Raw genomic sequence first — 72,089 nt, forward strand, 5'->3', positions numbered from 1 at the left:
AGTGAAGAGCACATGGAGCCATGTCCTCCCCTTGTTGCCTGCTGAAGCTTGAGACTCCCCAAGGGTGTTTGCTTCCTAATTGCAGGAATTTGGAAGTTCACCAGTCCCCTCCCAGCCCCTTGCAGGAACAAGGAAGCCAGAGGTCTCTTTTAAATTGCACCTTGCAGGAACCCACTTGCTGGGACCCTGAGCAGGTGTCCAGGAATAACCCTGGGGACCGGGAGGAAGGAGAGAGAAGGCTTTGGGGGGCAGCCGAGGCTGCATCTTCCCTTTATCTTGGCCAAAAAGCCTACAGCATGGAACCTTGCCGTAACGTTTTGCCTGATGAAGCTTCAGAAACCACCCAAAAAATTACTGTGAAAGATATGTAAAACACCTTGGCCAAAACAAAAGCCATTAGTACAGAAAAATGGTTAAACGTGGAGTAACAAGGAATAAAACGAGCTCCTGGGAGGCTTTCAGATTATGACAAGCAGACGAAACACAATGTTATCCAAATATTTGTCAATATGTTCTGCTTGGGGGTTCTGGCCCCCTCGCAGTTTCACAATGGATAGGTTTAATTAGGAAACTTCCCTGGTAAGTCCTAAAGCCAGAACCTATTGTGCTGCTACCTATTGAGGTAGAGGGGTACTGGGGTGACCCATGTCCCGCACCCCTTCCTGAGGCCTTTGGCATGGCGGAGGGCTGCCAAACCCCATGCTGGCAGAACCTCCCGGCTCCCAGGAAGGAAGGAGATCCTTCCAGAGCTAGAAGGCCAGAAGGTCAGAGCCCCCACCCCAGTCCCTCCCTTTGGAGTCGGCAGGGAAATGGGGAAAGCCTAGGGAAACCAATAAGCTCCTCCAAGGGACCCACCTCGCTGGTTTGCTCAGCCATGTGGCCAGGAGAAGCCCTGGAGTCCCATTTCATTTCTAATTCGGTTTATTAGGGTTCTCCCTTTTGTTAATTGGTTAATGATCTTTTTTCTTTATTCAAAGAACCAACTCTTGCTTTGATATTTTAGATTGTTTTTTTTTAGTTTCCAGTCCTTTAATTTCCTCCTGCCTGCTTTTGGCTCATTTTGTTATTTTAAATTTCTTATGCTGTTTATATATGTGGGCCCTTTATTTCTTCCTAATGAACGATTGCAAAACTATTAACTTTACTCTTACTACCATTTTTGCTGTGTCCCATAAATTCCAATAGCGTGTGTCCTCATTCTCCTTTTATTCCAGGAATCTTTTGATCAATAGTAAGCTGTTTAATTTCCAGGTGTTAGAGATATTTCTCAGTTTCTGTTAGTATTTAACCAGTGGTCCTCAAACTTTTTAAACAGGGGGCCAGTTCACTGTCCCTCAGACCATTGGAGAGTCTGACTATAGTAAAAACAAAACTTACGAACGAATTCTTATGCACACTGCATATATCTTATTTTGCAATGAAGAAACAAAACAGATACAAATACAATATGTGGCCCGCGGGCCATAGTTTGAGGACCACTGGTATTTAACTTTTATTTTCAGTGTATCATGGTCTGAGAAGAGAGTTGATGCAATTTCTATCTTCTTGAATTTATGGAGAAAAGTTTTGTGGCCCAATATGTGGTATATATCATAGAGAATGGCCTGTGCATATTGGAGAAGAACTGTATATTTGGCTCTTGGGGCTGAGAAGATAAATCTATATATTTCTATATTAACCCTTTCTTCCATTTCTTCCTTCAATATTTTCTTGTTGAATTTTAGCCTGATTTATTTATCAAGAGATGATAGAGAGGGTTGAAGTCTCCAATTATTATTATATTGCTATTGATGTCTCTCATCAAGTCTATTAACAGTTATTTTATATATTTTTCTGTGTTTCCTCATTTAGTGTACATATGTTTGAAAGTGTGAGTCTTTTTACTGATGTACATATCCCTTGATTAATTATGTTTTATGTTTGTGATTAATTATTGTCTCATGTTTTTTAGCTTCAGTTGGTATTAGTATGGTCACACCAGCCTTTTTGGGGGGGGCCACACCTGGCAGCGCTCAAGGGTTACTCAGCTCTGTGCTCAGAAATTACTCCTGGCAGGCTTGGGGGATCATATGGGATGCTGGAGATCAAATTCATGTTGGATGTGTGCAAGGTAAACACTCTCCTGGTAACGTTATCACTCCAGCCCCACCCAGCGTTTTTGACAGAATTGCTTCCTTAAAGAATTATCTTCCACCTTTGACTCTGAGTCTGTGTTTGCTTTGACAATTTAAAAGGTTTTTTTTGGGGTCGGGGGGCAGTCACACTCGGTGCACTCAGGGGTTACTCCTGGTTCTGCACTCAGAAATTGCCCCTGGTTGGCTCAGGGAGCCATATGGGATGCCGGAAATCGAATCACAGTCTCCTGGGTTGGCCACATGGAAGGCAAATGCCCTACCCTGTGCTATCTCTCCCACCCAAAGTGGGTTTTTTTTCCTAAAAGTGTTTTTTTTTGTTTTTGTTTGTTTATTTGTTTGTTTGGGTTTTGGATCGAACCCAGCCACGCTGACAGGTTTCTTCTGGCCCTGCACTCAGAAATCGCCACTGCCAGGCTCGGGGGACCATATAGGATGCCGGGATTCAAACTATTGTCCTTCTGCAGGCAAGGCAAATGCCCTACCTTTGTGCCATCTCTCCGGTGCCATCTCTCCAGCCCCACCTAAAAGTGTTTCTTAAAGACTGCAGTTGAATTCAATTTTCTGATACTTTTTTGACACTGTCAAGAGACAGAGTGTGTTTTGTTCATTGTTTTGTTCATTTATTTGGTGTGTTTTGTTCATTGACATTGAGAGAGATTATTGTGAATTTTGTGTCATATTTTTATAGAAATTTGGTGTGTTTCTGGGGCTTGCCTTGTCAGTTCTTTCACATTTTGTTTTGAGTCTGTAAAGTTCCTGAGTTGCTGTTTTATCCTTGAAGCTGTATATTGTGCATTCAAATCTGAATGAGTCTCACTTGGTAAAGTTTCTTGGTGTTCCTGAGTTGCTGTTTTATCCTTGAAGCTGTATATTGTGTATTCAAATCTGAATGAGTCTCACTTGGTAAAGTTTCTTGGTGAGGTATTCATTTTGTTGCTTTTTCCCCCCACTATATCTCACCACTGTCTTTGGTACAGTGGACGATTGCCTTTTGTACATTTGCTGCAAAACTTAAGTCTCCTTTCTGTGTGACTTACTTCTCTAATCTCACGGCTTTCAGTATTCTATTTCTCTGGTTTTCATCATTCGGATTAGGATTTGTCTTGGAGTAATTGAATTTGAATTTCTTTTAGCTATATTCTTTGGGCATTCAGGATGTGAGTACATGTGCTCTCTAGTTTCTGGAACTTCTCAACAATGTTATCTTTGACTATTGCTTCTTCAAGGGCTGATGGTGTTCTTGAATTTATCCCAAAGTTCTCTTGTCAGTGGTTCAAGACTCTTTCACCTTCTGCTGTTGTCTAGGAGTGTTATACACCTTAAATTCAAGCTCACTAATTCTGTCCTCAGCAGCTTTTACTCTTAGTGAAGCTGTCCAGTCAGTAACTCATTTTGCCTACCAAGTTATTCAGTTTTCATTTCTGTTTGAAGCTCTCTTATTTCAGTTATCATAACATCTTGAGTCTTATTGGCTGTACATTGCATGGTTTGAGTTCTTTGAACAACCTCAACACTTCTCTAAGTCCTTATCAGAGAAACTAAATAGCTGGCTGATACTGATTGGGTCTTCAGAACCATCTTTGCTCACTAAGCATGGTGGGTTCTGCATTTTTTTCTCATTGTGATCTTTGCAGTTTGATTGTATTTATTCTATGTTGCAGTATGGTTCATTGACTGGATTCACTGTAGTGGAGTGAAGTGGAGCAGCTGAACTCCTTTTGAGGGTCACTAACCTGGGTGCAAAAATAATGCTTCGGAGTCACACAGATGCTTTTGCTGCTGCTCTGTCTGCCTCTGTTTCTTGTGTGACTGGGCAGCTCAGCTGGGGTGGCTAGAAGACATCTTTTGTCCTGGTACTTCTCTTTCCCTTGGGGCATATTGACCTGTGTGAGGTAAATAGTGCTTCTAAGTCACAAAGAAAACTCTGTGCCACTCTTTTCCTCAGTTTCAAAGGACTGTTTGACTGGGCAGAGCCCAGCTGGAGTCAGGTTGTTGGGTTGGTTTTTTCTTTTTTTTAATTTTTTTGAAAGCCAAACCCAGTGGTGCTTGGGGACCATGTAGTGTTGGGATCAAACCTAGGACTTTAGCATGCAAAGCATGACCTCCAGTACTTTCAGACATTTCCCAGTCCTTAAGATTTTTTTTTAATTCCCCATGACCACAGAGACTGAACCAGGGGTTGGACAACCTAGTGTGTCTAGAGCCCAGAATTGGTCTTACACCAGAGAGATTCAGGGATAAGGTCTCTTTGTATTTAGGACAAGGCTTTTTTTCCCATTTTACCCATATTTTGTTGGGCCTATGCAAACAATTGCCACTCTCAGACCATTATTGCTGTACTTTTTTTTTAACTATTACCTTTTAAAAAAAAAGAGTTTACTAAACTTTCTGCTGGTGCTTCAATGAATTCATTGTGAGTCAATGGTTTTCAAAAATATTCTTTCCTTTCTGTTCCATCTAAAGTTGTCCAACTAAAGTTGTTCTTTCAATTTTCTATTTATTTAAAAACTGTTGCTTTTGGTCTTCCTAAAATATGTATTATTATCAGTGATGTCAACTATGTAATACTTTTTTTTTAAATAAGTTAATTAAAAAAAAAGATTTTCTTTTTTAGATGCCTACAAAGCCGCTCTTTATGTTGGAACCAGGCCAGATTCATAGATTCAGATTCCATAGATTTAGTCTTTCCTTGAACTAGATGAATGAATGAGAGTCATAAAGATTATGGCTACACCTGCCCATGCAGCACAAAGCTGACTATCTCAGGAGGAGAGGGTGGGTCAAGTCCCCATTGTGCCAAAGCCACACTTGCTGCCTCCATCATCCAGAACCCCCATTTCTCTGATGGCCTGCTCATCACTGGCCCTCTAAGATTCCTGGCGGGGTAGGGAGACCATCTGGGATGCCAGGGATCAAACCCGGGTTGGCAACCTGCAAGGCAAATGTCCTGCCTTCTGAGTTATCACTTTAGCCTGCCATTTCTTTTTAAGGAGGCATCTTTTAAAAGGAGACTTCTTTATTTCTTAGGCCTGACTATTTATGAATAATCGCTCTTTAGTAAGTAGTCAAAATGTATGAACACCTACTTTGTTTTTGTTTTTTTGGATCACACCCAGCAGCGCTCAAGGGTTACTCCTGGCTCTACTATCAGAAATCACTCCTGGCAGGCTCGGGGGACCATATGGGATGCCGGGATTCGAACCAATGACCGTTTGCATGCAAGACAAACGCCTTGCCTCCATGCTAGCTCTTCGGCCCCATCCCACACCTACATTTTAAGGTGTTCAAGTACATATTGATTTTAACAAGGTTTTTAATACACATTACTAAAAATTGAAATACATTAAAAATTTATTACAACTCAAATGTTTTTTTTACACTAGAAAATCTAGTAAAGCACATTGCCCTGTTTATGCATTAACTAAACAACCAATGTTCATTTTTTACATTTCTGCTGCAAAAATTACTTTTTTCAGGTTCCTCAGGCTTCTTAAGTATACAGGCAATACTTGAGACTGAATAGTGCATCTCTGGGTCAAGTTTTAAAAAATGTAACTAAAGTATACTGAAGTCATTTAAATACAAGCTACTTGCATTTATAATTCATAGTCTATAAATTTATAGTCTATATAAATTTAAATCAAAGTAGAAAAATCTGCAATTAAGGATAAAAAAAAATGTTTCTATACTGTTTGTAGACACATATTCAAACCAATACTCTATTGTAAAGTGTTGGACACCTTACACCAACTAGGATTGTGCTTCCTAAAACTTTTTAGAATAGGATAGATGTTTTCAAATGCTTCATAGATCTCAGAACGTTCCTTGGCACCTATAAAGAAATTCAAGTTACATTATCTTTAATGATAAAATAAGACTCAAAAAGCTTTGGGGGTGGCACTCTTGGCTCTATACACAGAAATTACTCCTGGCATGGGGCCAGAGAGATAGCATGGAGGTAGGGTGTCTGCCTTGCATGCAGAAGGACGGTGGTTGGAATCCTGGCATCCCATAGGGTTCCCCGAGCCTGCCAGGAGTGATTTCTGAGCCTAGAGCCAGGAGTAACTTCTGCGCGCTGCTGGGTGTGACCCAAAAACAAAAACAAAAAAAAGAAATTACTCCTGGCAGGTTCAGGTGATCATCAGGTGATCATGTGGGATATGGGAATTGAACTCAGGTTGGCCACATGCAAGACAAATGTCCTATGGCTGTACTATTTTCCAGCCTCTAGGTCAAAATTTTCTTAAGCCTAAAATCTCACCAATTGCTCTCTTTTTGTTTTGGTTTGGGGGCCATACTAAGCAGTGCATGGAGGACTATGTATACCAGGGATGGAATCATGCCTCTGGCATATAAGACATGTGCTCCAGCTTTTTGAGCCAGCTCCTCATTCTAGTCCTGATTAACCAAGTCGTTTGCAATTTAATTGTTTCAGGCATTGAATGCTCAAACAACAATTCCATCACCAGTGTGACCTTCCCTTCCTCAGTATCCCCAGTTTCCCACTCATGATCCTAGCCTGCACCTTTGCTGGCATAAATTCACTTCATATTCTTCGTTCAGCACAAAGGCAAATGGAATAATTAAAACTTAGATCAAAAAGGGTCAATTTGAAAAAACTTACACCTTTCAATGTTGTTACCAACATCATTGGGGATTTACTAGGCTAGTTGGTGCCTGTTGTGTTACTGTTCAGGCTCACTGAGCTTTGTGGTCTTCTATGTAACTTTCCCATCAGGTTTGTTTCAACCTTACTTCTTTTAACATGATGACATTTCTTAGGTGAAGCTGAGGAGAGAATTTTATTCTACATAAAGAGGAAGGAATTCAACACTGGGGCCTGAAGATAGTATAGTGGACAGGGCATTTACCTTGCACACAGCCAACTCAAGTTTGATCCCCAAAATCCCATATGGTCCCTGAGCCTGCTGGGAGTAATGTCTTAGTGAAAAGCCAGCAAGCCCTGAATACTGCTGAGTGTGACCCCAAAATAAGATTAAAAAAATAGATTGAATGCATATTGGGGAAAAAAAACAGGGATTTGGGGGCCAGAGCTATAGCACAGCTGTAGGGTGTTTGCCTTGCATGCAGCCATCCTGGGGCTGACCTGGTTCTATCCCCAGCATCTAATATGGTCCCCCCAACCTGCCAGGGTCAATTCTGAGTCCAGAGCCAGGAGTAATCCCTGAGCACCCCTGAGAAACCCCTGAGTACACCATTGGCTGTGGCCTAAAAACAAAACAAACAAGCAAACAAAAAAAATGGATTTGTTTATTAGTAAGGGATCTTATTTTGGAATGGAAATGTTTATAATTAAAGGTTTATTTATTTAGTTTATTATTAAAGGTTTGCAGAGTCAGTGAAATGAGTCAGAAGGAGAAGGACAGACACAGAATGATCTGACACATATGTGGTATATAAAGAAACATAGTAGGGGCCAGAGTGGTGACACATAGCAGTATGGCGTTTGCCTTGCCTACGCTAACCTAGAATGAACTGTGGTTCTATCCACTAGCTTCCCATATGGTGCCTCAAGCCAGGAGCGATTTCTTGAGTGCATAGCTGACCCTGAGCGTCAGCAGGTGTGGCCCCAAAACAAACAAAAAGCATAGTAAAGAAATAATCAACGTCCAGTGTTACTAAAAATGAAGGGCAGAACTGATCCTTATTACTTATTAGGAAGCTTATTAGGAAGGGGAGGAGGTCAGGGAAGGGAACTGCCACTACAACAACGGCAGAGGAAATGGACTCTGGCTGAAAACTGGTGCTGAAAGGAGATCAAGTGATATGCATGTACCCTCCCTATCAATAATCATGTAAACCACCGTGCTTGGTAGGAAAAAGGAAATGAAAAAAGTGCCTACCATGGAGTCAGACTGAGGAGCAGGAGAAAACTGGGGATACTGGAAGAAGGATTGGTGTTGGAACATTGTACACCTGAAACCCAATCATGAGTAACTGTAAGTTATGGCTACACACTAAAAAATTTTTAAAAGTTGGGGCCAGAAAGATAGTATGGAGGTAGGGTGTTTGCCTTGCATGCAGAAGGACGGTGGTTCGAATCTTGACATCCCATATGGTCCTGAGCCTGCCAGAAGTGATTTTTGAATGTAGAGCCAGGAGTAACCCCTGAGAGCTGCCAGGTGTGTCCCAAAAACAAAAACAAAAAATTTTAAAAGTTTTATTTATATGGTTAATATATTTATATTTATTATATTAAATATTGACAAATTATTCACTCTGAGTTGGTTTGGGGGAGGGATGCCTGAAATGTGAGTGACTGAGTTTGATTCCCAGCACCACAGAAATTTGTTTTGTGGTTTATGATATGTAAAATTCACTGTAGATACATTTTTAAAAGTTTAAATAATCAAATGAGTTGTCTTTAACTTTATCATTTTGGTTGTTTGTTTTTTGAAGCAAAATATTTTTGTTTTTATTTGTTTTGGGGCCACACCCGGTGGCACTCATGGGTTTCTTCTGGCTCTGCACTCAGGATTTACTCCTGGCAGGCTCAGGGGACCAAATGGGATGCTGGGGGTTGAACCCCTCCTTGCTGTGCTATTGCTCAGGTCCCAAATAGTTTGTATTGAGATAAGTTGATTTAGAAAGATTTGAGGAGAGAGAAAGAGGAAGTACAAGTTCAAGAGAGAACAAAGGCTTCTCTCCAAGGTGGAAAAAGAATACAAGCAAAGATGCATAGAGACAAATAAGCGAGAATCAGTGTTCAAGGGAGAGAGAGTATGGGCTTGAAGAGCAAGTCTGTTCTGGTTTTTGTTTATTTTGGGGGCCACACCAGGTATTGCCCAGGAGCTTCTCCTGACTCTGTGCTTAGGATCACTCTTCGTGGGGCGTGGGGCATAGTGACCATAGGTGGTGCTAGGGATCAAACTTGGGTCAGCCACATGCAAGGCATGGACCCTATCTTATTGCTGTCTCCAGGTTGGTTTTACTGGGAGGGAGGGGGGATTGGGCATACCCAGAGATACACAAGGGCTACTCCTTTCTCTGCACTCTGGAATCACTCCTGGCAATGCTCTGGTACCTTGTAAGATTCAGGGGATTGAACACAGTTTAGCTGCCCCTGAGTTCAAGGAATTTTTTTCTTCTATTTGTTTTGTTTTCGGTCACACTCGGCTGTTCTCAGAGGTTACTCCTGGTGAGGCTTGAAGGACCGCAAGATCAAACTCGTTGATTAAACCTCACTGGCTACATGCAAAGCAAATGTTCTATCCATTTTACTATTACTCTGGTCCCACTGGCTCCAGTTTTAACTTTACTTTTAGCTTTTACTTTCACTGCCAATGATTTTATTGTGTGTCTGTTCTTCAAATCTCTCCACCGGAAAACCCAGCAGCCTCTGCCCACACCTGCCATCTTCCTGCAGTAAAAGGGCCCAGCTCCTCTACTAAGTAGTAAAAGAAATGAGGGCCATGACTCTTCCCAGATAGTCCAGTCAGGAAAGAAAACTCTGAAGCCCTCTTGTGATGGGGCAAGTAGTTTCTACTTTCTGCCTGAAGGCACAGCTGCCCAGTTAATCCCGACACCCTCTGACAGAAATGGCTCAGCTCCACAACTTAACCTTAACAAGCAGCCAAGCCACCAAATTTGTTCCAGATCTGTAGATCCTGGCTGCATGACCACAGCAGCTACGAGACACCTCAGCATTTCATAGTGAGCTCCAAAATGATAGCACAGCCGATAAGGCGTTTGCCTTGCACAGGCTGACCTGGGTTCCATCTCTGGCATTCCATATGGTCCTCCAGGCCCGCCAGGAGTGATCCCTGAGTACAGACTAGGAGTCAGCCCTCAGCACCTCTAGGTACAGTCAGAAGCAAGACAAAAACAACACTACTATGAAATTAGCCCAATAGGATCACAGAAAACCTGATAGGAAAGTCACATAGAGGATCATCAAGCTCAGCAAGCCTAAAAGTAACATGGAAACCTCAACTAGTACCAGCAACAGTCCAATAAATTCTCGGGCAATGGCTTTAGTAACAACATTGAGAAATACAACCATTAGGACCAGAGAGATAGCACAGCTGTAGGATGTTTGCCTTGCATGTGGCTGACCAGGGAGGGACCCGATTCAATTCCCTGCATCCCATATGGTTCCCTGTGCCTCCCACGAGCGATTTTTGATCACTGAGTAACCCCTGAGCGCCACTGGGTGTGGTCCAAAACCCAATCAATCAATCAATAAAGTTTTTTAAAAAAAGAAATATAACAACTATTTCAAACTGACCTGTACTGACCTATTTTATACTTTGCCTTTATGTTGTAACAATTTGAAGTAAATTTACTTGTACCTGCAAAGGGACAGGCAAGGGTGGTTGGCAGAAAACTGGGGAGGCTGGAGGGAAGGTCACATGGGTAGGAATTGTTGGAACATTCAATGCCTAAAACAACTTGGTAAATTATGCTGTAAGTCTAATTAAAAATATTGTTATTAAAATAAAAATTAATTAAAATTAAGAAAACCTGGGGTGAGTTACTTCCTCAGGCAACAAACTGGGGCACCACTGGAATAGGAAAATGACCCTTCAGCTTCACAGATTTTAGTTATAACATTGAATCTACTAAGCTAAACAGTGACTGGGGAAAACAATATGGAATATGACTGTGAAAACTCCTACCTCTGTTTTGATGGAACTCTTTGACCTCTGGATACATTTAAATAAGTGTGTTAGGAAACAGGGAACACACACACACACACACACACACACACACACACACACACACACACGTACTCACACTCACAGATCACTCCCTTCAAGCCAAAATTCCTTTTACATTTAGTTGCAGAATCAATACTGTTTGGGTCCAACATTTTTGGTTTTGTAAGAGCAAGACTTGTGGAATGCATGATCAAATCCAGGGCCTCACACATGCATGGCAAGTGCTCTACTGCTGAACTATAGTCCCAGAGCATTTAAAAAATATCTATCACCATCATCGGGCTGGATTCTTGGATTCTGCCAGGGAAAGGGTATGTTACATTAGCTTTAGTCTCCTCAGTGCCTAAAGCAGTATGCAGGGCCAGAGAAATAGCACCGCAGCAGGGCATTTGCCTTGCACGTGGCTAACCCAGGACAAACCCGGTTTGATTCCTGGCATCCCATATGGTTCCCTGAGCCTTCCAGGGATGGTTTTTGAGCACAGATCCAGGAGTAACCCCCAAACGCTGCTGGGTGTGGCCCAAAAATCAAATAAATAAATAATAAAACAGTATGCAGATTTGGCATATACCCTAAAATTATTTTTTTTTTTTTTTGGTTTTTCGGGCCACACCGTTTGATGCTCAGGGGTTACTCCTGGCTAAGCACTCAGAAATTGCCCCTTGCTTGGGGGGACCATATGGGACGCCGGGGGATGGAACCGCGGTCCTGATCCTTGGCTAGCGCTTGCAAGGCAGACAGACACCTTACCTCTAGCGCCACCTCGCCGGCCCCACCCTAAAATTATTAAATGTCACCTATTGATGATGAGTACTTAACCCTCTACTTTAGCAGCCCAAATACCAATTTCCAATATTATTGAGATTTTACAATTCTATTTTTCCAATTTTTTGAAATTTCTATATTCTCTGGATGGAGTAGGACAAGACTGCAAACAAGTTCATGTTTGTTCTTATAAGAACTATTGGAATGCACAGGCCCCATTCTTTTTTTTTGAGGGGAGGGTCACACCCAGCAGTGCTCAGGTTTACTCCTGGCTCTACACTCAGAAATTGCTCCTGGCAGGCTTGGGGGACCATATGGTATGCCAGGATTCGAGCCACCATCCTTCTGCATGCAAGGCAAACACCTTACCTCCATGCTATCTTTCCAGTCCCACAGGCCCCATTCTATTGCTGCTTTATTTTTGTGCTTGTTTGTTAATCCCACTTTAGGGCTCACTTCTGGTGGTGAGTGGAGAATGGTCTGGAGACCAAGCAGTGCTGGGGATCAAACCCAGGCCTCTTCACGTGGAACATGTGCTCAGCCTATCTTGCGCTATCTTTCTCCAATGCTGTACTTGAAAGTCATGGCAGCATATTTCTCAAATATTAATATTTGTATATAAGCATGTGAAGTATCACAAATTTATATTAAATCCGTCCAAGTATGCATTTATAGGCTATACTCACTTCCTGTAAGTGGAAGATTTACATCAGTAGTGATTGACATCAGAATTCCGTGTCTTTGGGGCCAGAGCGATAGCACAGCGGGAGGGCATTTGCCTTGCACGCGGCTGATTAGGATGGACCTGGGTTTGCTCTCCAGCATCCCATATGGTCCCCTGAATGAGGATCGATTTCTGAGTGCATAGCCTGTGCATAACCACCATCCTTCTGCATGCAAGGCAAATGCCTTACCTCCATGCTATCTCTCCGGCCCAACACGCCCCATTCTATTGCTGATTTATTTTTGTGTTTGGTTGCTAATCCCAAGTGTAGCCCAAAAGCAAACAACAACACTACTAAACTTTTTTTTGTTTGTTTGTTTTTCAGGCCACAGCCATTTGATGCTCAGGGGTTACTCCTGGCTAAGCGCTCAGAAATTGGCCCTGGCTTGGGGGGACTATATGGGACGCCGGGGATCAAACCGAGGTCCTTCCTTGCCTAGCATTTGTAAGGCAGACACCTTACCTCTAGCACCATCTCACCGGCCCCACTACTAAACATTTTAGCCATTTCTATGTTGCCCATTGCTTGCAGTACCCCTGAAAGTTGCTGGTTGAAAGTCGCCTTTTTAGTTTTTATTGTTTTAGGGTCACATATGGTGGTGCTCAGAGATCACTCCTGGTGATATTTGGGGGATGTTATGGGGTGCCGGGTCGGTAGATAAGTTCTAAGTGCCTTGTCCACTGTACTATCTCTCCAGACCCCTTTTTATATTTGTAACTAATGGGGGGAAATCAAAAACTACATGACACATATTTATATATGAAGGATGTGTTTCAGAGTTCTGGCCTTCACATATGTCTACAGCTTATATCAGATGACTATGGCAGCTATGGTGGCATAGACCCCAAAAGCATAAAATATCTTGTGTTTGACCCTTTTCTTTTTTTTTTTTCTTTTTGTTTGTTTGTTTTTGGGTCACACCTGGCAGTGTTCAGAAGCTACTCCTGGCTCTACACTCAGAAATAGCTCCCGGCAGGCTCGGGGGACCATATGGGATGCCGGGATTCAAACCACCATCCTGCATGCAAGGCAAATGCCCTACCTCCATGCTATCTCTCCAGCCCATATTTGACCCTTTTCAGGAAAAGTCTTGCTGACCCATTTTAGGATACTTTGCAGCCATTAAAAGCATCTGCAGAGAATTTGTACCAGCAAGTGAAGTGGCAGATATTATAATGACTAATAAAAAGGCAGATTCATAAATGATTATTCACATCAAATGAACAAAAAATGAAAAATATTATATTGTTTTGGTTTTGGGACTAAGGGCAGTGTTAAGATTTTTTTTTACAACTTTCATGTTTTCCAGGTATCTATTTTGTCTTGTTTTTTGTTTGCTTGTTTTGGGCCACACCCAGCTGTGCTCAGTGGTTATTCCTGGCTCTGCACTCAAAAATCACTCCTGTCAGGCTCGAGGTATCATATGGGATGCAGGAGATCAAACCCAGGTCAGCTGCATGCAAGGCAAATGCCCTACCTGCTGTGCTATCACTCTGACTCCGTTTTCCAGGTATTCTATAATGGCATGAACCATTTTCAGAATGCTGGACCAAGCTATTTAAAAAGCAATGAACATTTACAGCTACTGAATATTATGAAGTTAGAATTGATGTTAGAACTTACCTGTCAACACAACTTTTCCAGATACAAAGATAAGTAGTACAATCCGTGGTTTTACCATTCTATAAATTAGTCCAGGAAATAGTTCAGGTTCAAAACTGTTAAGATATAAAAAGAAAAAGTTTAAAAATAGCGCTTTTGGGAGCCTGAGAGATAGCTCAGCGGTAGGGCATTTGCCTTGCATGCAGCCGACCTGGGACACGATTGGTTCAATTCCTGGCATCCCATATGATCTCCTGAGCTTGACAGGAGCAATTTCTAAGCACAGAGACAGAAGTAACCCCTGAGCATCTCCGGGGGTGGCCCCAAACCAATCAATCAATAAGTAAATAAATACATAAATAAATAAACTGCTTTAAAATATAGCACATTTTAAAAATTACTTCTTGTTATACTTGAGAACTAGTTTATTAAGAGCTGCTTTTTAGGAACCCAGAATCTAGTACAGCAGTTAGCTGACCTGGGTTCAGTTCCTAAATACTGCCAAGAGTTATCTTTATGTGCAGAGCTATCAGTGTGCCCTTAGCACCACCAGGTGTTGCCCAACATCAAAAAATAAAACAAGGGCTGCCTATGATAGCACTTTTAGAAAGTGATTTTTTTTTTTTGGTTTTTGGGTCACACCCGGCAGCACTCAGGGGTTACTCCTGGCTCTATGCTCAGAAATCGCTCCTGGCAGGCTCGGTGGACTATATGGATGCTGGGATTTGAACCACCGTCCTCCTGCGTCTAAGGCAAATTCTTTACCTCCATGCTATCTCTCTGGGCCCTAGAAAGTTATTTTTACCAAAACTCTTTGGTCATCTTTTCTTTGTTTGTTTGTTTTGAGGCCACACCTGGTGGTGCTCAGGGGTTACTCCTGGCTCTGCACTCAGAAGTCATTCCTGGCAGGCTCAGGGGACCATATGGGATGCCTGGAATCAAACCACCATTTGTCCTGGGTTGGCCGCATGCAAGGCCCTATCATTGTGCTATCTCTCCAGCCCCTCTTTGGTCATCTTAAAAGTAGTCTTTAGTGCCCTAGGTGATTTTTTATGGCAATCAACAAGATTCATTTTGGTGATTTTTTAAGTTAAAATTATTCTAATATTATCCAGAAAACTTAAAAGTATCCAGCAAAATAGTATAGTGGGTAGGGACTTGCCTTGCATGCAGCCAACCCAGGCTTGATCCGCCATCCCAAATGGTGCCCTAATCATGCTAGGAGTGTTCTCTGAGTGCAGAGCCAAGAGTAACCCCTGAGTACTGCTTGGTGTGACCCCCAAAATTATCCTAATACGTTAGAAACTAAGGAAATTCAGGGTATCAGCTTTATTGGATTAAATGAACTCCATTTTTTTTTAAATTAGCCTGTCACTGAAAGTGTATAATTAGGGCCAGGGAGATAGTTTACATGGCGAGAACACAGGCTCCTTCTAAAAGTCTATGTATATGTTTTGGAAGTTTTATAAGCTCTCCAATAATAACCATATTTTACATGTAATTTAAACTGTTAAATATTTTTAGTAGATAAAACCTGGAATATGTTCTAGACCACTGTTGTTTGTCTTTGGACAAACAGTGCTGTATGAACAAAGAAAACTGGACAAGGCCAAGCTTGTTTATTTTTTAAGTATTTGCTCATATAAATAGAAACTCACTTGTGTTTATAACTAAAATGTACCTGGCCTCTGCATGAAGCCAACCAGGTTCCTATTATCCTGGAGCTTGGAATTACTTATTTCTCTGCAGACCAGCCTAGAGAAGAGAAGTTTCTAAAAAGGTTTCAGCAGCTTGTAAAAGCATCAGGAATTAGGACTGGAGAGATAGTATAGCACTAAGTTGCTTGCCTATCATGCACCTGTCCCAGGTTTGATCCCCAGCACCCTAGTATATGGTGATCTAAGACTGTCAGAGTGAGCTTTTTAAAATAGAGTCAAAAGTAGCTTGGGGCCGGGTGGTGGTGCAAGTGGTAGGTCATTTGTCTTGCATGCATTGACCTAGGACAGATTGCGATTTGATCCCCCTGGCATCCCATATGATCCCTCAAACTAGGAGCGATTTCTGAGTGCATAGCCAGGAGTAACCTCCGAGTGTCACCAGAACACTTCCAAAATTGACCCTACCTCCTCTACCCCAAAATTAGACTACTAGGATTGAGGAGACCAGTAAATAAAACTGTTCTCAAAACTGACTAATAGATTTCCCAGGACATAGAGAATAGATACAAGAAAAATAAAGCCACGCCTGGAACACATGGAAAACTCCACTTATCCTCTGAGCAAAACCCAAAGGACATCCAGTGTGAGACCTTGTAATGGGCCCAGAGAACCATGCCTGGGGTCCAGCACACACTGCTGATGTTTATGGAAGTAAGTCATTGTGGGTCGCTCTGTCTTCCTGGGACATTGCTCTGCCTAGTTGCAGAAACCTTGACCAGACTTCTGCCCGACAACCCACCCAAACTTCACATGCTCTGGACTCTGGACCCAGAAAGGGAAGCTAGGGCACAGAAAAGGGAGCTGCTGCTTGATCATCCAGCTGAATCACAGAACTGTTGAGAGCAAACAAAAGTTTCTGATATGTAAATGACAGTGAACTGCTCTTGGCTTTCCACCAGAACCAAACCCCAGAATGATGGGAACCTGGGTGGCTTCATGGAGAGGCCAACATACTGAACTAATTAGAAGCTAGCTTTTTTATTTTCATCTTCATTTTTAACAGAAGGTAGAAGCAGGAAATAAGAGGGTAAAAGGGCAGGGGAGCTGGTGAAAATGCCAGAGCACATGCTGTGTCTGAACATCGCTGGTCTTTCCATCACTGCCAAGATGGTTCCCTACCATCTCCCCCACAGCACTTCTGGCTATAGCCACCACCACCACCACCCAAAAGAAAAGAAAAGGACTTTGAGTTAGGGATAAAGAATAGTTCATGAGGACCAATAATACCTACAAGTCTCTTACACACTCACTGTTGAACTCTCAATTCATTCCCCCGACTCAGTGTAACTGCCACTGGCCCTAAGAAGTCTGCACTGATGGACCAGAGTGATATAATGCAGTGATTAGGCCACTTGCCTTGCATGCAGCAGACTTCTTCACTACTCCACACTCCATATGGACCGCAATGTACCACCAGAAATAATCCCTGATAGTAGAACCATTAGTAAGCCCTGAGCATCACAGGGCCTAGCCTTACAACATAAAACAAAACAACCCCCTCAACAATAAAACAGTCTGCACGACAAACCCAGAGCTGGGAATGGCATCTGAGCAGTGCCAGTGTTGATCTGCCTAAATACTCCCTAAAACATGAAGGCTGGATGACTACTCTTCTCCAACTTTATTAACCATCTCTTGTTGGTATTATTGCCCTTAAGGGGAGTGTTCAGCTTCTCAGTTAGCAGTTTGATACTGTCCTTAGCTTCTCTATCTTTAATTTTTTTTCAGTTATTCCTACTTTATCTAATGTATCTAAAATCAGTTTGTCTAACAAAAGTCCAGTAAAAGGCTGGAGGCACATATTTTTGCATGTGTGGGAATTGGTTTCATGCACATGACCCCCAGAATATGGCTTGGTGGTTCCAGAAGCCCCCAAACACCAGTGATGCTCCTAATGGACTTAAGCAGCCAAACATGATCACTTCTGCACTCTGTAGCCCTAGCATTAATATGCCAGGTCCAATAGAGCAAACATTATTGGGAGTGGAGTGACCCCTGGGCTCCCTGGGAGGCCCTTCTCCCTCACCAAAGTTTCGGGACCAGAAAGATAGTTAGGTGTAAGGCATTTGCCTAGCATGTGGCCAGCCCAAGTTTGATCCTGGGACCCTCATATGGTCCCCTGAGCATTCCAGGAGTGATTCCTGTGTCCAGAGCCAGGAGTAAGCCCTGAGCACTGCCAGGTGCTCTCACCTAAAACAAACAAATAATAATAAAAAAAAAGTTCAACAAAAATATCAGTTGTATTTTACCTGGAAGCAACCACATGCACGAAAAGGAATAAAGGAATAATATTGTTAAACAATATGAATATTCTAGAAATTGAATTTATTCTAGAAATATACTAGAAATTGATGGGGCTCCCGCCTTTTTCAAGGAACCTTGGGACACATTTTGCATGTGTGACACATTACTTTATTTTACCACACATTCCCACATTTTTCTTTTTTTTTTTTAATTTTTATTTTGATCATAGTGGTTTACATAGTGTTGACAATAATATTTTAGGTACATATTTACATAAAATCAGGGGGGATTCCCATCACCAAATTGTCCTCCCTACACCTCCGTTTCTGTCCTACCTCCCATTTCCTCTTCCCTCACCCCAGGTCGGCTAGAATATGTGGTCCCCTCTGTATCTAACCCTCAACTTAGTAGTCTTGCACCTGTTTGGTCTTGATGCCTCCCTTAGTTCCCCCTCTAACTGGAGGCAGGACTAGCTAGTTCAAGTTGTGTGGTTTTGTTTGAAAAAGAGAAAAGTAATAAACTGGGGTAAGGGTCTAATACACCGAAACTGGGCGGAATCCTTCTAGAGGCTCTCATCATCGATTTGAGAGATGGAGAAAAAGAAGGTGAAACATTTTTCTATAAAATTAAGAGTAAAGGAATAAAGGAAGGTTGGAGGACAGGGGCCAAGTGGTCTTGGATGCATTAGCAAGGAAATAAATAAGGACAGAACTAAATATCCAAGCCAAAGCCAATGATTATAGAATCAAAGGACCTAAGCTTTAACAGTCTAAACTTAAAAGGCCTGTTATACTGGCAGGCCAGGGGGAAAAGGATGGTGATATAGGATACACTCTGGGGCCCTTAGTGAAGGAGGTTGACATGGGTGGTGGGAAGGGCCTGACTTATTGTACATCTGAAATTCAACTGTGAAGATCACAATTCTGTAGATCACAATTGTTTCAATTAAAATAATAAATAAAATTTAAAAAAATTGGGGGAAAACTAGAAATAGAGCTCCTAGATGATCCAGCAATACCATTCCTAGAGACATATCCCAGGAACTCAAAACAAAAACGTAATATAATCATGTCCTCTGTACTCCTATGTTCATTGTAGTGCTATTTACAATAGCCAAAATCTGGGGGGAAAAACCCAAGTGCCTGAGAACAGATGAGTGGCTAAAGAAACTGTGGTATATCTACAAAATGGACTACTACGCAGCTATTAGGAAAAATGAAGTAATGAAATTTGCTTATATTTAGATGGATATGGAGAATATTATACTGAGTGAAATGAGTCAGAGGGAGATATAATCAGAATAATCTCACTCATTTGTGGAACATAAGAAAAAAGATAATATGGTAATAATATTCAGAGACAATAGAGATGAGGGCTAGGAGGACCAGTCCAGACTAGGAAGCTTGCCAAAAATAGTGAAACCGTGCAGTAGTGTAGTTAAGGGACCATTATGAGAATGATAGTTGGAATTGATCACTCTGGAAAAGAACTGGGTACTGAACAGAAATAAAGTGATCTTCATGGTACTCCATCATTAATAATGCAAACTGCAGCGTCTAAAAAGAAAATAAAGGGGGAGAGATAGTAGGGGAGTAAATTTCCCACTCCAGAGGCAGGTAGAGGGGAAGGTGAGAGGGAAATTGGTAGGACTCATTTATGGGTGAAGAAGGTAGTGTACATTATAAAGTGGAAACTCAATGCTGAACAACTTTGTAACCAAGGTGTTTAAATAAAAGTGAAAAAGGTCTAATTTCAGTGCCTTGTGATCAGCAAAGGTAGTCTGCATGATTTCTGTCCTCTTGATTTTATGGAGATATGTTTTATGGGCTAGCATGTAGTCTATCCTGGAGAATGACCCATGTGCATTGGAGAAGAATATGTATCCAGGTTTCTGGGGATGTAGTGCCCTATCTATATCCACTACTCCACTTCCTTTCATTTCTCTTTTCAGAGCTAGTATATTTTTGTTGGGTTTCAGTCTGGTTGACCTATCAAGGGGTGACAGGGCAGTATTGAGGTCTCACACAATTGAACTCCCATATGATCCAGCTATACCACTCTTAAGGATATATCCTAGGAACTCAAAAAAGCAGTTAAAAAATCTCTTCTTCACACCTACACTCATTGCAGCACTATTTACAATAGCCAGACTCTGAAAACAACCAAGATGTCCTTCAACAGATGAATGGCTAAAGAAACTGTGTACATATACACAATGGAATATTATGCAGCTGTCAGGAGAAATGAAGTCATGAAATGTTCCTATATGTGGATGTACATGGAATCTATTATGTTGAGTGAAATAAGTCAGAGGGAGAGAGATAGACACAGAATAGTCTCACTCATCTATGGGTATGGGTATTAAGAAAAATTAAAGACATTATTGTAATAAATCCTAGAGACAAAAGAGTTAAGGGCTTGAAGGGCCAGAAGGACCGGCTCACAATTTGAAGCACACCACAAAGAGTGGTGAACACTGTTAGGGAAATAACTACACTAACAACTATCATGACAATGTTAAAGAGTCAGAGAAGTAGAATTCCTGTTGCAAAAACAGGCACGGAAGGGATGGGGGCATTGGTGGTGGGAATGTTGCACTGGTGAAGGGGGGGGTATTCTGTTTTTGACTGAAACCCAACCACAAACATGCTTGTAATCATGGTGTTTAAAGATTTTTTAAAAAGTGAAAAAGGTATATATTATTTTAAAACTGTTGAAAGGACTTATGACATGCATATCAAACAGTGGAGTATTGTCCAGGCCTTCCCTGGGTGCCAGCTCAGATGGCCAGAAGTGGGTTCAGGTGGACTCTTAGTGGTCCTCAGGCTTCCCCACTACCTCTCCCTACACTAATGGAAATGCACTTTGGGAGGAGGGTGGGCCGTTTTAGTACTGGTTTATGTTGGGACAGTCACTGAAATTTTTTTCTCCTTGTTTTTCTATTGATAGTATTGTATGCATATATTTTATATATCCATATCATCCATCTTGTATTGTGACCTTGATACTGCCCTACAAATCTCATTTCTAATATTTTACTGCCTCAGTCCCAACCCTTATTTTCCCCTATCTTCTCAGTAGGTGCAGCTCATGGCATGAAGCTCACCACATAGAGTGATGAGTGCAGTTAGAGAAATAACTACACTGAAAACTATCATAACAATGTGAATGAATGAGGGAAAAGAAAGCCTGTCTCGAGTACAGGTGTGGGTGGGGTGGGGATTAGATAGATCTGGGAAATTGGTGGTGGGAATCCTGCACTGATGAAGGGGGGTGCTCTTTACATGACTGTAATCATACAACTACAATTATATTTGTAATCACGGTGTTTAAATAAAGATAATTTATAAAGAAAACCAGTGGAGTATTGTAAGAATAAGGAGGAGAGGAAGAAAAGTACAACAAACAATTAACACATTTTTTTAGGCAATAATCTCTATTAGGCAAGACATGCTAACATTGCCAGAGCACCTGCTACATAGTGGATACCTAGACTTTATTAATTAGGAAATATTTGCTTTTAGTGTCTTTGATTTGATTTAAACATTGAAAGGGAGAAAATTTGAAAATAATGTGAACCAAAATATTGGGAAAGTAGTCCATTAAGGAAGATATTTGTATTTTCTGGTGCTAATATATAAATTTTTAGGACCCAGAGGACGCAATTGTCAACTAAATGACTGCTATAAATGAAAAGTTTTAGCAAAAAAGAAATTTTATTTATTTTTGGTTTTTAGGGCAACATCTGGCAGCACTCACAGTTACTCCTGGCTCTGCACTCAGAAATTACTCCTGGCAGGCTAAGATGACCATATGGGATGCTGGGAATCGAACTCTGGTCTGTCCTGGGACAGCTGTGTGCAAGGCAAATGCCTTACCACAGTGCTATCTCTCCTGCCCCAAAAGAAAATGTTTTAAAGAGAAGCCAGATTGAGGATCTGGGTCCAACAACTTGTTTTTCTTCTTTTGTTTTTGTTTTTGGGTCACACTCAGTCATACTGAGGGATCACTCCTGGAGGGTTCAGGGGACCTTTAGGAATCTCAAGGGTTGAACCCAGGTTGGCTGCCTACATTGCACCTAACCTTACTGTACTATCTCTCCACTACCCAAGATTTCTTTCAGTGACTGATCTCTGCGTTTTGTCTCAGTTCATATGGAGAAATTAAATGCCCAGAGAGAAAACAATGGGTTTTGTTTTGTTTTGTTTTTGCTTTTTGGACCACACCCAGTTGATGCTCAGGGCTTACTCCTGACTATGCACTCAGAAATTGCTCCTGGCTTGGGGGACCATATGGAATGCCAGGAGATCAAACTGTGGTCTGTCTTAGCTTAGCCGCGTGCTAGGCAAACACCCTACCACTTGCGCCACCACTCCAGCCTCGAAAGAAAACAATTTCTTCTTCTTCTTCTTCTTTTTTTTACCCTGGTTTCTCAGCAATGCTCAGAGATTACTCCTGGCTCTGCACTCAAATTATTAATGGCAGGGAACCATTCAGGATGCTAGGGATAAACCCTGGGGGTGCATGAAATGGAAGTGCCTAACATCTATACTATCTCTTCAGACCCCAAAACAACTGATATTTTGAAATATAAAGAAAAAAACCTCAACTTAATTTGTAACATTTTCAGTTTACCGAAAGGTCTGTTGTTTTATTGGTCCTTGAATCACTCCTGGCTCTGTGCTCAGTGAATTGGTCATGGGGTATCAGGGATCAAACTCTGGATGCAAAGCAGGAGCTTCAGTCCATTGAGTCATCTCTCCTACCCTAAGAGGTTCATTTCAAACATCCTTATCTCACTGATAATGAAGCATTGCTCCTATCTTACTCTTTTTGAGCCCTGTGTGTCTGGGAACTGATAACAGCCAGAAGTATTTGAATCTCCTCTGAATCTCCTTGGAGATGCAGAAAACAAGAAGGTGCAGGAGATAGTATCCAGTAAAGCACTTGGTTGGCACAGTGAAGTTAAGGTTGCAAATCAAAACAACAATGAGATACCACCTCACACCACAGAGAATGGCACACATCACAAAGAATGAGAACAATCAGTGCTGGCGGGGATGTGGAGAGAAAGGAACCCTTATCCACTGCTGGTGGGAATGCCGTCTAGTTCAACCTTTATGGAAAGCAATATGGAGATTCCTCCAAAAACTGGAAATCGAGCTCCCATACGACCCAGCTATACCACTCCTAGGAATATACCCTAAGAACACAAAAATACAATACAAAAATCCCTTCCTTACACCTATATTCATTGCAGCACTATTTACCATAGCAAGACTCTGGAAACAACCAAGATGCCCTTCAACAGACGAATGGCTAAAGAAACTGTGGTACATATACACAATGGAATATTATGCAGCTGTCAGGAGAGATGAAGTCATAAAATTTTCCTATACATGGATGTACACAGAATCTATTATGCTGAGTGAAATAAGTCAGAGAGAGAGAGAAAAACGCAGAATTGTCTCACTCATCTATGGGTTTTAAGAAAAATGAAAGACATTCTTGCAATAATAAATTTCAGACACAAAAGAGAAAAGAGCTGGAAGTTCCAGCTCACCTCAGGAAGCTCACCACAAAGAGTGATGAGTTTAGTTAGAGAAATAATATTGAGAATGTATGAGGGAAATGTAGAGCCTGTTTAGAGTACAGGCGGGGGTTGGGTGGGGAGGAGGGAGATTTGGGACTTGGGTGATGGGAATGTTGCACTGGTGATGGGTGGTGTTCCTTTTATGACCGAAACCCAAACACAGTCATGTATGTAATCAAGGTGTTTAAATAAAAAAAAAAAAAGGTTTTAATGTAAGGTAAGCTCAACTTGATAATGATGATGTATAGGTGACAGGGCATCCAAGGGTTCCCCAAGCACATCAAAGGAAGCCTCATCTTAAAAATACAAAGGCGTTGGGGCAGGAGAGATAGCACAGCATGCAGGGCACTTGCCTTGCACACAGCCAAACAGGTTCAATCCCTAACATCCCACATGGTCCTTGAGTCTTCCAGGAATGATTCCTGAGTTCAGATTCAGGAGTAACCCCTGAGCACTACTGACTGTGGCCCTCAAACAAAAAATAAAATGGGCCGGAGTGGTGGCACAAGCAGTAAGGCATCTGCCTTTCCCACTCTAGTCTAAGATGGACCACGGTTCGATCCCCCGAATCCCATTTGGTCCCCAAGCCAGGGGCAATTTCTGAGCACATAGCCAGGAGTAACACCTGAGCATCACCGGTGTGGCCCAAAAACAAAAACAAAAAGCAAGTAAAAGACTCAAATAAGCATAAATAAAAGCCACCATTGTCTAAAGGTACAGAATACAACCTTCACACCTTGGTAAACTCAGTTGATACAATGATCCTACCTACTAAACTGCCGATGTGTCAACACCAAACCTTCCAGGCTGATGGGAAATTTCACATCACAGCTCGCAACCACGTTCTGAATTTTAAAATCCAGGAATCTGGCAGGGAAGCCAAGCTTCTGCACCACACGGGCATATTTTCTTGTTGCAAGTCGAGACTCTTCTTCACTAGAGAGGAGCAAATGTGTTCCAAGAAATTTTTGTTAGTTGTGGTGGTCAGGGATTACACCCAGTGGTGGGGGTGGTGGTGGAAGAAATTGCTGTTCTGAGGCTCAAAACCAGGGTCTCAGATAGACAAAGCTGTGCTTGATCGCTTGAGCCCTGTCCCAGTTCCTAAAGAAGCTGTAATCAGGGGCCGGAGCCATAGCATAGAGGATAGGGAATTTACCTTGCATACGGCCAGGCCAGCCCAGGTTCAATCCCAGCATCACCTATGGTCCCTCAAGCCCACCAGGAACTATTTCTGAGTGCAGAGCCAGGAGTAAGCCCTGAACACTTCCAACTGTGGCCCCAAAAATAAAACAAAATAAAAAGGAAGCTTTAGGTGCTGGGGAGATAGCATAGCCGTAAGGCGTTTGCCTTGCATGTGAAAACACAAGACAAACCCTGGTTTAAATCCCGGCATCCCATATGGTCCCCGGAGCCTGCAAGGAGCAACTTCTGAGCTCAGAGCCAGGAGTAACCCCTGAGCACCTCCAGGTGTGACCGCCCCCAAAAAAGGAAGCTTTAAACATGATGTCTTCTAACCCACTGCTTCTCTACCTTTCACCCACCATAGACACCTTCCATCCTGTTTTCTTCTGTGACTCCATCCTACTAGGTTATCCCTGAGTATTGTGACATGACCCTCCATTTATTTTCACCTGTACTCTCCCCTTGGGATCTCTTGGGGTCCACAGGGGCAATTCTATACGACTTGTATTTATACATTTCTGATTGTGTTATTATCTTTTGTGTTGAGTTTATCTCTCTATGCATGCTACACACAAGCAGAAACTGCCTCTCCTAATTTTTGGCTCATGACCTAGAAAAAGATATAGTACAATCTACAGTTATTGTATCAAGTGGGATTTTTTAAATTTGTTTTGTTTTGGGGTCATACCACCCGGTGGTGCCTGGGCTTACTCTGGTTTTATGCTTAGAAATAACCCTTAGGAGGATCACTCAAAATATGGTGTTGAGGATTCAAACCAGGGTCAACTGTATACAAGGCAAGCATTGTATTCAGCACTATCTTTCCAGTCCCTTTATTTATTAACTTTTACATAAGATGCCATTTTGAAGTCATATCTGGCAATGCTTAGGACTTACTCTTGGCTCTGTGCTCAGATCTTTTTTGAAAGTGCTTGGGAGATCATATGGGGATTGAACTCAGGTTGGCAGTGTGCAAGACAGCACCTTAATTGCTGTATTCTCTCCCCTGCTCCTTAAACATTTAAAAAATATATTTTAAATATATGAGAACCAATCTGGAACTCTTTTTTCAACGGTGATTCTAATACTTGCCTAAGTGCAAAACATTTATCTTATCTAAAAATGTGTGCTGCTTAAATAAGAACAGCACCCACACAAATAAGGACACCTGGATATAAACAATGAACATGACAAATGCAGTCACCATATCCAAATCAGGCCAGCTCTGTAGACTCACTCTTTTCTCAAATGAGATGTAAACCATGCCCTGAAAGATCATGGGTACACTGGCCTACACAGCAGAAAACTGGCCATCTCAGGAGATGCCAAACCCATGCCAGCTGTCTCCATCACCCAGAATCACAGTTTTTCTGATAGCCCTGCCTCATCACCCCTCTGCAATTGCCTTTGGAGACACCAACATGACTAAACTTCAGGTACACCAGTTTGGGGACTGATATCATCAGGAGTTTTTGGAATAAATGTGGGCACCCTCTCCCCTGGAGACCTGGCAGTTGAGTACACATCCCTAAAAGTTGTAGTATCAGTAATAGTGCTGGACAACTTCATCTGACACTGTCATCCCTTTGGGAACACACCAATTGAATAAAATAGACAGCTAACAACAAGATAACAAGAGCTTCCTAAACCTTCAGCCATCGTATTAATGACTTTGTTAAAGATATAGTAATTTTCACAAATGTTCTTGCTACTATATTTTTTTTTACTAGATGTCTTTCTGTGGTCACTGCTAAACTCAAAGCTGAGGGACTTAGGCTTTGACAAACTTCTAGTGGGTGAATGATAGAACTCCAATCTCCTCCTGGCTATCTCATCTTTAGGTATTTAGGTAGAGAGACAAAGTCCCTGGAAGGAAAGCCAGATGGCACTGGCTTCACTCAGACCCAAAGACAGTATGTATCTTTCTCTGCCTTCCACAGCACAGTCACTCTGTACCTGAGTTATTTCCCCTACTCTTTCTGCCCTTCTTCCCCATTAATGCCAGAAATGGCCTTTGCAAGGCCTTGGACTCCAAAGATTAGTGAAACAAACTATTGCTATTTAGTAAAACTATTTTGCCCAACTGATGCATTCTTTTCTCATAGTGTTTCCCATCATTTTTATATGCTCAATTTCAAGAGCTTACATAGCCACATGCCTTCCTGGGACACTGGCTGTAAATCTCACACATTAATTCAGTGACACACAGTGAAAGTATCTACACATGCTCTTATGCAAACACCAGAAAGCAGATAAAGAACCTTGAAATGTCACCACTAGTGGCAATAACCATTGATAAATTTCACCTTTCTATACTTTTCTATGCAAATGAAGATATTTCTATGTATGTAAAATATGATTATTACAATTAAAAAGAGCATGTTTGAACCAGGAATGTGGATCAATGACAGAGTATGCCTTGCATGTATGAGATCTGGGTTATAGCTCAGCACCAAAAAAATAATCTGAGCTGTGAAGGCAGGCGGGAGGGATTTGCCCCGCTCTGAGATTACCAACTGGGAGAGACTGAGGGGGCCTGTCGCCTTTGCATGTTTCTCTACTCTTCTATCTCCTGAAACTTCTGAGGGGGCCAAGAAAGGCACAGTAAAATCTGTCTCCTACAGGCTCCAGAAGAGCATGGCTGCTCCATTTCACTTTGTGGCCATGAGCTCTTTCTAACTAATGAACCCCACCATAACACACAGAACATATCACACTACAAGTATCACAATGGGGAAACCTCGCAGGCAACACCATGCACAGAGAATGACGATGATAGCTCTGATGACCCAAAAATACTAACCATCTGATTAATCTCTCAGATAAGGAGTTTAGAATAGAAATATGGAGAATCCTCATGAAAATCAAAGAAGACATATCTCGAGCTGAACAGAACACAAAGATAGAAATCAGAAAACTTAAAACTGAAATAACAGATCTGAAAAGCACAGAAGCTGAACTGAAAACCTCAATGGAAAGTCTCTCCAACAGGGTAACAGAAGCCAAGGACAGAATTAGTGAACTGAAAGATGAAATGTAGAACAACCCCATACAGCAGAAGAGATTGGAAAAGAACCTTAAGGAAAACTACCATACAATGGAAAAAGTACTCAAATACTGTGAACAGATGAAACTAGAAGTCTTTGATAAACTCAACAGAAACAACATAAGAATCATTGGAGTCCCAAAGGCCCAGGAAGGGGATACCCAGGAAGAATTAACAGTCAAATACATCATCACAGAGAAACTCCCAGAGCTAAAGACTGAATGCATTCAAATCCTGCATGCCAGAAGAGTACCAGCTTAAAGAGACCTGAAGAAAAACACACCAAGACACATCCTAGTCACAATCTACAGATAGAGATAGAAAACTGAAAGCAGCAAGATCCAAAAGGGAAATTACATTCAAAAGAGCATTCGTAAGATTTACAGCAGATATGTCACAAGAAACTCTTAAGGACAGAAGACAGTGGTGGGATATTGTGACAAGATTGAATGAAATGGAGGCTTCACCCAGCTCGACTCACATATAGGTTTGAAGGAAGGATACATAGCTTCATGAATAAGCAACAGCTCAGAAACTTTACAGATGTAAAACCAGCCTTAAAGGAGAAACTGAAAGGTTTACTTTAAGACAAGACAGATGAACAGATGAACAGACACACCAAACCTATACACAAAGATGACATTAAATCCTATGACAATCATTTCCCTCAATGTCAATGGACAAAATGCATTAATTAAGAGACACAGAGTGGCAAAATGGATCAAAAAGATGAATCCAATCTTCTGCTGCCTACAAGAAACACACTTAAATAGTCATAACAAACATAGACTCAAAATAAAAGGCTGGAAGAAAATCATCCAAGCAAACAACACTCTTAAAAAAGTGGGTGGCCATATCAATATCAGACGACACAAACTTTAGACAGAAAAGTTGTAAGGGACAAAGATAGACACTTCATACTAATCAAGGGATATGTGCAACAGGAAGAAATCACACTACTAAACATATACTCACCCAATGAGAGACTAGCAAATTACCTAATACAATTATTGACAAATTTGAAAGAGGACATCAATAATAACACAATGATTGTGGGAGACCTCAGCATGGCCCTGTCAACACTTGATAGGTCAACCAGACTGAAACCCAACAAAAATATACTAGCCTGAAAAGAGAAATTGAAGAAAGAGGCCTAGTATATATATATATATATATATATATATATATATATATATAGGACACTCCATCCTCAGAAACCTGGATACACATTCTTCTCCAATGTACATGGGTCATTCTCCAGGATAGGCCACATGTTGGACATAAAACATACGTCCATAAAATCAAGAGGATAGAAATTTTGCAGGCTATCTTCACTGACCACAAGTCTCTGAAATTAGATGTGAAGTACAAAGGGACACAGAAGAAGAATTTTAACAACTGGAAATTAAACAATCTGCTACTGAACAACCAGTGGATCCTAGAGGATATCAAAACTTTCCTGGAAACAAATTACAATGAAGACACAAACTATCAGAATCTATGGGAAATAGCAAAAGCAGTACTGAGAGGAAAATTTATAGCTTTGCAAGCGCACATCAGGAAGGAAGAAGGGGCATACACGAATAGCCTAATGATGCAGCTTATAAAATTAGAAAATGATTAACAAAAGGAACCAAAAATAGGCAGAAGGAAATAACAAAGACTAGAGCAGAAATCAATGAAGTGGAAACCAAAAAAACAATCTGAAAGATCAACGAAAGCATAAGTTGGTTCTTTGAAAAAATAAACAAGATTGATAGACCATTGGTAAAACTCACAAAGAAAGAGAGAGAAACTTGATAACCTATATTAGAAATGAAAAAGGGGAGATAACTAAAGATTTTGCAGAAATTCAAAGGGTAATCAGAGACTACTTTGAGAAACTCTATGCCACCAGATATGAGAATCTGGAAGAAATGAATAAATTCTTGGACTCTTATAACCTTCCACGATTGAATAAGGAAGATGTAGCATATCTAAACATCCCCATCACCATTGAGGAAATTAAACAGTAATCAAATGTCTGCCCCCCCCCCCAAAAAAAGCCCTGGCCCAGATGGATTCCCTAATGAATTCTTTCAAACCTTTCAAGAGGAACTACTACCAATCCTTGCCAGGCTCTTTCATGAAATTGAAAAAATGGGAACACTTCCAAATAGCTTTTATGAAGGCAACATCACCTTGATACCAAAACTAGACAGAGATGCTCCTAAAAAATAAAATTAGAGACCAATATCCCTGATGAACACAAATGCAAAGATCCTCAACAAAATCCTGGCAAATAGGATCCAATGCCTCATCACGAAGATCATTCACTACAATCAAATAGGTTTCATCCCAGGAATGCAAGGATGGTTTAACATCTGTAAATATCAACATAATAAATAACATCAACAACAAGAAAAATAAAAATTGCATGATCATATCAATAGATGCAGGGAAAGCATTTGATAAAGTCCAGCACCCATTCTTGATAAAAAAAAAAAAAAACACTCAACAAGATAGGAATGAAAGGAACCTTTCTCAATATAATTAAGGCCATCTACCGCAAGTCAATGGCAAATATTTTCCTCAATGGAGTAAAACTTAAAGCCTTTACTCTGAATTCTGGTACAAGGCAAGACTGCCCTCTCTCACTACTCCTATTCAACATAGAACTGGAAGTACTTGCTATAGCAATTAGGCAAGAAAAAGATATCAAGGGAATCTAGATAGGAAAGGAAGAAGTCAAGCTCTCACTGTTTTCAGATGATGATTCTCTACTTAGAAAACCCTAAAGACTTTACCAAAAAGCTTCTAGAAACAATAGATTCATATAGCAATGTGGCAGGCTACAAATTGATGCACAAAAATCAATGACCTTTTTATACACCAATAATGATAGGGAAGAAATGGACATTAAGAAAACAACCCTGGGGCTGGCCAGGTGGCGCTAGCCAAAGAAAGGATCCCCAGCGTCCTATATGGTCCCCCCAAGCCAGGGGCAATTTCTGAGCACGTAGCCAGGAGTAACCCCTGAGCATCTAATGGGTGTGGCCTGAAAAACCAAAAAAAAAAAAAAAAGAAAGAAAACAACCCCATTCACATTAGTGCCACACAAACTCAAATATCTTGGAGTCAACTTGACCAAAGATGTGAAGGATCTATAGAAAGAAAACTATAAATTCCTGCTCCAAGAAATAAGAGGGCATGCGGAAATGGAAACACATACCCTGCTCATGGATTGGCAGGATTAACATCATTAAAATGACAATACTCCCCAAAACATTATACAGATTTAATGCAATCCCGCTAAAGATACCCATGACATTCTTCAAAGAAGTGGATCAAACAGAATTCATTTGGAACCATAAACACCCTCTAGTAACTAAAGCATTCCTTGGGGAAAGGAATGTGGGAGGCATTACTTTCCCCAACTTTAAACTGTATTACAAAGCAATAGTTATCAAAACAGCATAGTACTGGAATAAAGACAGACCCTCAGATCAGTGACATAGGCTTGAGTACTCAGAGAATGTTCCCCAGACATACAATCACCTAATTTTTGATTAAAGGAGCAAGAAATCCTAAATTGAGCAAGGAAAGTCTCTTCAACAAGTGGTATTGGCACAACTGGTTAGCCACTTGCCAAAAAGCAAACTCAGACTCCCAGCTAATACCATGTACGAAGGTAAAATCCAAATGGATTAAAGACCTAGATATCAGACCTGAAACCATAAGGTATATAGAACAACACGTATGTAAAAATATTCTATGACATTGAGACTAAAAGTATCTTTAAGGAGGAAACAGCACTCTCCAAACATGTGGAAGCAGAGATAAACAGATGGGAATATATTAAACTGAGAAGCTTCTGCACCTCAAAGAAAATAGTGCCCAGGATACAAGAGCCACCCACTGAGTGGGAAAAACTATTTATGCAATACCCATCAGATAAGGGGCTAATATCCAAACTATACAAGGTGCTGACAGAACTTTACAAGGAAAAAAATCTAATCCCATCAAAAATGGGGAGAAGAAAACTTTGACAAAGAAGAAATACAAATGGCCAAAAGGCAAATGAAAAATGCTCCACATCACTAATCAGGTGATGCAAATCAAAACAACTACGAGGTACCACCTCACACCACAGAGATTGGCACACATCACAAAGAATGGCAATAAGCAGTGCTGGTGGGGATGTGGAGAGAAAGGAACTCTTTTTTTGGGGGGGAGGTCACACCCAGCAGCACTCGGGTTACTCATGGCTCTATGCTTAGAAATCACTCCTGACAGGCTCGAGGGACCATATGGGATGCTGAAATTCAAACCACGGTCCTTCAGCATGCAAGGCAAATGCCTTACCTCCATGCTATCTCTCCAGCCCCGAGAAATCTTATTCACTGTTGGTGGGAATGCCGCATCTAGTCCAACCTTTATGGAAAGTGATATGGAAATTCCTCCAAAAACTAGAAATTGAGCTCCCATATGATCCAGCTTTACCACTCCTAGGAATATACCCAAGGAACACAAAAATACAACACAAAAATTCCTTCTTCGCACTTATATTCATTGCAGCGCTATTTACAATAGCCAGACTCTGGAAACAATCTAGATGCCCCTCAATAGATGAACAGCTTAAGAAACATATACACAATGGAATATTATGCAGCTGTCAGGAGAGATGAAGTCATGAAATTTTCCTATACATGGATGTACATGGAATCTATTATGGTAAGTGAAATAAGTCAGAGGGAGAGAGAAAAATGCAGAATAGTCTCACTCATCTATGAGTTTTAAGAAAAATAATGGAAGATGCAGCTCATGACATGAAGCTCACCACAAAGAGTTATGAGTGCAGTTAGAGAAATAACTACATTGAGAACTATGCTAACAATGTGAATGAATGAGGGAAGTAGAAAGCCTGTCTCGAGTACAGGTGGGGGTGGGGTGGGAAGGAGGAAGATTTGGGACATTGTGGGAAGGAGGGTGTTCTTTACATGACTGAAAACCAACTACAATCACATTTGTAATCAAGGTGTTTAAATAAAGATATTAATAAAAAAGAATTTAAAAATGATTTTTATAGATGGCAAAACTGCCTCCATCAAAAAAAGAATAATAATCTGAAAACTAAAGAACACAGATTCTGTACATTCTTTAGAGACAATTCCTATATTTTTATACTAACCAAACTTCCCCAACTTTAGCTCAAACACAAGGACCAAGACAATTTGATATAATCCTATATGATCTGAATCTTTACCTAAGTTTTCACTATTGAATTGTATGAATACAATAAATTCAGATAGGGAAAATATTCATGAATGTGTGTATAATGTGAGCACATTTTTGAAGTGAAAATTGAATAATAAATCAATAATTTAGTTGTCTCTTTCACAGCTTAATGCAATCTGATAATTTTTCCAACTCAATAAACATGTGCATTTACATGACTAAATACAATTCCATTTATGAGTTAATCAAAACTCCATTATTGGAGGAATTTGTCATTCCCCTCCCTCCCTCCCACATATTCCCAGTGAACCATACTGAAAGGAATTTTCTTGCAGATATCTTGTGGAGTTGTCTAGTCGTTTAAAAATGGAAGCTTTGATCCAGGGAAATAGTGTAAGTAGTAGAAAGCATGAACAGCTTGTGAAGGCCTATATTGCATTCTCTACATCCCCTCCACTCCCTCAGCTCTGCTGGACTGTGGCACTAAAATATCAGCCAAATGCTGCTGGGACAAGCATGCCTGTGAGTGGCCCCAAGACCCTGAACACTACTGGTCCTGTTTAGAACCCTTTAAAAATGGACTAGGGAGGGGCCGGAGAGATGATACAGCAGGTACAACATTCACCTTGCACATAGCCAACCTGGTTTCGATATCAGGCATCCCATATGTTCCCCCAAGCCTGCCAAGAGTAATTTTTTTAATTTTGTTTTTGGGCCACATTTGGTGACACTCAGGGGTTACTCCTGGCTATGCACTCAGAAATCGCCCCTGGCTTGGGGGAACATATGGCACACCAGGGTATTGAACCACAGTCTATCCTAGGTTAGTGTGTGCAAGGCAAAAATGCCCTACCACCTGCACCACTGTTTCGGCCCCCAGGAGTAATTTCTGAGCACAGAGCCAGGAGTAACCCCGGAGCCCACCAAGTATGGTCCAAAAACCAAAACAGAAACAAACAAAAAAAGATGAGGATACTGAAAGACAATTGAATGATAAATTTACATTAAATTGAAATAAAATTGTAGACCTACTCAAACCTGGAACTCCTACATGCAAAGCATGCACTTTTATTCTGGAGTCATTTATCTGGTACTTCATGAATTTAAGTCTTGCTTTCTTTGGGGGATCACTGAAGGGCACATCTATCAGTGTTCAGCAGCTATTTCTGATGGTCATAAATTTAATTCTTAAAAAATATTTTCCCCAAGCTCTATTTTAGAATATGTGTTTCCCCATTCCTAGTTTTACACATGAACTTATTGGTCTGGGGCATAGGGGTAATTGGGAAAATTGTTCCTCTTACCTTTTGGCTCCTGTGCAGACCATTTTCCCAGAGCTAAATATGAGGGCCGTTGTCCTGGGCTCTCGGATCCTCATTATGACAGCAGTAAACCTCTATACACAGATACCAAAAGAAGATTAGCCTCTGCCAAGAGTAAGTTCAAATAAAAGACTGAACTGAACGGGGAAAGTAATTATTTAAATTTTTTATTGGGGTCCCAATAAATAACATGGAAGAATGTAACTGGAAGGGTGGGAGAGAGAGTATAGTGGGTAGGACACTTGACTTTCACTTAGCTGACCCAGGTTCAAAGCCTGGCACCACAGATGGTTTCCTGAGCATTATTAGTAATGGTCCCTGAGCACAGACCCAGGAATAACCCCTGAACACTGTCAGGTGTGGCACAACAAAATAAAAATTTTAATTTGGGGGGCATCACACCTGGGAGTGCCTAGTCTACAAGCAAAGCCTTTTTTAAGCCGTTCTGTCCAATTTGGTTTTGGTTCTGTTTTGCTTTTGTTTATTTTGGGTGACACCTGGCAGTGCTGAAGGGTTATTTTTGGCTCTGTACTCTGTAATTATTCCTGGCAGGGTTGGGGACCCTATGGGATGCTGGGTATCAAACTTGATTCAACTGCATGCAAGGTAAATGCTCTACCTGCTGTGCTATTGCTCCGGACCTGAAGTCCAGGTTTGGATAGATCTCTTACCAGGATGTAAAAATGAGAGTGTGGATGGTGGTGCAGAACAAAATGATTTAATATGCTGTTTGCGCAATAGTGTGACATTTCTATAGCCATTGACTCCTCAACACTGTTCTGTCCTTATCAGGTGCAGCTATCTAACAGAAAAATTCTACCTTGTGGGCCAGAGAGATAGCATGGAGGTAGGGAGTTTGCCTTGAATGCAGAAGGACGGTGGTTCAAATCCCAGCATCCCAAATGGTCTCCCAAGTCTGCCAGGAGTGATTTATGAGCTTAGAGCTAGGAGTACCTGCTGAGCACTGCTGGGTGTGACCCCCCCCCAAAAAAAATGAAAGAAAAATTCTACTTTGTACGTAACATTTAAATTCAGATGCCAGGGACAGCTCAAAGGGATGGAGGGGCATGCTTTGCATATTCAGGACTCCCTGTCACATGTTATCCACATACAGGACCACTGATGGCCTCCAGCACTGCAGGGGTCAGCAGTCCCACATCACCAGGCTCAAGAATGGAATTGTTTGTAGACTGGTCTGTACTAATAACTCTGGGGTCTACGTGTATTGGGGGTGGGAAGATTCCCCTTTCTGCCTGAAGGTAAAATAACCTGAAGTTACCCCTGACATCCTTCAACATAAAAATAGCCCAGCTCCACAACTGAACCTTACCAAACTGCCAAGCCACCAAATTTTTCCAGATCTATGGCTTCTGAACTACATAGCCACATACACAGCTATGTTACATCTTCAAATTTTAGTGCTGTCAGTTTACTAGGACCACAGTGAATCTGATGGAAAGGTTCCATAGAAGACCACCATGCTCAATGAGCCTAAATATATCCTCAATGACTTTAGTCACACAATTATAAAAAATAACAATGACTATAATTGATTCTTACTGATTTAAGCTTTATGATTCCATTTGCCTTTGTGTTGTAGCAAACAATATGAAGTAAGTTTGTTTGTGCCTGCAAGAGGATTGGTTGGGGAGGTGGGTGGGAAACTGGAGGACATTCATTCAGATGAAAGTCACACATGTGGTGGGATTGGTTTTAGAACATTTTGTTTTTCTTGTCAAGGTGTTGAACATTTAATACCTGAAACAACTGTATTATGCATAACTTGTATTATTGTAACAGTGGTATAATAAAAAAAGAATGGGACTTTTTGGCCTTGTTGGTCATTTCATTAAGAGTGATCTCAGAACTCTGCTCAGAAGTGAACACACCACAAAATACAAAACAAAAATAAATTCCAATGTCACCGTCTCTACCACAACACAGAAGCAAATCCTTAATCTAAAATTAGTTGGTGCTGGCAAGAACCTCAGAGCACCTACTAATATGGACCTTGTCTAACTCTGAGTTGTCCACCATCCAGGACACTGACCTTTTCCCTTAGGACCAGGACTTACTCATCTTTCACTCCTGACTTCACAGCCTTCCTAATGATGAAATGTTGATTGGACGAACAAACCCACTTCCTAGTAAATGGGCCAGGACGCAAGGAAGAGTGGATTTCATTGGACTTTGAGGAGGAAAAAGAAATCCCTGATTGTTGCATTAGTAAGTAGAAACTTGGATGTTCCACCTTAAACAATTTAGCTATCGCAAGCTATAAATTAAAAACACTAACGCCAGAGATGCAGGACATTTAAATAAAACTATTTTCAGGGATCTCATTGTATTTTCAGGAAGCCAGGATCCCCACTGTCAGACTGAAAATAGTTGTGATTGAAACATCTTTATTTTTTATGTCCTTATTTAAACACCGTGATTACAAACATGACCGTAGTTGGATGTCAGTTAAAAAAGAACACCCCCACTTGTGGACAAAGTAATTGTACATGGGTTCTGCCTTATTTTTCTTAATGTTCTTTGACTGTAAGCTCAATATTTATGCGTCAGCAAGAGGATTTCTTTTGAGAACTCTGTTTATGGGCGATTGTCCTTCTACTGTAACTTTACCTTCTCCTTTGCATCATTGTTCTCATAATTAAAAATAAAAAAATTAAAAAAAAAGAACATCCCCCCCCCTCACCAGTACAACATTCTTACCACCAATGCATTCCATCTCCGTCCACCCAACACCCCCTGCCTGTATGAAAATATTTTTTGAATGACCTGGAAAGGGTCTTTACTTTAGAAACTGATAGATCACTATTTTCATCAGGACAGGGAGAACTTCTTTGCTCATTTTTGGGCCACACCTGACTGTGCTCGGGATCACTCCTGGCAGACTCGGGGACCATATTAGGTACAGGGACCAACCGGGTCTACCATGTGGAGGGTGAGTGCCCTACCTGCTACAGTCCAAACAATGAGACTACTTTACAACTTCAAAACAGAATAAGGCAGTCCGTGGGGGAGTGTGGGCCTGTACTGGGCTCGGAGAGGTCCTGCCCCGCTGCCACCTGCGCAGGGGGAACCAGACCTGACCCTTGACAGAAAATTTTGGACCAGGTGAGCGGCTGCAGCTGCGGAGAGCCAGTATCACCAAGCACAGGGCTGAGGTCTTGCCGAGAATATTCCAAAGAGCAGCGAGCACCACCTTGGCCGCGGGGGGAGCTGGCCATCCAGTCTTCGGGGCTTCTGCAGAGTCTTGAAGAACAGGCTGCAGGAAGAGGTGCGTGGTGCAGAGAATCCGCCTGTAAGAGCATCTCCACTCAGTAGCCCACTGGGCCAGGCGCTGCAGAAGCCCGATGCCATCCACACCAGCCTGTGCCCATGCTCACCCTCCTGAGCAACCTCCAGCTGATCCAGAAGGAGGTTTTGTGGCAGACTGGAGCGGCAGAGGGTATTTTGGATCCCCAGAATGGGTTAAGTTAGACTTCGATGACAAGCGCACTTGGAGCCCGCCGCTGACACCCTCTGGGTGACTGCCCTCCTGGGGTCCCTCTCAGGCACTGACGAGAGGACCACCAGCCCCTTCCTGCAACTGGCAGCAACCAGCTGAGGACCAGTGAGGACCCCGACCTTCACCACCAAGAGACCAAGGCAGGCAGACAGCCCGCAGCATTTGACCATCGGCCCAACGCCTGGCAGCCACCTCCTTCCAGGCCGGCCTGATGCCTGGACGATGGACTGGCAGAACAGCTGTGCCCATGGGGTGAGGGTGGTTCCAGCTTCCTCGCAAGGCTCGGGCAGTGACTCGTAGCTGGGCCTCACGGCCTTCTCCTGGGTATTCTCCCGTGATGGCCGGGAATTCCATTTCTCACAAGATGGGCAGCATGAGCTGCTGAATCTGCTGCTTGCCCCTGCCCAGTTTTGGGTTCTACTGGCCTGCAGGCCCAGGAACTGCTCTTCTACGGTCCGACCTCGGGCATGGTGCTGTGCTCCCACCACGCCTCCTTCTCAGGGCCCCTCTTCCCTGTCTTCTCTGTGGCTGACCAAACTCTCTCCATTGCCCGCTGACCCCAGGCTACTTTTGCCACTCTTTGCTCTTCAGTCACTTTAAGCCAGTGTCACCTTTTCCCCAAGGCTGACCTGAGGAAGTTTTGGGGGAAGGTGGCAGACAGGGGCTATTTCAGGTCTGGGTGAAATGCTGATGTTCAGGGCAGCCGGCAACTTCCTCGGGCCTACCCTCCAGATCATTCATGTGTCTGCTTCTTGGAGGCCCTGGTTCACCCTTGTATCCCCAGCATCTGGACCAGCATGGTACCTGGCGCACAGAGAGCACACACCAGATATTTGGTAAGGGAGGACAGACGGTGGCTGGATGGACAGATACCTGGGTCCATGTGGTGGGCCCTGAGGAGAAGCGTTGGCTTCCAGCCTCCTGGCCAAGCAACCAGCATCTGGGGAGCGGTTCTTGGGAGATAAGGCCAGTGGTGGAAAAATCATCAACATGGCGATTCTTCGATCTTTTTGCAATGGGGCATACAGAGAAGTGCTCTCTTTTTATAAAGTAAGGACAACAGAAGACTTTAGGCATCTTTGGAAGTCTTTGAAGTCCTCCCAGGCTGGCTTGGGATCTTGGGAGGTCCAGGTCCTCGCATGGCCCCTGCCCAGGCCTGCAGAAACCCAAGGGGAGCCTGTCTTTGTCACTAGCAATTTTGTGTCTTCAGTGTCTCTGTGTCTTCAGCAGCTGCTCTGCCTTGGCCCTGACCACTGTGCCCAGTTGGCTCCTACTGTGAGAACAGGGAGGAACTCCCCGGCTTCTGCTGATTGCCCTGTCTCAAACATAAAGTGAAGACTGGATGAGGGCTACAAGTCAGAAAGAGCAGAGGGAGGAAGAAAGACAGTCTTGGGGTGATTAGGAGGTTTGCAAGTGGAATAAAAAACACAATCCCAGAATAAGGCAATTAACATTTTGTTCTTGTTTGGGGGCCAGAAATTATTCTTGTTAGGCTCAGGGGACCATAAGCAATTCTGGGGATCCAACCCAGGTAGGCCATGTGCAAGTCAAATGTCCTACCCATTGTGCTATCGCTCCAGCCCTGCAATTAACGTTTTGAGTTGCCAAAAGTTTTTATAAATTTTTCTTTTTAAAAAAGGTCAGGCTGGGGCCCGGAGAGATAGCACAGCGGCGTTTGCCTTGCAAGCAGCCGATCCAGGACCAAAGGTGGTTGGTTCGAATCCTGGTGTCCCATATGGTCCCCGTGCCTGCCAGGAGCTATTTCTGAGCAGACAGCCTGGAGTAACCCCTGAGCACTGCCAGGTGTGGCCCAAAAACCAAAAAAAAAAAAAGGTCAGGCTGGAGAAATATATAGTAGGTAAGGTGTTTCCGTTGCACGGGGCTGACTTTGGTTTGATCCCTGATGTTGTATATGAAAATATTTCCATAAGATTATTCTCTGCCTGTTGTCCCACCTTGACTTCCAGGTGGGGGCGCTGTCGAGAGCCGAATAAATAGTTTGGGAGCGAGAGTTTCAAGGTCTTTTGCCAGAGTTGGCTGGCTGGCTCTAGGTGTATTTTGGAGCTAGCGGCAGGCTGACAAAGAACTCTCTTCACCCAACCTTTTAACCCTTAATCCTCCTGTCTGTGTGGATTATTTGCGCGGATAAATATTACCAAGATCTCCCCCCCCCCAAAAAAAAGGGGGGACAAGAGAATGGGAATCAATTTCTCATTCTGGGAGCTCTTTACAGATACTCAAGCAATCAATAAAGGAGTAAACGGGACCCAACAAATGGGGCAACGCCTGACATCATATTGTCCCCCATAGAGTGCTTCCTGGAATGAAGAAAGCTTTGAGCAAAGCTATTTGTATCCTTCTCTAAAGCAAACAAATCCTGGAATGATCCCATATAAAGCCTTGAGCAAAGCTATATGTATCCTTCCCTAAAACAAACAAAATTGCCAGGGACTAGGGAGATGGGCCAAGTAGCAGAACTCAGGCCTTGTCCGTGTGAGGCTCTGAGTTCAGTTTCTGCCCCAATAGTGAGCATACATCTGCCTCACCCAATACCCTTGGGTGTGGCCTCCATAATAAAGTCATTATCATGAACATATAGAACAAAAGTAGATTTAAGTAAAATTTAATTGCCAAAAGAACTGAGAAATCTTACCTTTGGGTTATATTCTGCATTTTTTGCCTGCAAGGCTATTTTCTTCAGATCCAATTTACAGGCTAGGTTTACAGTAGAAACTATATTTCTGAAGAAGTAAATCAAATTAGAATGTTATTAGGCATAAAAATAATACAAAAGAACTGAAACTTACAAGCTTCTTCATGTCATATGTAATATATTAACTATTCTAAATGAATCACGATTTATGTACCTGATAGTATGATTCCTAGTAAAATGTAAAATCTCATCATATTATTTATACTCTAGTAGCTTTTTTTATGATGCCATTACTAGTTGAAAATTAAAAAGATTTTTAATTTTGGAGCCACACCTGTCTGTGCTCAGAACTTATTCCTCACTTTGCATTTCAGGATTACTCCTGGTAGAGCTCAAGAGACTTTATGAAGTGCTGATGATCAAACTCGGGGCCATATGTAAGGCAAGCACCTTACCTACTGTACTATCACTCTAAACCTCAAATCTAAAACACTTTAAGGCACTGTGATATATAGTTATTCATAGTTGAGTTTCAGGTATATAATGTCCCAACATCAATCCCACCTCCAGTGAAATACTACATTTTATTGATTGATTGATTGATTGATTGATTTTTGGGTCACACCAGCCAGTGCTCAGGGGTTACTCCTGGCTCTAGGCTCGGGGGACCATATGGGATGCCGGGATTCGAACCACCATCCTCATGAAAGGCAAACGCCCTACCTCCATGCCATCTCTCTGGCCCTGAAATACTACATTTTAAATTTATTTCAAAATTGTGCCTCAAAAAAATTTTTTGTACCTCAAAATAGAAAGTACAATTCCAAAACTGAAAACTGAATTAAAGTTTACATCTGGGGCCAGAGAGATAACATGGAGGTAAGGTGTTTGCCTTGCATACAGAAGGACGGCGGTTCAAATCCCGGTATCCCATATGGTCTCCCGTGCCTGCCAGGGGCGATTTTTGAGTGTAGAGCCAGGAGTAATCCCTGAGCGTTGGCGGGTGTGACCCCCCCCAAAAAAAAAGTTTACATCTGGTTTTTTTTTTCCTTTTTTTGATTTTGGGTCATGCCTGTCAGTGCTTAGGGATTACTTCTTACTCTAGATTCAGGGTATCATATGGGATGCCAGGAATTAAATTCAGCTCAACCATATGCAAGAAAAATGTCCTACCCACTGTAATATTGCTCTGGCCCCTCAAGTCTGCTTATCCAATCCCAACTATAGTTTCCAACAACTTGTGAGCTTTTTATAAACAATTGAATCTCTCAAGAATGTATACATTCAGGGACTGGAGAGATAGCATGGAGGTAGACCTTTTGCCTTATATCCAGAAGGACAGTGGTTCGAATCCCGGCATCCCATATGGTCCCCTTGCCTGCCAGGAACAATTTCTGAGCGCAGAGCCAGGAGTAACCCCTGAGTGCTGCTGGGTGTGACCCAAAAACCAACCAACCAAACAAACAAACAAACAAACAAAAAGAATGTATACATTCTTTTGGGGGTGGAGTTTGGCCCATACCTGGCTGTGCTCAGGGGACCCTATGTGGTGTCACGGATTGAACCATGGTTGGTCACATACAAGGCAAACACACTTTGACCTCTGTATTATCTCTCTGGACCCAAGAGTGCTTAAATCCGTCTCTTGAGAGGATCCAGTATTAGTGCTTCATTGTACAGAGAACCAAATTGCCAAACTTAAAAACTCAGTAAGAATTGATAGATGAAATCGGAAATTCTCTTTTCTACATTGTTATCTTGAAGTTTGTTACCACGTTCAAGAATACAAACTGGATACTCTTAAGTGACAACCATTAAAACAAACACCAAAAGCCTCCACTTACTGCAGTTGAGGCACCATTCCAGAACATTTGAAAACAGCATTCATTGGTGTTATGGGAGTTATGGGGATCAGAGGCAAGGAGTTTGGTTTCTCAGTACAGGGAGGAACTGAGTCTGCCTCATCACGGCCTCCATGACAGTGGGGATCAGGCAAATGGCTGCCAGGTAAGCCCAAGCTAACAAACTGCTGGCCTGATGATGGTGACCTCTTTGGCTGACTGCAAATTTTGCAATTTTCTTCAGTTTCAGGCTTGTTATTACTGCCAGCCTGGTCTTGATTGTCTTGAGTAAGTTCATCGGGGAGGAAGCTAAGATCCATAGATGAGAAATCACCAGTTGTTTCTTGGACTTCAAGATGTGAACTCAATGCAATCTCTGGATTGGATGGATGAGGCATGTCTACATCATATGGCACAAGTGGATGGAGCAGGGGTGACTCAGCAGGAGTGAGATCATCCTAGGTCATTCGCAAGACAAAACACAAGGAACAGTGGCAGGTCACATCAAAGGGCAATTACCATGCAGTACTCTGATCCCTCCCAGGCAATTTCTGATAGCTCGTCTATCTGTCCAGCCTCTCCCTACAAAGCAGCTTTAAAGGGCTATTAGAGGGTCATAACATGCTTACTAGAAATAATGAAGGTGTATCTTAAAACACGGAATTTTTTATGAAAAATATTTAGTAAAATGGGCTTTCTATTTTAGTTTACTCCATTGTAAGTGGCACTTTGTTGTTGTTGTTGTTGTTGTTTGGTTTTTAGGTCACACCCGGTGGCACTCAGGGGTTACTCCTGGCAGGCACGGGGACCATATGGGATGCCGGGATTTGAACCACCGTTCATTCTGGGTCAGCTGCATGCAAGGCAAACACCCTACTACTGTGCTATCTCTCTGGCCTGTAAGTTGGCACTTTAAATCCAATTTTGTGGAGCTAGAGAGAGTGTAACAGTTTAAGGCACTTGTTTTTGTAAGACTTAAGTTTGATCCCCAGCACTGTATGTCCTTAAGCATCATCAGGAGTTGCCCCTGAACAAAGAGCTGGGTGTGACCCCCAACTGCCACCCCCAAATTTGAAAAATAAATTTAATTTTCAAATAGAAGCAATAGAATAGCTATGATCTAAATTGTGAGCACTTTGGAGAGAATGGCATTTCTCTATTCATTTAAGTTCATTATATATTTTAGATGATGTAAAAATTCTCTAGGATTTTAATGGAATTAAATTGATTGTGAATTAAATTCATTGAAAAAATAAAATTTAAGATATAGACCTAAGGGCCCGGAGAGATAGCACAGCAGCGTTTGCCTTGCAAGCAGCCGATCCAGGACCAAAGGTGGTTGGTTCGAATCCCGGTGTCCCATATGGTTCCTCGTGCCTGCCAGGAGCTATTTCTGAGCAGACAGCCAGGAGTGACCCCTGAGCATCGCCGGGTGCGGCCCAAAAACCAAAAACCAAAAAAAAAAAAAAAGATATAGACCTAAATGCTAATAAAGATTCCACTGAAAACCTCCACTATTTTTACAAGTCAAAGGATAAAGGGAAAGAGAGATAGTACAGTGGGTAAGGCAGTTACTTGCCTTGCACAAGGCTGACCTAGGTTCAATGACCCCAGCGTTCCATATGATCTCCCCTCAAAAGCCTCCAAGACTAATCCCTGAGTACAGAGTCAGGAGTAAGCCCTGAACTCTAATTGAAGTCTCCCAAAAGCTTAAAAAAAATCAAAGAAGATAACAAAAAATCTACTCACATTTTCAACAAAAGGATAAAAATTGCTTTCATTTAAAAGGCAAGAATAGTTGGAAGCAGTGTCTTTTATTTTCAGTCCTGAGAAGGCTGCTCAACTTCTATCAATTAAAGAAGTGGAAGGACAAGCTGATGTCAAGTTTACAGGCTTGTTACTGGGAAAAGATCGATTCCCTTGGCTTAGCTCTTCCCACCTGTTTCACCCAAATTGTAGGCCTACGTCTTTGTGACTTGAATCAACGTGGTTACAAAGCTGTTCATGATTGAGTTTCACCCATACAATGTACACTACCCTTCACCAGTGCGTATTTCCTGCTACTTGTGTATCCATTTTCCCTCTGACCCTCCCCTGGCCTGCCTCTGGGCAGGCAGGCATTCTCTCTCTCTCTCTCTCTCTCTCTCTCTCTCTCTCTCTCTCTCTCTCTCTCTCTCCCTCTGTCTCTCTCCCTCTCTCTCTCCCTCTCTCTCTCCCGCTCTCTCTCTCTCGCGCTCTCTCTCTCCCTCTCTCTCTCTCCCTCTCTCTCTCTCTCTCTCCCTCTCTCTCTCTCCCTCTCTCTCTCTCTCCCTCTCTCTCTCTCCCTCTCTCTCTCTCCCTCTCTCTCTCTCTCTCTCTCTCCCCCTTTTGACAGTGTGGTTTACACTATTGTTAATAAAGGGGTATCATGCATATCACTTTATCTCCTTTCAGCACCCAGTTCTTGTCCAACATGATCAGTTCCAACTATCATTGTTAGTGGACCAGCCATTCACTTCCCTAACTGCATTCACAACTCTTTGTGGCAAGCTTCCTACCACATGTCCTCTTGATTGTAATCTCTATTGTCTCTGAATATCATCACCATACTCTCTTATTTTTCTTACATCCCAAGAGACTATTCTATGTCTATACCTTTCTCTCTGACTCATAACTTCTTTCAGAAGTTTCTTCTGGCGGGCTCGGTCGGGTGACCATATAGGATGCTGTGGATTGAACACGATTGGCCGTGTGCAAGGCAAACACCTACCTACTGTGCTATTGCTCCAGCCCCTACACTAGATTTTTAACAGTGCTATCAGGGTAACTTCGTCGCTCCCTAGATCTGACAACTCAACAGTCAGTCCCCATGTCCAGAGTTTCATCTTATGGGTATCAACCCTTCCTCAGTAAAAAGAATGCTGAGAACTTCCAGGATTGTTCTGTTACTACGAGGCCAGCAGATGGCAGAGGTGAGTAATGGTTCAAAGATAAACCTTTAAAATCAGCATTCAATCCTCCTGAGATGAGATTTTTGTTTACTTTATTTTGTAGCGGGGCACACACCTAGTGATGCTGTGTATATATGGGGGTGGGGGTGGGGAGTGCCTGAGGTGCCAATTGAGGTTCCATGTGCAGAGTGTGTTTCAACCTTTTTGTTTGTTTTGGGTATCACCTATTGTCACTCAGGGCTCGCTCCTGGTTGTGTTTAGGGATGGTCGGTATTGAACCTGGGCCACTCAGGTGTAAGGCAAGCTCTGTATTTGCCACACCATGTCTCTGGCCTCCCATTTCAAGTATTTTAATAAATAGTCCATCATTTTGTGTTGTGGTTCCTTTTCCTACTCATTCTTCACTTAATGAAAGTTGGAATCATCGTCTTCGCCATGTTCCATGAGCCAAATCTGTCTGATCCAATTAAGTTGCCAACCCTTGTGCCATCTACCCTAAACTATGTAGTTGGCTATTTCTTCCTCCCTCTCTCCCTCCACTGGCCCCACAGCTTGGACCTAAGAAAAGTGGGGAGATATAGGTGTTGATTCCTTTGTATCAGCCTCTCATCCCTGTTTATTCTTTTTTTTTTTTTTTTTTGCTTTTGGGGCCACACTCTGTGATGCTCAGGGATTATTTCTGGATGTGTGCTTAGAAATCTCTCCTGGCTTGGGGGACCATATGAGATGCCGGGGATTGAACCAAGGTCCGTTCTGGGTCAACCGCGTGCAAGGCAAACGCCCTACCACAGTGCTATCGCTCGGGCTCCATCCCCATCTATTCTAAGGCTTTAACCTCAGTAACAGCTTCATCCCTCCTCCATGTACTCCATGGGGCAGGAAACAAGCTCTCACATAAGGACTCAACAAGAATTAAATTCAACAGGAATTAAAGGCAAAGACACCAAATAGTGAGGAGGTCTCTGATGACAACACAGTCAGAATTGGCTCCTTCTTTGCCCACAGAGATGCACACACTTGAGGATGGGATTAGCCGGAGTATTTCCCAGGCCCCTTGCCTCACAACTGAAGATTTTTCTGCTCAACAGTTTGCAGCAGCTTCAGTTCCTCTTCTCAGATCTTTTTCAGCGTTAATTGCTTCTCCTTTATTCTATCAAATGCTTTATTTTAAATGGCTCCTGCCCCAGGTGCTTTCTCTTTTCTACGCTTGAATTAAAAAAGTGTTTGACGGAAAAGACTATCACAAACTGTCCAGGGGAGGCTCTAGTTCCATGCCCCATCCCACGTTGTTCCCTGAGCACCACTAGAAGCAATCCCTGAGCAGTGAAAAGGCAGTAGCCCCGGCATCACTAGGTGGGGCCTCAAAACCAAAGTCTACTTACACTGAAACAACTCATAGGTGTCTGCAACTCACACTTTGCACCCAGATTCAACCTCACTTGTAACTACCATCAAACCTCATTTTTGTGAGGGGGGAGGGACTCACCTGACTGTGCTCATGGCACAGTTTGGGGGACCATATGGGGTGCCTGGGATCAAGCCGGGGGCTGGCACATGCAAAGTAAGCACGTTATCCGCTTGACAGTTTCTGAGATCCTTGTGAAGGAGGGGACAGAAGGGACACCAGACAGTGCTCATGGCTTCCTCCTGGTTCTGACTCAGGGATCACTCCTGGTCAGTTTAGGGGACTCTATAGGGTACTGGGGATCAAACCCTGGATAGGTCCCAAGCCAGGCCTATCCTACCTCCAGTCCTATTCTAGTTTCTTGAAACCTCTTTGTTGGCCTCCAAGGCTCCCCTTTAGAAGTGCAAAAACCCTCTGGCACTAAGCAGCGGATGTGCAGCCCCCTGGCAAAGCAGAGGACTCGGACTGGGCGGACTGGGCGGCTGCATGGAAGGCTCAGTGCATTGGAGCCCACGGCTCTGGAGCCACTCTCCACTGGACTCAAGGTCTGGTTGGCAACTTGAGCACAACTTCACCTTGGAAGCATCTGTTGAGGTCATTTCCAATAGACCCAAGCAATGCTCAGGGGCTGGGGTGGATGTGGCGGTGATGGGGTCTCTTGCAGGCACCCAGAGCACTGAACTCTCTATTTTTCGGGTTTTTTTTTTTTTGTTTGTTTGTTTTTTTGTTTTCGGTTTTTTTTTGTTTTTGTTTTTGGGCCACACCCGGCGGTGCTCAGGGGTTACTCCTGGCTGTCTGCTCAGAAATAGCTCCTGGCAGGCACGGGGGACCCTATGGGACACCGGGATTCGAACCAACCACCTTTGGTCCTGGATCGGCTGCTTGCAAGGCAAACGCCGCTGTGCTATCTCTCCGGGCCCCTGAACTTTCTATTTTTCACCTGAAGCGTTAGACCTGCCTCGAAAGGTCACTAGATGTTTTATGCGACAGTGAAGACGAAGCAGTCAGGGCACAGGAGTGAAAGTTCCACAGCAGGCACTCTCTGAAACCCTGACAGTGCTCAGGGTTTACTCCTGGCTTTAAGCTCAGAAATCGCTCCTGGCAGGCTCAGGGGACCATATGGGATACTGGGATTCGAACCACCGACCTTCTGCATGCAAGGCAAACGCCTCATCCACAGACACGGGTGAGGATCATGATTTGGAGCAGCTTTCAAGCTTACCTGGACAGCACACTGGTCCAGGTAGAGATCCAGGTACGTCTGGTCCTCAGCCTCCATGGACCAAGTTCTCTGCTGGGCGAGCGGAGCTACAGTGACTCCAGGTTGCTTGCGCTGGGCGCAGGAAACCATTTATCAGCTCAGGCAGCTGGCAGCAAATGGTGGGGTAGGGGTGAGGGGTGTGGAAGTGGGGCAGGTGTATCGGATGGGAGCAGGCAAGGCAATGAGCCCTCCGCGGCCTGCACCCCTGGGTGGTGTAAAGGACGTAATGAGTTGGCCTTGTGTGCACAGGGCAGAGGCTCAGTTCCCCTCCAGCCCATCCGTCCCCTAGAAACAAAAGGGACGCGGGGCCTCAGGGAGGCTAGCCGAGTGTGCATGTAGCTGGAGGGTGTGCCTTGTCAGGTGCAATCACCTCCCCCAGCAGCTGAGAAGAAACTCAGTACATCTGAGATTTCCTTCAGTGCCTGCAAAGGTCGCAGGGAATGGGAGGGGGCCAGTTTGGTTGCATAAAAATAGAACCACTGATGTGGACTGAGCGATGGAAAGTATAGTGGGTAAGGGTTTTATCCTTGGCATACCATATGGTCCTCTGAACATTGCCAGGTGTAATTCCTGAATGCAGAGCCAGGAGTAAGCCTTGAGCCTTGCCTGGTGTGGTCCCCAAACGACGACAACAACAAATAGAAGCACTGGACAGTGAGCAAATAGATTTCTAAAGAAAGGAGTCCCATCCCCCTCTCTCCAAATTTGCCTGAGTGGAGTGAAATTTAAGACTCCTGAACTCCCCCGCTGAGTCAAGGGCAATTATTTTACTTTAGCATTAGGTCTTACCCTCAAGTGATTTTTTTTTTCTTTTTTGGTTTTTGGGTCACCCCTGACAGTGCTCAGGGTTTACTCCTGGCTTTACGCTCAAAAATCGCTCCTGGCAGGCTCAGGGGACCATATGGGATACTGGGATTCGAACCACCGACCTTCTGCATGCAAGGCAAACGCCTTACCTCCATACTATCTCTCCGGCCCCTCCAGGTGATTTTTTTCTATCTCAGACTTCAACCTGAGGCCACATAAAAAAGCCATGCTACTGGGCCACAGAAATTTAATACAGAGGGAAAGGTGTTTGCCTTGCATTCTGTTGACCTTAGCTTAATCCCCAGCACCCCAGAGGGTCCCCTAAGCAATACCAGGAGTGTTCCCTGAGCCCACCTGGGTGTGTTCCTCAAAACAGACAAAAATAATCTCGCTACAGTCAAGAAGCGCCTCAAGAAGAAGATGCAGTTAGATTCCTTTTAGTTGCAAATATTATTCTAGTTGAAATGCCCCTGATTTCCTAAGAACTGAAATGTGCAGGATGGTTCTGTAACTACAATCAATACTGATTTGTAGGAGATTGCTAGTTGTACGTTGACACGCACACAAAACGTGTCTTCTCTCTTATATGGCACTCTCTGAAAGCAGGAATTTTGATGACTATGTTCTATAACAAGGCCACAGATGCCAAAGAGACTTGGTTGGTGAAACTGAGACAGCTGAAACATCTAGGAGTGCAGAAAGCCCTTGAAGGAGAGCGACCACTCATACAAAGAGAGCACAGTGGAGGTCTTAGAGACTCTGTTCTGGTCGCAGTGCCTGCACATGACACCTGTGTGGTGCAGGCAGTGCCTGGGATCTAATCCAGCGTCTCACATGCAAGACACATGCTTCATAGTTCAGAGCACATATTTCCCACCCCAGAGTTTTTTAACATAGGGACACAAACAGTGGTGATGGGACGGTGGTGTTAATGATGGTGGTGGTGGCGTCTGGTGTGTGTGTGTGTGTGTGTGTGTGTGTGTGTGTGTGAGAGTGTGAGTGTGTGTGTGTGTGTGTGTGTGTGTGTGTGTGTGTGTGTGTGTGTGTGTAGGAGCACACTCTCCTGTGCATGCTTTCAGGGCACTGTGGAATTGACATTTATTGGCAGGCAAGCAGGCAGTGAGATGCCCTGTCCTGGCAGTAGCTGGGGTCATTGGTACTGATGGAGACAGAAGGTGCTGGGTATCAAACTCAGGGCCTCAAATATGCAGGTATGTATACTACCAATTTAGAACTCTTGCTGACCTTCCTGAGATTTTTTTTTAATTAAGACTATATTAAACAGGCCATAGAGTACAGCAGGTGGGGCAGTTGTTTAACATGCAGGCAACCTGAATTCATTCCCCAGTACCCTACATGGTCCCCAAACTCCACCAGGAGTAATCCTTGAGCACAGAGTCAGGATTAAGTACTGAGCTTTGCTGGGTGTGGCCAAACAAAACAAACAAAGCTATAAGAAATATTTTGAGCAACCTGGAATTATGGATACACACACTCCACAATATAATGTATATTGTTTGATCAAATGATTAAGCTTCAGTGAAATAGCCGGCAAAACTATTTAGCACAGTCTCTTTCTAGGAGTCCCAATATTAGTTAATTCTAAATTAACTGGCTCAGGGGATCATATAGGATGCCAGGGATCAAACTCGGATCGGCCACTTGCAAAGCAAATGCCCTACTCACCATGCTATCACTCCAGCCCCACAGTTAATTTTTTTTAAAAACAGATACACAATAAACAAAGCAAACATTTACTTAGATCAAAACTTCTGCCAAGTACTATCTGTCCTTAAATGATTTCATTAAGTTTTAGACTCTAAACATTTATAATAATTGTCATCTTCATTGGGACCATTACCTTTCTTCTATTGAATTTGACTTTTATTTCTTCTTCTGTTCATTGACTAATTTTTTTCAAGGATTTCTATTAAACTTTATTCTGATAACTTCCCTTATCTTGCCATCTTTATGAAATAATTCTCTACAGTTTTTTTTTTTGTTTTTTTGTTTTTTGGTTTTAGGGTCACACCCAACAGTGCTTAGGGGTTACTCCTGGCTCTACGCTCAGAAATTGCCCCTGGCAGGCACGGGGGACCATATGGGATGCCGGGATTTGAACCAATGACCTTCTGCATGAAAGGCAAACGCCTTATCTCCAGGCTATCTCTCCGGCCCCATTTCTCTACAATTTTATAAATTGGGGGGGGGGAGCTTTACAAGTGCTGAATTACTTAAGCAGCCCAGGCTGATTGCTTCAGAACTTAGACTAGCTTATTGCTTCTCTTTTCCTTTTTTTTTTTTAACTTTATTGATTGATTGATTGTTGGGCCACACCTAGCGGTGCTCAGGGGTTACTCCTGGCTCCGCACTCAGAAATCCCCCCTGGCAGACCATATGGGATGCTGGGAATTGAACTGGGCCCCTCCCAGGTCGACTGCATGTAAGGCAAATGCCCTACCGCTATGCTATCTCTCCGGCTCCTGTTTCCCTTTTCTTCTTCCCTGTGCTTTGCTTCTACTGTGTTGCATCTCCTGAACCCTCACTTCACCTGCAGTCCAGTGATCCTCTGCTTCCTCAGTGCCTCCCTCCAGCTTCGCATCTGCCATGGCAAAGGTTTGTGCTCCTGAAAGATCGATTTCAGAGATGCTCCTTCATATCCTCGGCCCCTGATGCATCTGCTTCTACTTATTTAAACCTCAATCTAGGGTCGGAGCAGTATAGTACAGCAGGTAAATGGTTGTCTTAGAATGCTGGTTCTGTCCCGGGCACCACATATGATCCTCTGAGCAGCCAGGAGAGATCCCTGGGCACCGAGTAGGAGTAAATCCTGAGCAATGGAGGTATAGGCCTCCCAAAATCAAACACTACTCTAGATGAAGATTTCACTGAACTCCCAAATCAACGAAGAGAGTGTGAGCCAGGGTGAGCCTGGCGTACTCAGGTGATTCCATGAAGGGATCTGGACTCTTCTTGGGAAGAAGATTCAGAGCAGGAGAAAGATTTTCTAAGAGATTCTCCATGCTGCTGCCTTTATATACGACTGAAACCATTGCATAAAGAAGACTTTTAGATAAACTACAGGAGCCGTGAATGGCCCTGAATGTTGGACCAAGGAGATGGAGAAAATTGCAGGTCCTATCATTGCCAGGAGATCGTCTTTTTTGCGGGGGACCCACAGCCTGCAGTGCGCAGGGGTTACTCCTGGCTCTGTGCTCAGAAGTTATTCCTGGCAGGTTTGGGGGTCATATGGGATGCTGGAGATCAGCTACATGCAAGGCAAATGTCCTACACCATGTGCTATCACTCCGGCCCACAAAGAAATACTCTTGCGATGTGCTTCTTCCCAAATCTCCCAGAAAGAATTGAAGCCTGGAAAAATTACAGGTAGGAAACTCCGTAAGGCTGTCTGTCCCCCACCTTCTAAGTTAGAGCCTGGGTGCTTATGAATAGGCATTGTTTTAAGCAACTCGATTTCTGGCGATGTGTCACGTCCAAGTAGAAAGGGGCCAATACATTTGCTTCGCACTCATCAGTGTACAGGCCCTTGACAGCGTTTCAACCTAGGCCTGAGCCTGGCCTTGCGGCTCTTTGGCCCTGAGACGCGCAGGCAAAGGAGAGGGAGAGACCCCGCAGTGCTGGTGGAGGAGCGTCCAGAGCGTGCTCTCGCCAGGGGGCGCTCGTCCCCCTTTCTGAAGGGAACTTGTTCTGGTTCGAGGAGAAAGCCGGTTTTGGACCGGGACTCAAGAGCCCTTCAAAGCGCATCCTTTAACCGTTAAAATAAAAATGTGGCTGATATGCCGGGTGATATGCGATTTTCTGCCTAGGGAGGAGATAACAAGCAAGGCGTGGCATTAATGTGATTAGAATGGCTTCTTGAAATAAAAACTGATCAGATATGAATACCAGACCCAAAGTCAACGACAACAGACTTGATACCCAATCTACAACAAGCTGAACAAGGAAGAACAGTTGCACTATCAATACGAGGTGGGGTGGGATGGAGGGAGATGTGGGAATCATGCTGGGAGCAGGGGTGGAGGGGGGACAACACTGGCGGTGGGAATGCCCCTCACTCATTGTCACTATATGCCTCAAATATTACTGTGAGAGAACTGTAATTCACTTCGACCACAATAAAAATAAAAAATTTTAAAAAAGAATGGCTTCTTGAAGCCATGATAGTAGAGAACACTTTTTATTTAGACAATGATTCTGCTGGGCACAGCTAGTTAGTTCTGTGTCTTAAGAACATGGGACATTTACTATGATTGATCTTGACATTGAGTTGTTGGGATCCTATGTACATGAGAATATATACTCACAAATGTGCAGGTGATCTTGTCTAGATCAAAATGCCATCATCTTTGTCCTTCCAGCAATCCTTGGAAATAAACATCCTGTATCCTGTGTTTCCTTCTTTCCCCTTTACTTGGCAATGGAGTATACATACATACATACATACATACATACATACATACATACATACATACACACATATATTGTTGTTGCTGTTGTTATTGTTTGGGGAGAGCTACATCTAGCAATGTTCAGGCATTACTCCTGGTTCTGCATTTAGGGATCACTTCTGGCAGCACTCAGGATGCTGGAGATCAAACCCAGGTCAGCTGCATGCAAAGCAAGTGCCTTACCTATGGTGCAGTTTTTCCAGTTCTTGAAGCATACATGTCTGCACTGGGCAAAGGCTGAATCTGGGCAACGCTGAAGCATTGTTGCTAAATAAATCCCATCTCAATTGTCAGAGTTAGGAATCCTCATCTCAGTCTGTAGACTAACTTTTTTCCCTATGATAAAGATGTATTTTATTTTTATTTTGGGGTCATACCTAGTAAACCTCAAGGGTTACTCCTAACTCTGTTCTCAGGAATCAGTCCTGGTGGGGCTCAGAGATCATATGGGATGTCAGATGCCATATGGGTCATCTTGGTGCAAGGAAAGTGCCCTAAGCCACTCTACCAACTCTCTTGCCCTTCGGACTTACTTCACTTTTTAGGGGGCACACCCAGCAGCACTCAAAGGTTACTCTTCCTTCTATGATCAGAAATTACTCTGGCAGGCTTGAGGGACCACATGGGATCTGTTCATTGAATTTGGGTGGGCTGACCTGTCACTCTAGCCCCTAGGATTTATTTTTTATGTCACTACCACCAGAACTTCACCATTCTATTCCCCTTACAGACACAATTGTGGTGGGTGCCACAACATGCAGTGTGTGACCCAACAAACAGTGACCCACAGATTGGAGTGTGGTGCTCGCGGGGGTAGTATTTCTTTAGAGGTGATACTTGCACTTCTCGGCGATTCTGCTCACATGGGTTCACTTCTGTGCTCACACACATGCTAGCCAGAGTTGCCACTCCTGGCTGCAGAGATTGCTTCTCCTTTTAGTTGTAGTGCTTATGGGGGGCTTCATTGTAAGTTGTCGTATGAGCATATACCTGGCTGCCAGAAATTGTTTATGACCAGTTCAGGAATTTCAGCAATAGTTGGTAGGTACAAACAGTAGAGTCGCCAGGTTTGATGTTGGTGCAGGCGGGCACCCACAATGGGTCTCAACTTAGGATTTAATTTGCAAGGCATGCAGGTTAGTCACTGACCGTCCCCTTACTTCTTCTTGAAGAAAATTCTGATCTGGAATAGGAATGGACCACAGTGCCTCCTGCGCAGTTCCAGACAGTTTTTAGGTGGTACTGGACGCAAGAATCAAGAATTCCAGCTCTAAGTAATATGCATGATTTCCTTTTAGCAACAGTATTGCAAACCAAAGTGCCTAAAAGAAAAAAAGTGGGAAGGGATAGTGGGGAGAGAGATAGAGGGAGAGGGAAAGAGAGAGAGACACAGAGAGAGAAGTATCTACCTAGAGGCAGGCTGGGGTGGAGAGGGAAACTGGAGACTTCAGTGGCCAGAAACATACAGAAGGGATGGATGTTGGAACATTGTATGACTGAAACTATCAACAACTTAGTAAGAAGTGGATAAAATACTCCTAAAATTCATTTGGAACAGTAAAATGACCAAGAATAGCAGAAACAATCATTGGGGAAAGGAAGATGGGAGGCATCACTTTCCCCAACTTTAAATTGTATTATAAAATAATAGTCATTAAAACAGCATGGTATTGGCACAAAGACAGACTCTCAGATCAGTGGAATAGACTTAAGTATCCTGAGACTGGGCCTCAGGTATACAATCAACGAATTCTTGGTAAAGGGGAAAAAAACACAAAGTAGAGCAAGAAAGCCTCTCCAACAAGTGGTGTTACAAAAACTGGTCAACTACATGCAAAAAAAGTGAACCTAGACCTCATTTTAACACCATGCACAAAGGTCAAATCAAAATGGATATTACTTACTTTGATATCAGACTTGAAATCATAAATTATATAGAGGAAAATATAGACAAAACACTATGACATTGAGGCTAAAGGCATCTCCAAGGAGGAAACACCACTGGCCAAGTAAGTAGAAGCAGAGATAAACAATTGGGAAAACATTGAACTAAGAGCTTCTGCACTTCAGAGGAAACAGTAACTAGGATACAAAGGCTACCCACAGAATGGGAGAAACTATTCATCCAAAACCCATTAGATAAGGGGATAATATCTAAGATAAATAAAGTACTGACAGAATTCAATAAGAAAAAACCATATAACCCCATTCAAAAATGGGAAGAAGAAATGAACAGACATGTCCTGAAAGAAGAACTACAAATAGCCAAAAGGCACATGAAAAAGTGTTCCACATCACTAATCATCAAGAGAGATGCAAATCAAAACAACAATGAGATACCATCTCATGCCGCAGAGACTAGCACACATCATCAAGAATGAGAACAATCAGTGTTGGCGGGGATGTAGAGAGAAAGGAACTCTCATTCACTGCTGGTGGGAATGCCATCTAGTCCAGCCTTTCTGGAAAACAATATGAATATTCCTTAAAAACTGGAAATTAGGGGCCGGGAAGGTGGCGCTAGAGGTAAGGTGTCTGCCTTGCAAGCGCTAGCATAGGATGGACAGCGGTTGGATCTTCTGGTGTCCCATATGGTCCCCCCAAGCCAGGGGCAATTTCTGAGCGCGTAGCCAGGAGTAACCCCTGAGCGTCAAACGGGTGTGGCCAAAAAAAAAAAAAAAAAACCCTGGAAATTAAGCTTCCATATGATCCAGCAATACCACTCCTAGGAATATACCTCAGGAACACAAAAACACAATACACAAAAGGCCTCTGCATTCCTATATTCATCACAGCGCTATTTTCAATAGCCAGAATCTGGAACTCAACCAGAACTCAAGTGCCCAATAACAGATGAGTGGCTAAAGAAATTGTGGTGTATCTACCCAATGGAATACTATGCAGCTGTTAGGGAAAATGAAGTCATGAAATTTGTTTATACATGGATGAATATAAGTCTGAGGGAGAGGGACAAACATAGAATAATCTCATTTATCTGTGGAATATAAGGAAAATAAAACACAGTGTGGAGATGATATTCAGAGGCAATAAAGATGAGGATTAGGAGGACCAATCCATGGTAGGAAGCTGGTCATAAAGAGTGGAGAGTACGGGGCCGGGTAGGTGGCGCTGGAGGTAAGGTGTCTGCCTTGCAAGCGCTAGCCAAGGAAGGACCGCGGTTCGACCCCCGGCGTCCCATATGGTCCCCCCAAGCCAGGGGCGATTTCTGAGCACATAACCAGGAGTAACCCCTGAGCATCAAACGGGTGTGGCCCAAAAACCAAAAAAAAAAAAAAAAAGAGTGGAGAGTACATCTATGTTTTTTTTTTTTTTTAAGTAAAGACATTATTATAATAATCCCAGAGACAAAAGAGTTAAGGGCTTGAAGGGCCGGAAGGACCAGTTCACAATATGAAGCTCACCACAAAGAGCGGGTGAATGCTGTTAGGGAAATAACCACACTAACAACTAGCATGACAATGTTAATAAATGAGAGAAGTAGAATGCCTGTCTCGAATACAAGCAGGGGAGGGGAGGAAGGAGATCAAGGGCATCAGTGATGAGAATATTGCACTGGTGAAGGGGGGTGTTCTGTTTATAACTGAAACCCAACTACAATCATGATCGTAATTATGGTGCTTAAATAAAGATTTAAAAAAAAAGAGAGAGAGGAGAGAAGGGTCTACTATAAAAGGTACATGCATGGCATACCTTGTGCAAACTACTATATCAAAAAAGAAAAGAAAGACAGGGCCCGGAGAGATAGCACAGCGGTGTTTGCCTTTCAAGAAGCCGATCCAGGACCTAACGTGGTTGGTTCAAATCCCGTTGTCCCATATGGTCACCCGTGCCTGCCAGGAGGTATTTCTGAGCAGACAGCCAGGAGTAACCCCTGAACACCGTCGGGTATGGCCCAAAAGCAAAAAAAAAAAAAAAAAAAAAAAAAAAAAGAAAAAGAAAAAAAGAAAGAAAGAAAGACAGAGAAAGAGAGAAAGACAGTGAGAGTGTGTGTGAAGTAAAACGCCCGCCCCAGAGGCAAGCCGGGGAGGATGGGTGGGAGGAAAGAGGGTATCAGGGATGATGAGAAGAAAACTGTTGACATTGGGGCAGGAAATATGCACAGAGGAAGGTTGTTATACATTGTATGACTGTAACTTAATCATGAACAACTTTATCTGTGGAGGAGAAAAAGTAACTAGAATGAAGAATTTTGTAGTGTTTAAATTGAAGAAACAACAACCTTGTGGGGTTTCACAAAAAAACTTATCTCATGGTGAATAAATAAAATGAAAAGAAAAACGTGAGAAGAATTCTAGATCTTGGACCTCTCTGAAAAGCGAGTATAGCAAGTAGGGCATCTGCCTTACACACAGCTAACCTGTGTTCTACCTGGCACTACGTACAGTCCTGAATATCACCAGGAATGATCCTTGGATGAGAGCCAGGAGGAAGCCCTGGGCACCATCAGGCATAGCCCCCAAACAAACAGTTTTAGCTCTTTTTCATTTGCCTTGACATATGTAAACTGCAAGATGAATTTAAATTCACAGGTTCTTATGCTTTTTGACTAATCCCAGTTACTTTCTCTCTGTAGAAACTCTTCCATCAGGATTTCTACTGCAAAGAACGCATTAAAGTTCCTGGTCCTGTAGAAAGCACTTGATCTGTAGAAATGTGACCAATGAACATAGACTTGGCCGTTGTTAGCTGAGGAAGGTGAGTCTGCCATCACTGACTGCAGACAAGAGTGAGTTCTGTTCCCTGGAGACACCCAGGGGCCTCTGCTCCCAAGTCACACACCCCTGTCACACACAGATGGGGGATTACTCAGTTCCTTTAGTGCATACCTTGCTAAAATATGCATCTTTACACTTGCCTGCACTTGCTTGCTATCTAATTAGCGTCGGGCTGGGAACGACTCCCAACACCATTCTCTCTCCACCCTCAGGAATTAACATTTAGAAATGTGATTCTGGTAGACTTTCTCTAGAAATTCAAAACTCATTTCCACTTATTCCAGAACCCAGTGAACTGCCCTGATATGTTTTTTGACCCAGCCCACCACCCTGATATTTTTAACCTGAGAAATGCATAAAGCAGACTCCTCTTTCTGTCCACCAAGGGAATCTCCTTTCTGCAGCCGTGGGAAGAGAGGAGTTGCCTTCCTATTGTGGGGCTGCATTAAGAAAAGGGGGCAGAGGACACTGTGCTTAAAGGGCTCCTATTTGTGAATTAGATGCTAGCTTGATTTCTGTTTAATTGCTCCTAAGATGTGACTTGACATATTGCTTATTTTTTATTTTGGTTCTGGGCCACACCTGGTTGTGTTCAGGGCACTGTCGGAAGGGTTTGGAGGACCCTTCATGGGATGCCATAAGTTGAACCTGGGTTTGCTGCATGCCAGACAAACACCCTACTCACTGTACTAACTAGCACTTCGATCCTGGCAGTGACCTTTTTTTTTTTTAATGGTGACTATCTTTTTAAAAACTTCAGTGTGTTCTAAAACAAAAAGCAAAGCCATGTCCAGAGTCTTGACCATGTAGAAGGCATTCCAGAATAACCTGTGGGAGTCTGTGTGTGGAGAGGCAGCAGCATCTGTGAAGTCTTCCACAGCTCCTGGAGAGTCCCTGCTCAGGGTGCAGGCCAGAGGCTGAGGTGAGTCAGAACACCTCCCCAGTTCCCAAGAAAGGATCCTGATGGCCCCTGAGTCACTCTTCCCTTAAATGAGGAGTCAGCCCTCCCAGCTCCCTTCCCCTTTCTGTTTCAGAGTCAAGAGCGAAGAGGTACAATGGGAATAATGTAATCGCTATGACGACAGACCAGTGCACAATGTTATTTATGAAAACAGGCTCTCTGGTGAACTTGCTCTCCTTCCTTAGAGCCGGGGAGCTGCTGAGTGAGCATGCTCAACTTGTGCTTCTTGGTAGCCACAGAGAGAGGCTACTGGCAGGAATGTTTTAGTTTGAACCAAGAAGAGGTGCTTGGCCTTGAGGGGAAAATCTGAGTCTCATCTCTGCAGCTGGAAGGTTGAGCAGAGGGTCAATTCGCTTCCTCCCATTGCCAAGCATGACCTTTAATTAATGATTTTTTGTTTGCTTTTGGACTACATTCAACATATTACCCTGTTTCACATACCTACGCAACATTTTCTCTTTTCTTTTTGGATTTTGGTTTATACCCAGAAATGTTCAGGGTTTACTCTTGGCTCTACACTCAAGAATTAATCCTGGTGGTGCTCCCATTTGGGATGCCAGGAAATTGAACCCAGTTGGCATCTTGCCTGCTGTACTCTCTCTTCAACTCCTGAAATACTCTTTTTGTTTTGTTTTTGTTTGCTTTTGGGTCGCACCCCACAGTGCTTAGGTTTACTCCAGACTCTGCTCTCAGAAATTGCTCCTGACAGGCTCGGGGACCATATGGGATGCCGGGATTAGAACCACCATCCATCCTGGATCAGCTGCATCCAAGGCAAATGCCCTACTGCTGGCTTATCTCTCCGGTCCCCGAAATACTATTTTTTTTTTAGAAAATAGATTCTTCAATTAAATCACTATAAGATACACAGTTACAAAGTTGTTCATGATTGAGTTTCAGTCAGACAATGTATTCCGCCCTTCAGGTGCATATTTCCTTCCAGCCTCCCTGCTGCCTGCCTCTGACAGACATTTTTCTTCTTATTCCCTCTCTTCCCTTTTTTTCTTTTAGACTCTGTAGTTTACAACATTTTTATTGAAGGGACATCATGCAAATCACTTTCAGTAACCAGTTCTTGTTCAATGGGATAGATTAAGTCAGTGAAGGTTTAGTAAGCTGTTTGCTGCTAGTTGAGCCTTCGTGTTATTGTGTTTGTTGAGCTTAGTTAGCGTCTATATGCTACTTCACCATTTCATTTGGTGTGCTCTTACTGGGCTGTCAGTAGTGTTGAATTTGAGGTGTCATAAGCAACTTTGCCCCAGAAACTCCCGGATCTCTAGAACTGTGCCTCTGAGTTTACATGGTGGTAGCTGTGCGACGTACATGTGGCTTCCGGAACTCTCGCTATACATGAGTGGAAGAGGCTGCCATGATGTCATGAAAGGCTGTCATGGGTGGAGGATGCTGCCAGCCCTCACTCTGAGAAGACCTCAGTTTTCGGCCCCCAAACCAGTGTTCCTGTAATTTTTGTCACTTTGGTGTCTCTGCAGAGATTAGTCATGAAGCAATGAGGTTGGGCCACTGGCAAGAAGGTGACAGTGGGGGTGAATGCTGTGAGGGGCTTTATCGGAACAAGAACTTGACCCATTGCCATCCCAAGGGTGCACATAGTCACTGGAATATTCTTTTAAAAAATTAAAACAGTGCTCTAAGTACCAGTAATACTCATTTAAGTTTTCAAGAGGCAAAAACGTGAGCCTGTAGAAAGCTACTTGCTCAAATCAAAGGTCATGTGCAAACACACAATGACGTGAGTGGAATTCACCTCAATGTTGTGTGAATGTAGTAGAGGAAAAGATGAGTACTTGAATAGAGTGGCATCAGGGCACACGTCACAGAGGGGTCAGCCATTGAGCATCCAATTGAAAAGGTGGATGAGATGTGCTCCTCACCCTTTCAATAGGATCCCCCCAGAACCTGGGAATGCGGCCTTATTTGGTGAAAAAAAAACTTGTAACTACATTGAGTTAAGGCTCTGGAGAGTGAATTCTCTCTGATTTTCGGTAGGGCCCTAATCTCAAGGCACAGTGAGCTTCTAAGGAAATTAAGACCTACTGAGAGAAGAGAGTGCAGGGACAAGGAGGCAGCACTGGACTCACTCAGCCAAAAATCTCCAAGTGTGGAGAGACTTCCCGAGAACGTCTGAAAAGGAGGAGGCAGTCAACACCTTTACTTTGACTGTAAGAAGAGTTTTCTATGTTTTGAAGATGCCCAGGTGTGATCCATTGCTCTGGCAGCCTGGGAAAGGATAAGAAAGGGTCTGTATGGATTCCTGGGAGAAAACAGCTCATGCCAAGAACTGAATGGGTCCCTAAAGTTGAAGGTGTCTCTGAAGGTTTGAGTGACACCCAAAGACCCTGAAAGGAGACAGGCTGTTCAAGAAGGGGTATGAGAAGATGATGAGCTTTGAATATCAGGAGGGGAAATCTAGATTTTGTGGGTGAGCAATGAGGAATTGAGTTGATATTCGTGAACTGAAGGTGTCTCTGAGCTCCAGCCTGTCATTCAGAAAACTGGACCTGGTGGGACAGGGGAGTGGGTTGAAGAAAAGGATAGCTCGCTTTGTCATCACCAACTTGCCATTTGCACGGTGGTGTGACTTCACTCCCATTTTACTTGCAGTAGCTTCAGGTGTCTTTGGTTTCTGAGCTTCAGAACCCCCACACTTTTCCATGAGTTATTGCAAGTTTTAGGCTGCTAGTCACGTGAGATTGTTGACTTCTTCAGCTTTGTCACTGCAGTGTTATATATTGAGGACTTTTCTGAGCCATGGGGGAGTTGCTTTTGCCTTCTCTGTGTTTGTTATGTTGCCCATGTTTTGCCTAAATGAACTCACCTTGGAACACTGTTTGAATTCTCAACTTTTGGGGGCTTCCATTCTGCTTGAGCTGGAGGGAGAATTCTGAGCACTGGCTTCAGTGTAGCATTCTGTTCAAGAGTGTGTCTTTGCTTTAGATGACACAGAGATGACATTGATATTGCTGTGGCATGGGGATTAGATTCATCTCTTACAGCCATATCAGAAGTCAGGTATGGTCCATGCCTTGGAGAGCTTTAATGCAGCGTGAGGCTTTAGTCAGGTCACTTCAAACGTGAAAATCCGGGCCAGAGCAATAGTACAGTCGGTAGGACATTTCCTTTGCCTGCAGTGGACCTGGGTTTTATCCCAGGTATCCCATTTTGTTCTTGCAAGCCTACCAGGAGTAACTTCTGAGTGCAGATCTAGGAGTGTATGCAAAATTCCAGGTTGATAAACTTGTGCTGTATCCCAAAGAAACAGCTATCAGTTTACAACTTACTGTTTTCTGCATCCTCTCAATTGGCATTATTGGAAAGAGTAAATAAAATGAGTTTTTGAAGGAAATTCTGACTACTTGTTTAGGGAAAGGAAGCGTCTGATAGGATGCTCTATGTGTGAACTCAGCAAAGCCTGCAGCATTAGGGCCTTTGTTCTTGCCCTCTAATTTCCAAGCAAGCCCACTGCGCTGGCAGCCGGCGTTCTTGCTGCATCTGCCCCACTCTCCTCCTGTTCAAATCCACAATGCATATCCCCCTTCCTGCCCTTGCTCTAATCCTAAACTATATTTGGAGCTCAACCCCAGTTCAATCCCTGCAAGCGAGACTCTCCTAATTGGCTTTCTTTTTCTGAGTTTCTGCAGTTTACTTCCATGGCTTTCTTCCCAAGGACTCTCTTAGATTCTGGATCCTTGCATTATCTCTTCAATTGATTGTAGCTTCTTAGAGGAAGGAGTACAATCTTCCCTTTGGCCCTGTGGTGCTTGGCACAAAGTTCTGTGGGCATAAGGAGAGCTTCAATAATTAATTGAACCTGTCAGTTGCAGATCCATTTCTACAATAGACTAGCTTGTAAAAATCTGCAGTGCTTTTCTTACTGGGACTGAGTAAAGTAAAAATCCCTGAAATTGATTAAAAAAAGAAAAAGCAAACAGAGGTTGGACTGATTACACAGTGGGTAGAGCATTGAGTTGCATGCAGCTGACCTGAGTTTAATTCCTGGCATCCCATATGGTCCCCTGAGCCCACCAGGAGTGATTCCTGAGTGCAGATCCAGGAGCAACTGCTGAGAACTGCTGGGTGTGGTCCTCAATACACATATATTACTATACTACATCAATAAAGTTTATAAAATTAAACAGGGGTTGGAGCAATAGCACCAGCAGGCAGGGCATTTGCCTTACATGCATCTGACCTGGGTTGATCCCTGGCATCCTATTTGGTCCCTCAGGCCTGCCAGGAGTAACTGCTGAGTGCAGAGACAGGAGTAATCCCTGGGTGTGGCCCCAAAACAAAACAAACAAAAGAATTAAACAACAGTATTATAAGCCTCTCTTATGTTTCTAAACTGCATTTTTAGGTTCTGAAAGAACACTAGATTCTTATTGCTCCTAGAGTTGCAATCCCAACTGGGGATGTTATCTCCTCGTGCCCTGGATGGATATTCTCCCCAGGCTTCAGATACAAGCTTTGCAGGGAGTCTTTCTTGGTCTTGTAAAAATATAGCTGGTTGCCTTCAGAATACCCTCTTGTGCCACTTTATTCATTTTAGTCTGTTTTGTATTGAACCTCTTCCTCTATTGAGTTGGAAAATCTCCTTTGGGATTGCATACCCCTTGCTGGGTGGAAGGCTAGTGACTTGGCATCTAGAGACTCCTTTTAGGCAACACTGACTGTGTTTGGTCCAACTCCTGTCTGAGAGGAAGTAGAAGCTTGTAAAATAGCTAAAGGGGGAGGGAGAGGAGGGCCTGCACTTGCTTCTTCCTCCCTCCTTGGTGGCAGACTGCATTCTTCCGTCTGCCTTCGGATGCTTAGCTGGCCTTTCTCAACAACCCACATCTGCAGAAGAAATGGAGATTGACCTCGATTGAAGTGCACATCAGAGGCAGGCTGGGGCTCCTCAGCCAGTGAGTCAGGAGGGCATCAAAGAACACTTCCCCTCCTCTTTCCCTCAAAGCTTGCAAAGCAGCAGACCTTTATCATTGTAGAGAAGACAATGAGCCAGAGGCCAAAGTCAGAGCAGCCTGCATTATTTCAGGATCAACTTATGCTTTCAGGCACGATGCAAAAAGCCATTTTTGCACAGTTGCTCAGAACTCATTGCATAGACGAATCACTGACAGTGAATCAGAGACTCCTGCCTGACATCACTAGCATGAGAGCCAGATGTGTGCGATTTTGTTTCCATTTTGCTTAGTTCATCTAATCCTTGGTGAAGTAAAAAATCACCACAAATCCTCATCCCTTATACTCGAAGTAGCTCAGTTAGTATTCAGCAGCTCTGAGAATTTGTACTGGTGAGACATTTAGAAGGGGCCAAGGGGCCTGTCCTCTTTCCTCTGCACCATCTTCTTCTCTGTTCTGCATTTTGGCCTTCTGCAAGCCTTGCTCCTCTACTATACTGTGTCTACTTCATGGTTTTGTGTGTGTCTGAGAGAGAGAAAGAAAAGAGAGAGAGAGAGAGAGAGAGAGAGAAAGAGAGAGAGAGAGAGACAGAGACAGAGAGAGAGACAGAGACAGAGAGACAGAGACAGAGCAAGCATGTTTGTGTGCTTGTGTTAGGGTTAGGAGTGTCTGAGAGAGAGAAAGAAAAGAGAGAGAGAGAGAGAGACAGAGACAGAGACAGAGACAGAGAGAGACAGAGACAGAGAGACAGAGACAGAGACAGAGCAAGCATGTTTGTGTGCTTGTGTTAGGGTTAGGAGCACTGCCTTGCAAAATAGGAGAGCAAAACACTAGAAACAGTACATTTAATCATCTCACTCTTTTGTGACTTTTTGATAGTTTCCCTTTTGGAGCCAGGGATCAAACCCAGGACCTCAGACATGTGTCTATGCACTCTACAACTGATCTAACCTGAATTCCTGGTCTCATTTCACTGTGCAATAGTTTACCCTCCAGGGAACTTCCTGTGTTGCCTCTTCCAGTCTTCCTCTATCAATATCTTATTGGGGTGGGGGGCCCACATTCAGCGGCGCCGCTCACAGGGTTACTCCTGGCTATGTGCTCAGAAATCACTCCTGGAGGGCTCGGGGGATCATATGGGAGGCCGGGGATCGAACCTGGGTCCGTCCAGGGTCAGGCACATGCAATGCAAACGTCCTACTGCTGTGCTATATCACTCCAGCCTGCTCCACCAATCTCTTGCTTGGACCAATGAGCCTCTTCCTGGCCTCTTTTCAGCTTCTTCTGGACTCATTCTTCTCTTACCTCCAAATATCGTCATACAGTTAAGATGCAAACCCATCAATTTTATTCTGTAAATCGTCCTTACAGGATCACTCATAACAAAAAAAAGTGTTCATTTTTCACTAAAGATGTTTCTGACAGTTCTTTGAGGAGGCCTTTACTGAGAGAAATCTGTTCCTCTCCTCTTATCAGTAAATAAGATAGAATAAAGTAAATTTTTGTGAGCTGATTTGTTCATTTAGGGCGTTAAATATGAATGTCTATTTGGGGCCAGAGATAGTACAGGAGTTAAGGTGCTTGCTTAACAAGCAAACAACTCTGGTTCAATCCTTGACATTGCTTGTATGAACTCTTGAGCACAGAAACAACTCCTGAGCAGAGTCTGAATTAAATTCTGAGCACTGCTGGGTATAGTTCACCTCCTCTCACGCCTATCTGTTTCTGCTTTGGGGGAGGGGCACACCAAACTGTGCTCAGTTCTTTTGGCTCTACATTCAGAGATTACCACAGATAGGCCTAAGGGACCTTCTGTGGTAAATTGCCTGTGAAACAGGCAATTTTATCCACTATACTATTTTCTATCCTGCAAATGCCTATTTATTTGATGAGGGCCTTAAATCCATTAGCAAATATAATATAAATATGTATGATAAAAGTATATGAGGTTTACATAAATGTTTAAGAAGAGATAGTTTCCTATTAAAGGTTACTGTGGGAGAAATGGGATAAAACAGCAAAATTTAGAAATAAGATAGTGACTCCGTTGTTCTTCAACTTAGGCTTGAATTTTGAATTGGGAGAAAATGACAGGAATGGAATATTTTGCAGGAAATATGTACCTGACTATTGCTAATGTATAATTTATAAAGAAATTATATTTATATATGTTTACATATAAATATCTATATATTTATAAAGAATATTTATATTCTCTCTATATTTATACATAATATAAAATATATTTTATAATAATATATTATAATATTTTAAATATATATTTATAAAGAATTTATTTTATAATTTATAAAGAAAATCTAACAAAATAACAACATGAGATAGATTTTTTTTCAAAATAAAAAATGTGTACATGTAAAATATTACTCTCTATATCTGCAGGAGAGGATTGAAGAAATGCCATGGTATAAATCACCAAGATACATAAATTAAAAAAAGGAGTTCGAAGGAGAAAAAAATAATGTCAATTGTACACAATGAGAAAAAAACCCATAAATGGTAAGGTTGTTCCTATGGGCCAGAGATGTACCAATAAATACGGCACCTTTTCTCCTGGGCTAGAACACACGGTTTCGGAAACCTTCTCCACACTGTTATTGAAGATACCCTCCTAAGTCCATCAGACTCAGGCTCAGAGGAGATATTAAACCAATTTGTCATCATTGTTGGGGACATTCTAAGGGGGAAGTTTGTGAGTTTGGCGATCGCTTCTACTTCTGTTCATTAACAGTAAGCAGTTTGAGGAAATGAGTAACTGTGTGGAGAATGTGATTTCTGAGGCAGTCAGCATTGTCTGTGTTAAGCTGTGGAAACAAGGACCCTTCCCAAATTGTGGACTTTCTGACGTGTGCCATGTGTGTGTGCACTTTCAGGATTAGCTGGAGGTCCTCTCTGAATCACTTTTATTTATGGATCGAGACTAACAGAGGCACTATCTGGAATATGCCTGGTTTGGGGGCAGAAAGAAATAGTTCTTAGTAAACCAGAAAATATACTTAAGGTTTTTGCCTGAGTTACGCATGTCACTTTCATCAACATTTCATTGGTTAAGCCTAATACCGATGAGATAATTTATCATCTTTATTTATTTAGTTTTGGTTTTTGGGCCACACCCAGTGATGCTCAGGGGTTACTCCTGGCTATGCACTCAGAAATCGCTCCTGGCTCGGGGGACCATATGGGTGCCAGGGATTGAATCCAGGTCTGTCCTGAGTCAGCTGTGTGCAAGGCAAATGCCCCACTGCTGTGCTATTGCTCCGGCCCCCAAGTGATCATCTTTAGAGGTGCACAGTAAAATCACGAATTCTGTTTCTATCTGATAGCTCCTTTTTCTGAGCACTGACTCAGTGCTCAGGGGACTATGTCATGCCATAGATTAAACTCGGGGCTCCTGAAGCAAGGCATGTGCTCCAGCCCTCTGAGCAATTTCCCCAATTCTTCAGACAGCTATGGAAAACAATGGTGTAATTAAATGTATGAGAAATAAAGTGAAAGAAACTGAAGAACTTTTATATTTACCAAACTTTAAAAGCTATTTTGAGTTTTTTTTTATATCTGATAGAGATGAGGTTTAAGGTTTAAGGAAAGAAATACACACTTATTCTTATTAACAACAGAATCACTCTGTTTTTTTCTGTAGGTGGGATGTAATTTGTTCTAATGGGAGGTCTGTTTAATGGCTAAAATAAAGTATAGTACTACAGACTAAGATTAATTCTGGACTCTATTTAGTGCAACATGTCTTATTATTAACCTTCAGAGAAGAACAAAGCATTAGCCTCATGAACCAGATCCTCTTTGACTTTGGGGGGGGGGTTCGGGCCACACCCAATGATGCTCAGGGGTTCCTCCTGGTTATGCACTCAGAAATCGCTCCTGGCTTGGGAGACCATATGAGACACTGGTGGATCGAACTACGGTCCATCCTGAGTCAGCTGCATGCAAGACAAATGCCCTACCGCTGTGCCACCACTCTGGCCCCTTTCTTTGACCTTTTAATAGTGGATTTAACATTTGCACACATTTTAATAAGAAAAGAATCTGCTATATCAAAACAAATAAAAGCAGGTTTAAAATATGAATATTTCATGCTGATAATTTCTCACTTCATTTCATTAGATTTTTTCAGTGTAGGGGTTACACCTGGCAGTGTTCAGGAGTTGCTCCTGGATCTGCTTTTAGGAATTATTCCTGGTGGGGCTTGAGGAATCATATGGGATGCTGAGGATCAAACCTGGGTCAGCTGAATGCACAGCAAAGGCTTTATCCACTGTACTGTTGCTCTGACTTCCATATCATTAGTTTTAAGAGTTTCATCACATGACAAGCAAAGGAGAGTTACTAAAAGATGTTTGGCAGAACACTGAAAAATGTTAATTGCTGTTATGCAAGAAAAAAATCGGGGAATTAGTAATTCAAGGATTCAGGAAGTGCTTGATTAAACACAGTACCACAGTTCCTGTAATGCAGGATGGTTCAGACTCTGAGTGAAGCGTTATCAGTGCAGGGGCAATGTACCTGGCAATATTAGCTGCAAAGAGTCAGAAGACTCTTTCGGAAATGCTGACATAGCTTTGACCAATCCTGTTACACTTTCCACCTTCACTGGACTTCCATCCCTTGGTACCTTCTGTTTATTTCTTTTTTCTTTTTTGGTTTTTGGATCACACTCGGCAGCGCTCAGGGGTTCCTCCTGGCTCTACACTGAGAAATCGCTCCTGGCAGGCTCAGGGGATCATATGGGAGGCTGGGATTTAAACCACTGACCTTCTGCATGCAAGACAAACACCCTACCTCTATGCTATCTCTCCAGCCCCACCTTCTGTTTATTTCTAACCTATAGGCCTTTGCTGTCTTTACTTTCCCTTTCTCCATCTTAGACAGAATAATTTATTGTCTTAGTAACAAGCACAGGCAGTTATATAACACCTCATCTCTTCATTGTTCTCAGTTGGTAAAACTTAACTCTAGATGAATATGACTTTCTGTCCTACAATATGATTTCTACTTATAATTTCTACAATATGATTTCAAGTCCATCATAGGGCCAGAGAGATAGCATGGAGAAAGGGCCTGGCCGGTCACTACCGAGCCTGGCCAGTTGTGATCTTGAACATAGGACAGAAGTAAACCCTAAGCACAGCTGGCCTAAAGGCAAAATGAAACCAAATAAAATTGCAGTAAGTTAAATCACAATGATTTTAAAACATTCTATTTAAATTTTGACTTCTACTCTCTCCCATTTCCTTAGCACTCATGTTGATGCTGTTGTTATGATGATACATTTTGTGACGACCAAGGGTCGCACTTCAGTTGTAGTCTCCTCATCTTGCCATCCTGAGTCATGGTTACCAAACATACCTGACTACACTAGTGTTGCTAGAACCTACCTGATCATCGGGTCAGCAGGTGGCAGAGATGCATGTTCTTTCTCATGGCTCCATGTTTGCATGGCAGGAGCTTTAACCACAGATCACCATTATTTTGTTTTAAAAGAAGCCATATCTGGTTGTGTTGGAGGGCCTCCAGGGATATACTGGCCGTGCTCATGGATTAGGGACACATGTTGGTAGGACTGAAATTCAGGGTGTAACACATGCTAAACACTTAAATACTCTCCTTGGCCAGGCCCATTTGTTCATTTAACCCACAGGCCTCAAAATAGTTCATCTGCCACGGTGTAGAATTCTGACCACATATATTACTACTTAACTTTTGTTTTGTTTTGTTTTGGGGTCACACCTGGCAGCTCTCAGGGGTTACTCCTGGCTCTATGCTCAGAAATCGCTCCTGACAGGCTCGGGGACCATATGGGATGCCGGGATTTGAACCACCATCCTTCTGCATGCCCCACCTCCATACTATCTCTCCGCCCACTACTTAACTTTTTAAGCTATTGTGAATTTTTTGTTTGTTTGTTTGTTTGTTTGTTTTTGGGTCACATCCAGCGATGCTTAGGGGTTACTCCTAGCTCTGCACTCAGAAATCACTCCTGGCAGGTTTGGGAGACCATATGGGATGCAGGAATCAAACACTGTCCTGGATTGGCCGTGTGCAAGGCAAATGCCCTATTGCTGTGCTATGGCTCTGGCCCCCCTATGAATTTTTGTTTGTTTGTTTTTTGGGTCACACCTGGCAGCACTCAGGGGTTACTCCTGACTCTATGCTCAGAAATCGCTCCTGGCAGGCACAGGAGATCATATGGGATGCCAGGATTCGAACCAATGACCTTCTGCATAAAAGGCAAACGCCTTACCTCCATCCATGCTATCTTTCCGGCCCCCATCCCCTGTGAATTTTTTTAAAAGAGAATAAGAGCTCAGGGTCCTTCATGGAAGCATTTATTGGTCTTTTCCCATTCATTAATGAAAAGGTTTTATATTCATATTTCTATTACTTCCTCCTGGGTTAACTTTCTATCCTCTTTTTTTTTAATTAATATCTTTATTTAAACACCTTGATTACAAATACGATTGTAGTTGGGTTTCATGTAAAGAACACCCCCCTTCACCAGTGCAACATTCCCATCACCAATGTCCCAAATCTTCCTCCTCCCCACCCCACCCCCACCTGTACTCGAGACAGGCTTACTATTTCCCTCATTCATTCACACTGTTAGGATAGTTCTCAATGTAGTTATTTCTCTAACAGCCCTCATCATTCTTTGTGGTGAGCTTCATGTTGTGAGTTGCACCTTCCAGTCCTTATCTCTTTTGTCTCTTAGAATTACTGCAAAAATGTCTTTTATTTTTCTTAAAACCCATAGATGAGTGAGACTATTCTGCGTTTTTCTCTCTTCCTCTGACTTATTTCACTCAGCATAATAGATTCCATGCTCATCCATGTATAGGAAAATTTCATGACTTCATCTCTCCAGATGGCTGCATAATATTCCATTGTGTATATGTACCATAGTTTCTTTAGCCATTCATCTGTTGAAGGCATCTTGGTTGTTTTCAGAGTCTGGCTATTGTAAACAGTGCTGCAATGAATATAGGTGTGAAGAAGGAATTTTTGTGTTGTATTTTTGTGTTTCTAGGGTATAACCCTAGGAGTGGTATAGCTGGATCATATGAAAGCTCAATTTCCAGTTTTTGGAGGAATCTCCATATTGCTTTCCATAAAGGTTGAACGAGATGTGGTATTCCCACCAGCAATGAATGAGAGTTCCTTTCTGTCCACATCCCCATCAGCACTGCTTGTTCTCATTCTTTGTGATGTGTGCCAATCTCTGTGGTGTGAGATGGTACCTCATAGTTGTTTTGGTTTGCATCTCTCTGATGATTAGTGATGGGGAGCATTTTTTCATGTGCCTTTTGGCCATTTATAGTTCTTCTCTGGCAAAACTTTTTTTGTGGTTTTTGGGTCATACCCGGCAGTGCTCAGGGGTTATTCCTGGCTCCAGGCTCAGAAATTGCTCCTGGCAGGCACAGGGGACCATATGGGACGCTGGGATTCAAACCGATGACCTCCTGCATGAAAGGCAAACACCTTACCTCCATGCTATCTCTCCGGCCCCGGCAAAACTTTCTAACCTCTTGTTAGCTCATTAGGAAACCAGGGCACCTTATGGGAAGTTAACTTGTTAATAGTGCAGGTATGTACTGATTTTAAAATTCAATACCAGGCTTGTGAATTGAAAAAATATCTAATTTTTGCTGGTGGTAGAAAGCAAGATGGGACAAAGAAATTAGGGGTAGGGAAAATATGACTGAATTAAAAAATTCTTTTTGCAGAGCTCCTTTTACATGAGTCACCTAAATGTTCTTGAAATACAGTTCAACTTGTTCTGGCTTAACTTACCTACAAACTGTTTTCCCAGGCAGCCCATCTACCATATACATACATTCATGTTTGTGTTCCAAAGCCTATATGCTCCAAATGATACAGGAGATGGACAGAGTACTTGTGAGCCTCACACCATGACCTGCCTGCCACATCTTTGTTGCCCAACTTCAGGGCTTTGCACAATGTCTGGGGCAAAGATGCTTCTGATGCTTCTGTCAGGAACTACAATTCTGCTCATACTAATCCGAAGGTCTGGTTTCCTTGTTCTATTGAGTGCTGGTTCTGAAGGGTCACTGATATTGTTGCATGTGAAAACCCCGGAGAGGAGCCACCAAGCAGTGATGGCTAACCCTTTTGAGCCCGCGTGCCCAAACTGCCGCACCATGCCAGGTCCTCCCACTGGCCAGTCCGGCCCTGTTGCCAGGTGGGCTGCAAAGCAGACACCGGCACACTCGCCTCCTGCCGTGCCGCATATCTTAATTGTAGACCTTCCCGCGTGCCAGCTGTAAGGCCTTCTCGTGTCACCGTTGGCACGCGTGCCAGAGGTTCGCCA

The 72,089-nt window shown here is 43.0% G+C and overlaps 1 protein-coding gene across 1 annotated transcript; it reads right to left on the reverse strand.

Annotated features, from left to right (window-relative positions):
- Positions 1 to 3,802: 3,802 nt before the first annotated feature.
- TBPL2 (TATA-box binding protein like 2) lies at positions 3,803 to 47,855 on the reverse strand. The gene is made up of 9 exons (XM_049770240.1): positions 47,799 to 47,855; positions 42,245 to 42,699; positions 40,401 to 40,488; positions 34,213 to 34,304; positions 24,232 to 24,399; positions 13,930 to 14,024; positions 5,881 to 5,967; positions 4,758 to 4,829; positions 3,803 to 4,002 (listed from the first exon to the last, which is right to left on the reverse strand). Exons 1-9 carry the CDS (start codon positions 47,853 to 47,855, stop codon positions 3,803 to 3,805), a joined length of 1,314 nt encoding a protein of 437 aa, XP_049626197.1.
- Between the last annotated feature and the right edge of the window lie 24,234 nt (positions 47,856 to 72,089).

The sequence above is a fragment of the Suncus etruscus genome, chromosome 3, assembly GCF_024139225.1.
Source record: "Suncus etruscus isolate mSunEtr1 chromosome 3, mSunEtr1.pri.cur, whole genome shotgun sequence".
In the NCBI taxonomy this organism is placed as follows: domain Eukaryota; kingdom Metazoa; phylum Chordata; class Mammalia; order Eulipotyphla; family Soricidae; genus Suncus; species Suncus etruscus.

What these genes read in the sequence shown, in the direction of transcription:
- TBPL2 (XM_049770240.1), bottom strand. Translation starts at nt 47,855, where the DNA reads ATGGAGGCTGAGGACCAGACGTACCTGGATCTCTACCTGGACCAGTGT. An exon ending in TGGACCAGTGTGCTGTCCAG is followed by an intron (nt 42,700 to 47,798) that starts GTAAGCTTGAAA and finishes CGAATGACCTAG; the next exon opens with GATGATCTCACTCCTGCTGA. An exon ending in GTCTGCACAGGAGCCAAAAG is followed by an intron (nt 24,400 to 34,212) that starts GTAAGAGGAACA and finishes GCTCCTCTCTAG; the next exon opens with TGAAGAAGAGTCTCGACTTG.